Genomic DNA, 72,089 nt, shown 5'->3' on the forward strand with positions numbered 1-72,089 from the left:
CTAACACAACACCGTTCTATCCACGCAAAACAGTACCTGGTGTCTTAAGAACGCACTCCCTGAAATAGGTTCAAAGGTGCAAACGATTATCCGTTATCTTTGTGCAAACCTCAAAAACGCAAACCCGTGAAAACGCAGACGTTGCGCGCATGTGCATTATGTGTTCAGTCCAAAGGTATGTGCGTTTAAATATATATGTGCCCAGGCATGCAGTCCTTCCTTAATCAACCCTCAATAAAGTACTTGTCTGGCCTTAAAAATGTATAATACAGAAAAAAAAAATTGTCATGTCTGCGTAGCCACGCAAACTAGAATTATCCCGACAACATTTTATCTGTACTGAGGTAAAGGGAAGGGAAGGAGGCCTTCACAGGGGAGGGACTGGTTGACACTTCAGGACTGCGTTGTCATCGTGTCCAGGTGTAGATCTGGATACGGCCTGGATCCGGCGGACTGTGGCAAACCTCGGATAAACAGAGAGACTAAGGGTGTATTCACACCTGCCTTGTTTGGTTCGATTGAATCGAACTCAAGTTTGTTTCCCCCCTTGGTGCGGATCTTTTGACCAGATGTGAATACAGCAATCGCACTCGGGTGCGGACCAAACAACCGAACCTAGGCCCAGCTAAAGAGGTGGTCTCGGTACGGTTCCAAACGAACTCTGGTACGATTCGTTTATGGTGTGAACATGAACCGACCCAACTGCAGAAAACTGCGTCTTTTTATTTGACTGCTCTTATGAGGATACTTAACAAAACGGACATTTTTGCATAATGGTGTTATTGTTCGTTCAAGCGCGAAAGAGAATTCGATTCCGGCGCGAGGTCTGTGCACGCGATACTGTTGTGCGTCTTTCTGAGCGTTGTGTGTGCATCAGGACATTAACAGACAGAGCGTTCTCTTTTGTCTTACCGCGCTTAAATGGTTTAAAAGCATGTTCTCTCCGCCAGAACCGTCTTGCAGCACATCGTCGTCTTCTCAAAATCCTAATTACAACATCGTATAGATGACATTGTGTCATATGATGCTCATTAGTTTCTTCATATTGCGTTTGTAGAGAATAACACCAAATCAGTAAAAGAACAAATATTGCATTACGAAATATCTTCATGTTGAGCCTGTTTTTGCATTTCCTGCTTTTCCCTACTTGAGAATTCCTGTCCAATGAATGGATGACCTTAGCACACGTGTGGTTTTGTTTACAAATTTTGGTTCACTTGCAAAAAGAGCAGTGTGAAAGCGAACCGTACCAAAAAAAAAAAAACAACAACATTGTATTTGTCCCGGACCAAAGCAAGTGAACTATCGGACTTTCCTGGTATGAATACACCCTAATATTAGCGTAGACACCATCCTTCTTATGATGTAACAAGTACATCAGGATTTATGGGGAGTGTTCCCAGTTCCGGCTGACCTAATCTATGCAGCCTAACATTGAATTATAGAAGTCTATAATGTGTTATGTGTATGCTAGGCCAAAGAGATGTGTTTTTAGTCCAGATTTGAACTGACAGAGTGTGTCTGCTTCCCAGACAATGTTAGGAAGATTGTTCCAGAGTTTTGGTGCTAAATAGGAAAAGGATCTCCCGCCAGCAGTTGATTTTGATATTCTAGGTATTATCAACTGGCCGGAATTTTGAGATTACAATAGACGTGAAGGACTATAATGTGTTAAGAGCTCGCTCAAGTACTGGGGTGCTAAACCATTTAGTGATTTGATCAGCAATATTTAAAAATGTATACGATGTTTAATAGGGAGCCAATGCAGTGTTGACAGAACCAGGCTAATATGGTCATACTTCCTGGTTCTGGTAATTGACTAATACTGTAGGATTAAGTTGTGCTTTTTTAACAAGCGGTATGCATAGTTGCAGTATACACTATGTATATCATATAAAATATGTATCCAGAACACAGTACTGTGTCCCACAATGCAATGCACTCAACTTAACCTTTCATTTTCAGTGACAAATGACACAGGATTCAGTTCCTAAACAAAATTGCTACTATCACTATTGCCACTATTCGTACTTTTACTGGAGTTTCCCTGATTCACAGCCTTCATAACACCACTAATTATATAATTCTCCTGTGCACATGCCAGATACAAGTCACAACGGTGTCTACAAAATGTAAATTGACAACAGTTTGGACTTAAGCATGATAAATATGAGATATAGCATAGCTCTGTGTCCTGACAGTGTAGCTCAGCTGTTCTAAGTCAGCAGAAAAAGGGAACACCAGCTTAAGCAAGTCTAAATGTGTCTGTGTCAAGTTGTAGAAGGTGACTGTAAGGCAAGGAAAAGAGAACAAGACAAGATCATGGTGTCCTTACTCTATATTATGAATTAATTGAATTATGTACAAACCTGCCAAGAACATGTCCAGTTCATGATTCACCACCATATCAAACAAATAAGGTAAAAATCAAAGAGGAAATTATTTTTTTCTATGAATGAAGCCTATTTTTAGGACCCTTTTTGCATTGTGACATCTGATAAATGACAATGGGAGAAATGAGAAAGTAATAAAAATTATCACTGAGAATAATTAAAATTACACAGTTGGGGTGTAATGTTGTTTGTGTGTTCTATTTGAAAAAAAAAAAAAAAAAAAAAAAAAACCTTGACAAATTACTGTTTGTGAATAATCTCAGATACTCAAACCTAGAATGACAATGTTTGATATTTCTATAATATCATAACTCTGCTTTTTTGAACTAAGTAGATTGTATTTGCAAGTTAGCAAATGGTCAAGAGAAAAATACTGGAATACATCAAGAATAAGATGTACTCTGTTAATGAACTGTAAGTGTGAAAGAGTAAAGTAAGATTGATGGATTGGTTACAGCTAATCCCCAGTGCTGTAAATGCAGGGCGGGGAAGAGGATAGTCTGTCTTGAGAGATATTGAGTTAAATGTCATTGGGTTCTCGCAGGAAAACTACACACCCGCCCACTTTGCTATTATCATCGAGAGCGTGTTGCTTGGACAACATAGAAAGCAAAGACATATTAAAGATCCAAAGGGATTTTCACACTGCTCTTAACCCTTTTAAACTTTGTTTTAATTCTGGGTAATGCAATGTTTCACACTTAACATTTTTTAAATAAATTGAAAGGATTACAAGCCCAATGGCAGATTACAAGAGGACAATATGTCTGTTGTTAGCTATTACTTTGCTTAATTTTAAACAGCGCTCCATATTGATCACCTAAATGATTACTAATACGCGCCATACCTGAGCATGGCTTAACTGACTTAAGACAAGTATTTATAGGCACATAAATATACACATTTTAAACTTATTAATATTGTATGTATGTATAATATAATTATGCTGGGGCTATGCAAATTTATGACTGTGTGATAGCCCCTGCAAGCCCTTCCTAGCGGCACCACTGTTTTAAAGCCAATTCACGCTGCACCCACGCTGCACCGGCAGACCGTAACAGACACTTCTTTCGTATTTTGACGAATCAATGTGTTACCTGTTGCTGTTGGTCAGCTCTTGTTTTCGCCGACTGAACATGTTGAATCTGTATTTGTCGGGTTGTGGAATGTCTAAGAAGTGGCATACTGTTATCTTAATAGTCAGCTTTGGTTGGCATCTGTCAGTAGAGTGAATTGGCCTATAGAGGGAGCATTATTTTCTTGCTTTCTGTATATAAGCCATTCACAATTTAAATACAAGTTTTGTTTTTCATACTGCTAAAGGCCAGTTCACAGAAAGTGAACCAAGGGAAACAGACACTTTGTCAAGTTTTGTTGGGTCAGCCCTGTAAGTGTCTGTTTGCATTGATCAGCGGTTGTTTTCACTGGTTGAACATTTTCATTCGGTGTGTGCCGGATTGTGGAATGTCTGAGAAATCGTGTATTGTAATCTGGTGATTGTGCATGTTGGTCAACGTCGGCGCAGTGTTGATTTCCACTGTGAACCCGAACAAGTTGGCAAAACTCAAAAAAAATAGTTTTGAGTAGCTAAGTAGTTAAGTAGCTAATTCAAATTTAAAGCAAGCAGAACTCATACATTTTAATTGTTCCTAACTTGAAACATTTGTGTAAGCTAATTCATACCTTTAATTTCAAATTATCATGTAATCTCAACAAATATTTTAGTTGTGGAAAATTGGATAGCTTTGACCAGCTGATTCAATTAATGCTAACTTGCTAACTGGTTACACAATGCTTTGATTGCATTAGCATAGCATAGCAATTAATGAATGAGTACAATTTAAAATATTTAACAGACCTGTTCAAGCTCATGCTCCACTTATCACCATGATGGTACCCCCCCTGCCAAACTTGTGATGATTGACAGTCATAGTCATAGCAACATTTTGGCGTCTCATGGCTATGAAACATGAAACATGAAACATAGAGCCGGTTCCAGATGGCATCCTAAGACCTAGCGGTCCTCCTCCGTGTCCACACTTTAGTGACAAAATAGCACTTTGACTGTCAGGTAGAAGTCATGTAGCAGCTGTGGAGCTCGCCAAAATGTGGGCTTGGTACAAAAGTTTGATACAAGGGTATAGTCTTGATTTTTACATTGTTGGGGAAATTAAAAGCAGGAAAGCAAGAAAATGCATTGGGACCCTATGGTTACTATAATAAAGAAGGCAACGTTTGTATGGATCTGAATGATGGATAGACCACATGCTGTGATCTAGTGTGGTTATTAATTTTGTGGATATTTCAGCATATTTGTTATTGATTGAACAATCCTCTTGGATCATTCTTACTGTTAAAGTGAAAGTTCATAGCGTGAAAGTGAAAAGTGTTTAAGTTAAAGTGAAAGTCCAATCCTGCCCCTTGGAGGCCAATGTTCTGCAGAGTTTAGCTCTAACCTGCTCCAACACACTTGCCTGGAAGTTTCTAGTAATCCTGAAGATCTTGATTAGTTGGTTCAGGTGTGTATGAGGACTGGGACTAATCTGAAAACTAAGGCTGAAAAATGCTGCCTCAATTTGCAGGCAGTATACGGAGGTAGGAAGGCAACAAGGCACGTCTGAATCCAATGATCTTGTCACATCCTGTCTGCTGAGATACCATCATCTCATTGATGCATCCTTCCCTGCCTATGATCTCCCAATATACTGTTTGATTCCATGACAGTTGAACTAAAAAATAAGCATGGTAACTACCTGAATGTTGCGGTTGGTGGTCAGTTTGTGTGTAAATGTCTGTAACTTTTACCACTTTTGATGTTATATCTAGTGAAAAATTAATATTGCAGTAATTTAATAATTTTGCTTGGTTTGAGAAAAGCTCTCTCTATTTTGTTGAAGATCATTAAATTGTTATGCTGCCTCATGAGTCTGTCCAAAATCCAAAAAGTTTTGGAAGGTTCCTGCAAAATCACTACCTGATAGCAATGGCATGAATTCACTAAAAGTCAAGGTATGGCAAGTTCCGATGATGTCATTAAATCTAACAATACCACGTGTGACAATATCAGTTAAATTAAGTGTAAATTGACAAAACTGAAATTAAAATAATCACATAGCTCTGAAAATAACCTGGCAGCTGCTGATATATGAATGAATTAATAACAAAAAAAAAGTCAGTTCTTACCTTAGAGTCTACAAAAAAACCTCTTAATTTTTTATTTTAACTCTTTTTATTTTTTATTATTAAGGTGAAATGGATCTCATTTATTGGGTAATGCAAATAGATAAATGGCAGTAAATGTATATACATTGCAAGGACTGACTCAAGGATTCAGAGAAAAAGAGCCATGGGCAAAAACCTGGGTAAAGAGGTTGGACAGGACCAAGTATTATAATAGCACCACCTAGTGTAAGACACCTTATGTACTGCAGAGGTCGCAGTGATTTTGCCAAGACGACATCTTTTGTTCATCATGGAACAATATTCCTGTCTGAAAACATAGTCCTAACCTTATCCATATCCCTAAACGTAATCCTACCCATATCTTATCACTAAAATCAGAGGGAAATGATAGATGAATAAGACTGGTGTAGAAGCACCTAACTCTTGTTGTAAGCCTGACATTAAATATAAACCTATCCCTTAAATCTGATTGGTTGATTGGAATGTTGTACAAAGATGTTGATCTAGGAACATGTTGTACTTGGTGAAATTACATTCACCGTATGACTGAGTGGGGGTGGGGGGATGTGGGACCAATCTACAATGTTTAGGATCTTTGCAATATACATTCTATGATGCCCAAACAGTTTTAAGGCTTAATAATAATAAAGAATAGGTTTACAGCACCATGGACCTATGTAATGACCCACAAAATGTATGGGGGTAAATAAGGAAACATTACCCCGCAGAGTGTTATTTTATGTGTGTTGGACTGGCAATCCATTCATGGTGTTTCAGCTGCATTATGCCTGAGTTTCTGGGAGACAGCATCCCCATAGGGCAAGCAGTTTGGAAAATAGCTGGATTCCATTCATCTGTGCAATGTAATAGGCCATATAGTGTTTTTAGTGGTGACTGAAAGAGGGTTATTGTAAGTTGTTAAAGGTACCCTAAAAATAAAAGTACATTACATACCCGTCTATTGGGAATTTATTAGATCTTTGGGTCATTATTGTCATTTGCTGTGATCTCATGTGAGTGACAGGTTGTCCTGCCTTCATGCCAGTGAACGGCATCAGATGGCATTGCAAGAGGGAGGGGAAATTATTTTGATTACAAGAGCACTTTTTTTTTTTTAAATGATGTGCACTGCACAGATAAATCATTTATTACAAATACTAAATATTCCATAAAAAAATAAGTCAATTTTGATTTTTTATGGTGACAGAATGAAAACTATTTATTTAAATGTTAAAATGGCAACAACAAACATCTAATGTTACTGATTGTTCTGCTAAAAAAAATAATAAAAACAAAACTTCCAATCATGTTCTTTTCCTAACTGTAATATTCTATTGGTGCACAACTTTCATCAAGAATAAACTTGAGCTTTAATTCATCAAATGAATAGAGTGCTGCAGGGATGATGTATTTTTGTCAGCTAAACCCCACATTTTAGCACTTCCGTCACATGACCTCACTGGTTTGGTCTTGTGGTATTTTGCACTTTGTATTTTAGCTCACAGTTCAATACTGACACACTAAGTATAGATATATATTGCATATGCAATTAGTGCTAGTTTTCCATGCCATCATCTTGGTGTAGAAGATAGCACATTCCGATTAGCCATCCAAATCTCTGTAAATCCAGTGTTGCAACACATTAATGGAGACAAAATAAAAACTCAAAATATGCACCAGATTCTCACTTTATTGGCTAAATTCATGACTACTAAAAAAAAAAGAAAAGTCCTTTTAAGAAGAAAAAGTGAGATTTGCAGTTAAATTGGAACACAGCCACAATCACTCAGTGAACAGTGCATTTCTGCATTTTAAACTGAAACAGCGATGGCACCCACTTTGCAGACATTCACACATGGTATTATTTGCACATCGTGCATGATTTTAACCTAAAAAATAAAACAACAACCTACATCCCCTCCCACCCCAAAAAAAGCCAAACAGAGCATTTCCACAGGCCAGGCTAAATACTACCTGAGTGTGCAGTTTAAAGAAGCAAAGAATGCGCCAAAATAGGTATGTGTCAAAATGTGCAGGGTGCCGTCAATAACTCTACTGTAAACAGACACGCACTTGGACAAAGCTTCACATTAAAGAGACTGGCAGTGATTTGCACAATCACCTCCATTCAGATTGCTTTAGAGGGGAATGGAAAAGTCTGTCCCCAGCGGGGATCAAAAGCTGGACCCTGAGGCTTGGTCTGACGAGAATGGTGTTGTAGGTCCAATAAATGGCCTTAAAAGGATTATCACGTTATGGCTGAAGACGTGAAGATGTATTGGAAGGAAAAATCAACCAGAACAGCTAAAAACGCAGTAAAAGGTGCGCAGTTACTAGAGAAAGTGAAGAAAAACTCGCACAACAAAACCATTTTCCACAAATACACACTGTTGTTTCACATAGAAACCAACACGCTTCACAAGGGCATTTCAGTCAAGCACACATATATGACCGCTCAATTGCCAGCAGTCTCGTCTTGATGGAGACAGCTAAAAAAACCCTGCACTGATTTGGTGTTTGGAGTTGAAGAGGAGAAGGAAAAGGAGAGGTAGAATGATGGACAGGATGTATAGGCGTGTTGCAGTAGTTGATGTTATTTCTTGGCTTTGCCGCCCTTGGCTGCGTTTCGTGGCGGAGTTACAGGTCTACCAGATCCAAATCCTCCCGCACCACCATACGACAGCATCTTCTTCTCCGCTGGTTTCAGAATCTGACAGAGCAGAGAGAGAAAGCAGGTACAATGAGTAATGAGGCTCATGATATATAAAAGATTTTGTTGCCCATGTAAACAAAAAGACATTGCAAATCGCACTACAAACCCAGTCTCGTCATTTGGCGTGGCATGCAATAGTTACATTTCATCGATTTTCTGCAGGAAACTCCCCAAAACCGTGAATTTTGTCTAAAGGTGAGCAGTTTTATAAACTAAGAGCGCATACAAACCTGAAATGAGCACATCAGGGTCTCGTCGACACTCATCATAGCTCCTGCGTTGTCAAACTCTCCGCAGTAGTTAGGAGCGGAGAAAAGTGTGACTAACTGCCTCTTTGCAAAGAACTCATAGCCATCCTCTACCACCTGTTCAGAGAGCAGAAGATTTAAGCTTCACAAATGCTATTCAAAAGCTTGACATACAAGAATGCATCCTACTCAATCAACAAAGGACAACATTAAAACCATTTAAATAATTCTAGTTTGTGGAATCGATGCCAGTCTATGACAAAGATTCAACATTTTCCTCACCATTAAGCTGCGATCCGTATAGAATGAATATCAAACCTGCAGCAAATCCTTCCCAGCTAACACACGACTTACCAGTTACGTCATTTATTTGGTACTTTTTTTGTAATTTCATGATGACATGCTAACTGACAATGTAACTATGACACTGCATGAAAAAAACAAGAACAAAAAAACAACGTTTGAATAATGACACTGACAACATCAAATATGCCAGCAGATACTGAATCAGGACAATGCATTTTTCTCAGCCACTCTTTACTTAAACTGCGCCTGACCGAATTCAACAGCATTTATGTACAACTTTCAAAATAAGTTTCGCATCAGAAAAACATTTCGAATTAAGTTGTTGTTTGTGACTGCACAATCCGCAACCCACTCAAAACTGTCTTGAAACCCAATTATAGGATGCGACCCACCAGTTGAGAAACACTGGTCTAACAGCAAACCAATCAACTTGATCTGAACTTAAAATGTCTACTAACGAAGGGTCTGTAAATTATGATAAACCCTTGAAATATTGCTCTTCAACCAAGATCCAGTGTTTTTGGGTTCTAGGGATGTCATAATTGATCATTGCTTTAATTGATAACCTTAACCTCTTAAAATTAAAGCGGGGGCGCTAACAAGTTATCACATTACTTAACCACTTGCTTAACCAACACAAAATAGGTGTCATTTTAAACCTTAGAAGCTTGGCTTTACAGTTAATATAGGCATATGACCATCACTTTGCTTTTAAATTTGCTGAATGGCAGCAGAGACAGTGTCTACTAGACAATCCCCTATGAAGGCCTCGATAAATTTCTGATTTGTTTAGGTTTCTGTCAGATGCATGACGATACGGTTTTCTTTTCTCATGTCACTACCTTTAAATATGCAACTTCACTGCATAAAGACTGCATATAAGTGACCAGATGGGTATAAACCAATGCAAATAGATGGTAACAATCATGACATTAAACAATTGGTCTGGGCTTACGTGTTTTGTTACATTGTTTTAGCCACTTGGGGTACTAGTAATGCTCTCAGACTCGACGGCAAACATACTGCTGTTCTCCAATATTGCAGAATCTAGTCTGTATAACATACCATTTCATTGTCTGTTTTAAATCTGCATCTAAAGTGTCCTGCTCTGTGCAGCCTTGCGTGTCAAAAACACAACGAAGCGTCAGTGATTTAGGTGTCAGTTTTTATTTCACCTCTAGAGGCTGCTTTTGTACCGTGCAATGACAGTGCACTCTTCTCAGCCGCTCCAGCAACGGACGCAAACTATCGGCAAAAATCCATACCAATAGCTGATTAATCTGAAAAAAGTCGATGAATGAGTGAAAGATCGAGGGAAGCTTTAAGAGATCGGGAAATAGGGCCGATTGAGCTCTCATTTCGGGGTTTCAGAGGAGGTGGTTTTGGAATAATTGTGAATCTTGAAGTTCTTTTCAATTGTGCTTCAACTTTTCCCTGTGTAGAGAACATCCAAGGATAACAAACATGATCTCTCTAGTGAATATCCACAAGGTGTAAAGCTTAAAGTCACAATGGGTAAATTCCATAGAAATGCATTCTATTCCATAGAAACGCTCTTACTTCCGAGGCTAGCCTCCCTCATCTCTTCACTCTTATTTCTTTAGGAAAACCCCACTTTCTGGATAATTAATGAAGATCATTTTCATCATAAATTATTCTTTCTTTGAATGAGGTGTAGAATAAGAATTTAAATCTGCGTCACAGTATCCGTCACAATGATGACACAGCATTCAATTAACTAAATGACCAACCTGGTGGGCCCGGCAAATGAGGTCCATGTCATGTTTGTGGAGGAACTTGGCCACAACATCAGAACCAAAGGTGAAAGAGACTCCACGGTCATTCTCTCCCCAGCCCATGACATCTTTATCAGGGTCAGCCCAGAGCAGATCACACAACAAACCCTGATCAGGAACGTCTGTGGGCCTCATCACACGCCGAATCTGTTCCATAGATTGCAGGTCTGGAGAAAGACCTGGGTGAAGAACAGTTCAACTGCAGTTTAGAAGAAATATTTTGAATTTCACACAGATTAGTATAAAGAACCTAAAGTCCATTATTCCCTGACTATTTCACAAACCCGTCCATGTGATAAATACACATTTTACAGGAAAATAAGCTATTATGTGCTTTACAACACAGAGCTGTAAGATGAAGACCTTAACACATAACTAGGGTCAACCAGTGAGTCCAACAACCAACTAATCAATACTAACTACCAGCACTTACAGTCTTGAGTGTGGTTGACCAATCTTTTTTCTTTAGAAAATATTTAAGTTTTAACATTTATGTGTATTAAAGACAATGTAATAATTGTTGAAATTAAAGGACCATTCACACCGAACGCAACATGACTCTATGATAAAGGTCTATTCACAAGGTGACAACCTTTTTCTGTAACTTTTACCAACAGACACACCACTGCTTAATTACAGATCCCCGCAGTTAAGAATGGCTTTAGATAATTAAGATTAGGGGTGTCCAATCCTGCTTTTGGAGAGACACTTTCCTGCATAGTATAGCTCCTACAGACCTTCCTGAAAATGTCTAGTGAACCTCAAAATTCTCACTCACTTTTTAGCTTTACATTTACATTTAGTTCAAACTTCCGATAGGCAGGCAGAATCCAAACATTTAAACATCTAAAAATTTAAATAAATAAAAAGCTAAAAATGGCACAGAACTTTCTTTAAAGTTTCTTGAGTGGGTGGTTCCAGGGTTTTATCCCTAAAGTGGGTTGTAGTGGCCCTAAAGGAGAAAACTTTTCAGGTCAGAACAGAGAATCATTCCTCCTCTTGTGTACCAGTTACTTGTGGTGTTCCCCAAGAATCCATTTTAGGTTCTTTCTATAGATGCTCCCATTTTATTTGCAGAAATACAATATTTCATATGTTCTTTAAGCTGACGACTCTCAACTTTACCTTCTTGTCAGACCTACTCTCTAGGAAATCTGCAACATTTTAAATTCTAAGTATATACAAACATTGTTATACAAAAGCATTAAGAGAATGTGGTATTTCATCATTTTCAAAATGCCACAAATTAATTCTTCCAGACATGAAGTTGAAGGTAATCTTTGTCTGCAAAGATTCTCCAAACCTTGTGTAGACATTCCAGAAAAAAAAAATTACTATTAGATTAAATCAATTAGCTTCAATTATGGCAGTGCAGAGCTGATCTTAAAATAAGAGCAACACTAAAAATGTTCTTGAAATTACTCCCTGAAGACACAAAAAAGTTAATGAAGTGGAAAAATGCTTAAAAAAAAAAAGTGCTAAAAAAGTTTTAAAAATTGCATACCTCCATGACAACAAAAAATCTTTTCATCCACAATAGCAGCTACAGGTAAGCAGTTGAAACAGTCTGTGAATGTCTTCCAAAGCTTGATGTTATACCGCCTTTTACCTGCCAAAAAACATGTGCATGTACAGACATTTTAAAATTAAATGCATCAATCTTGTGTACTTTGAGAGCAAAATTAAGAGCTCCAACCCCTTTTCGGCAACCAAACTGAACATAGTAAAATAAAAAAATACAACAAAAAAGTACCTGAGCTTTAAAGTGGACTTAAACAGCTGTTTAACTGTTATTCCACAGTACATTCACATTGTTTTTTTAAAGAAGCCAGAAAGGTATAATACTAATTTATTATTATTCTAATATGAATTATTAATTCTATTAGTTAATATTATGATAATTCATATTTCTTTGACATCTGGTCTACAAACGCTTTTCCATTACAAATGTAGTGCAACGCTGTAATCATCTGTCCACATAAATATTATAGATTATGCACCACAGAAAATTAAGTGAACATAGCAGGGCATCTTGCTTTCCCAAATGCCCAAATTCCCAAAAGTTGCCAAATATTTTTTCTTGATTACACATCTTGATTTCTGGAGACGAAAAAATAAATAAAACTGCCGCCGATAAATTTGTATCAGGCAGTGATTTCTCCCATTTTAAAAATAATATCAAGTATTCTATTTTGTTTGGCACTCTAACAAAAGTTAAACTGGAAGAAATAAAATGGTAGCAGCCTATGTAACTGCACCCGTTTCTGAATATTTACTGATTTAAATAAAAAGTAAAACAAAGTTTTAACTTTTCATAAACCAGCTGAATTACAGTGTATATCGGCAGTGCCGTCTCAGACTAGGGGTGAGGCCTGGGTAGACAATATAATCGAATATTAAGAAAACATTTTTTTTTACATATTGCCCAGCCCTAGGTGCACTAGAATCCCCTCCTCCCACACATGTAAGCCATATAACATGCTGTATAGTGTAATTTATAAGATAAAAATGCTTATGCAATATTTATATTTTAAATCGTTTTATCAGGCTTTTAAAGCTATACTCTGTAACTCCATGTTTTACACATTGGGTTTCTTCCTTGGTGGAAAACACTACCTGGAGACAGTGGCCTGTGCCATTGTATCAGATGCACCTGACCCTACATATAATTGTGACCCATGCTGGCAGATTGAGTCAGAGTGAGCAAAGTTACTCATTCTCATTCAAAATGATGTACGATTTGTTGGAATCAGACAAAAAAAAAATGAATGAGCTACACCTGAGTCAGCAAAAATTAAGTTAAAGTTTTCTAAAGGCTCCAAAACAAAATCACCAAGCAACCATACCTTAAAATAACACCAAATGTGGCACACACCAAGTCAAAACCTAAATTTACAGGGAAAATATATGTTCAACTTTATTGAAAATATTTATATGAAGAATATTTAACATTGTTACCCAACTGATTCTTTCTGCTTAGCAGTCAGTATGAGAAATGTGTCACTGGTTAAATGTGTCACTGGTTAAGGGCAAGACATGTAGCAAAATTATGCAACAAAATATCAATAACATCAAATAACAAATTACCCATCTCATGTTAACAAGTTAACATATATATATATATATATATATATATATATATATATATATATATATATATATTTATATTTATATTTATATTTATATTTATATTTATATATATATATATATATATATATATATATATATATATATATATATATATATATATGAAGAGTTCAGATGCAAAAGCCTCTAAGTGCCATCTGAAATTTTCTTCTAGAATGATCATTTTTATCAAGCTCGTATATTTAAGTTCAGTTATTTCACTTAAATGGCAATTAAAATTACCTATTAATTGTCATTTAAGTGAATTTACTCAACTTAAATATACGAGCTTGATAAAAATGATCATTCTAGAAGAAAATTTCAGATGGCACTTAGAGGCTTTTGCATCTGAACTCTTCATATATATATATATATATATATATATATATATATATATATATATATATATATATATATAAAGACTAAATTCTGTGAAAGAATTTTCATGATTTTTCTTGCATGGATGTGTGGCCAGATTATTAGTGATCAATACAGCTACGGTAGCAAAGTTCATTTTAATATTCATGACAGTTTCATATTGTGCCCATGGCATGCCTAACCATTGTTTAAGATTTGCTACATTAATGTCCACAACCATCTTGTTTAGGCAGTGGCACATTATCACTGAAGTACGGTAGTCATTAATATGTTGAGCAAAATGTTCCATGTCAATTGCTTCGACAAGATTCACAGAGCATTTAATTTAAATGCTCTGTGAATCTTGTCGAAGCAATTGACATGGACCATTTTGCCATTTAAAGACAGAGAACTCTCGCAATCATCCATATCCATTACAAAGCTGGCATATATCGACAAAACACTTGATTACTTTTCATGTTTTCAGAGGATGGACGCTTCCATGATAGCACAGTGCGCCACCGCGCAGGGTATTTTGATTAATCATCAAAAGGCATTATTATGACTGGTTTTACAACAGGCTGGTTTTGTTTATCAGATCATCAAATCACATTTCATTGGTTCAGACTCATGCCAGTGAGAATTCGCTATGAATATTCACAAAGTTGGAATACTGCACTTTACAACGATACCAAACTTGTGCTGAGGGGAAGCACCAGTGGTTGAGAAGAGATTGTGGATTATTAAAACAAAGGAAAGATTTAGGAAGGTACACCTCTCAGAAAACGTACAAATAAAGATAATTTTAGACGTTTAATTGCTATTTGGAGCTTTAGACGAAGGCTTAATGAACTCATTTTTTGTGAAAACCTAAAATTCGACCAAAATGTACATATTTCACTTGTTTTGCCTGTAGCTCATAACTAGCCTGTGTGCATACCGACTCATTTTGCCAGCATGGTTCACCATTATTCCAACCGTGACATAAGCTTTTGGTCATAACATCCACCTATATAAAAAGCATACTCACATTCATCATAAAATCCATATATCCTGTTGATGGAGGCACATTCATGGTTTCCTCTGAGAAGAAAGAAGTTCTCTGGATATTTGACCTTGTAGGCAAGCAGCAGGCAGATGGTCTCCAAAGACTGCTTGCCTCTGTCTACATAGTCTCCCAGAAACAGGTAGTTGCTCTCTGGTGGATATCCTCCATACTCGAAAAGCCTGAGCAGGTCATAGTACTGACCATGAACATCACCTGCAGGAAGAGAAAGTGTTACATTTTGTTCTAAGTTGGCTTCATCTGAACAATATAAAATCAAAACAGAGGGTAAGGTTTAGCAGAAATTTACCACAAATCTTGAGTGGTGCCTCCAGCTCCAGCAGTATCGGCTGGCTAAGGAAGATTTCCCGAGATTTTAGACACAATCCACGAATCTCGTTCTCAGTTAGCTGAACATTTTTACCAGGTCTTGAGCCCTTCACTGAAAATTAATAAAACACAAAGGTTAATCTTACTATTGTAATTGCTAAAAAAATATGCATAAAAGCATTGTGAATACATATACATATTTGAGCGTGTAAAGAAAAAAAAAATTTAATTAAATATTTTTAAATAGACTGCAGCAATTAGCATTTTGCCAGAACCTCTAGTAAATTCCAGGTTGTTTTTTTTTTGTTTGTTTAGTTGTCTATTCAGAATAATGGGAGAATCGTGGTTCTCAAACCAAGAATTGTGCAGCTCTAGCCTGATATTTAGGTAGATACAGCTCTTTCCGTTTCCCAATTTCTGAATTCTTTAACCCATACAAGAAATATCTATTTAAATTTCTGTTTGATATAATGATTAACAGTTTACACACTTGAAAGATCTTTATTTCCCCCGATTTGAACTAATAAGCATGTGTGTGTCAGTGTTGGTCAGAAGAAAACACAATGGTGGAACAGCAGGCAATGGTACCGTACTATGACTATGCCCTCATCAAGACTGCTGTCTCACTGTCAAAGGCATTTCTTCCATCTCTAAGTTACTTGTTATTCAGGTAGCAGTCTTAATGAGGAGGATATTATTCTGACAGGAAGTCAAAATGTGGCACAACACTGCACTAGTGACGTCTTTGTGGCTTCCTCCGTTTCTGAACCTGAACGCGACGATTGACGCACTGCGCATGCGCTGAAGTTTTGTTCGGATTACATGTAATACACATGGAAATGATGCAAATAAATGTTTGAATTGGATTGATAGTGTTACGTATTTATACATAATAATACATAGTTACAACAAATATGTTCGATTGGAGATGATATTGAACAAATAAAATCATACACTTTCAGCCGCTTAACCGTTATTGAACATTATAAAACGATACAATTTGTAATAATAATAATAAAATAAAAACAACGTATTACCTTCCAAAAGGCGCTGGATGATCGAATCGATGTTTAATTTGTCCGATTCAGCCATTTTGTCGCTCGCTGGAGATTAGCCGGCTAACAGAGCCAGGAACAAGACGACCTCGGAATCCACCCGATGCAAATACACGGTAATAACTTATAAAAATGACTTTATAAAATATCCCACTACTGATAGTATTCCTGAGTTTTTGTTATTGCCGCGAATGGTACCTTCAGTAGTTCGTTGTATGAGGAAAACTAGCACCACGACCGCTGAGTAGGAAACACTGAATGGGGCGGGGTAAACACTAAGGCGGGTGTCTGATTGGTTATTCTCGGCTCATGACGAGCGCTTCAAATACCACATCCGAAGAGCCAATAGGATAGCCTGGTTGTCAATCTTTCCCTACATTTAATTGTTAATAATCAAACTGAAACCACAATGAATCACCAATGTATGAATCTCAGATTCACAACAATATAAACACAACGATATTAACCCTCGATGAGATAGCGATGTAAAAACTTGTCTCAGGTTGGACCTTTTTACAGTATGGTTTGGACAGTTTATTTAGTAACACCGATTGCTAATTATTCATAAAATATACTGTTAAATAAATTCAATATATAAAACAGCGTTCTTTCAACCTACGGAAGTATTTTTTTATTGCAAAAAAAATAATAAAATAATAATAATAATAATAATAATAATAATGACAATAGTGCATACAGCTACTTCAACCTACGGAAGTATTGAATCTACGGTATTAGCCACCCGACTCGGAAGGTGTTACAACCTTGTCAAGAAAATTAAAGACGACAGATTAAGAGCTTTGGTTGGATAATGATGCAGTCAATGAGATAGGCATTGGGAATATAACGTTAAGCCCCACTGTGCCATTATCTAGTGTCCCACCTTAGGGGTAGATATGCATCGTTTAGAGTGGAAAAAAGAGAGAATTATAGACAGGATTCAGGTTATTAGATATCTAGAGGAAAATTATATTATGTTTATTAAGATATACACTGATGCTTTAAAAACAGATAATAGGAGCTGCGTTCATTATACCAGAATTAAATGTTATGTTAAATAAAAGAGTTGATAATTTGTCCGTGTTTACAGGATAATTGTTGGCCATTCTTTTAGCCCTTCAGTGGGTAGAAAATAATAAGCCAAGCAAAGTGTTAATAGGGTCAGATTCAAGTAGTGCGCTAACCAGTTTCAAAAACATGCAGTCAGAAGCAAGACAGGACATTATGTTGGAAATAGCCCAAACTGTTTACAGAATCAAGTAGTAATAGTGAAATTTATCTGGATTCCAGCCAGATAAGGAGTGGTCGGAAATGAACTGGCAGACAAATATGCAAAAAGTGAAAAAAAGCAAAAAACAAAAAAAAACAAAACCAAACCAAAAAAAAAACAGGTAGGCCTAAATATGGCAGTAAATTATAGTAAGGCGGAAGTTAAAAGCATAATCAAAGCAGAAATGAAAAAGAAGTGGCAGGAGGAGTGGAATATGGGAACAAAAGCGAGAATGTTCTACAGTCTCCAGAAGAAGGTAGGAGGGAATGAGAGAATATAATAGAAATAAAAAAAGAAGAGGACATCATTTCGAGAAGGAGATTTGGGCATACTGGATTAAATAGTATGCTTAAAATAATAGGGAAACATGAAACTGGGTTGTGTGAGCAGTGTAATATTATAGAGTCAATAAACATGTAATTATTAATTGTCCTAGGTACAAGCAGGAAAAGATGATTCTGAAAGATAGGCTTAGTCAAGAAAAAATAGATTTGAAATTATATTACAACTGAATTCAGGGCATGTGGGGTATAGAGCAATATTTCGTTTTTTGGAGAAAAAAAACTGTTATTAAACAGTTATTAAAATTGTGTTTATAATGATGTGAATAATAATGTATTATTATTAATAGTTTTATTTAGTTATTTTATGTATTTATTTAGTTATTTTGAAGCGGGTAAAGTAGGCCATTTTGATCCACACTCTATTTCAGAAGGTGGCGGTAATGCACACTAAAAAGTTGTTTGTCAACCGCCATTAAAAATCAGAAGAAGAAGAATCTATTAGCCAATGATGACGCAAATCAGAAAGCGACAATTCGAATCGTCTGATTCATTCCAAAGTGGCAGAATGTGCCAATGCTGATGCGGAAACGTCGCCAAAATTGACGATTAAATGGATTAGGACACTCGCAATCAAATATGTATTTTGTTTTTGAATAGCTAACCTATTTGACCATGAAGTTGGTACATAAAGACATCGAGAAGGATAATGCCGGGTGAGTGTTAATCTCTACAGCACTTTTGGACATCATGTGGGCTTTCCGAGTTGAGTGCTATGGCAGTACCGTGATGCAGTGATGGTGTCATATGACAATACCTGGGTACTTGCTATTAAATAAAAAAACATGATAGTACAGTGGTGCTTTTTAAATGGTCGAACTGACTCGGAATGCGCAGTCTGTACAATATATACTCTAAATGCTGCCAATGCTCAACCCGGTGCTTTGTTGACAAACTTGGCATGTTTCACTTTCACACACAATATTGCCTTTGCTGTAGCGCCCAATTTTGACCGTATGGGGCGAGTCCTTTGCGGATGTATATAGAGAGTAATACGCCTCAGGTTTGAGCTGCAGTGTTGTGTTAGAGAATAATGATATTTAGACTCTACAAATAGGGGTTTCACTTTCTAGCACTTTCCGTTTGAACGTCAAATAATTGTGATAATGCAAGCAAACATAATGGTTTCACAGACCGGGCTTAGATTAAGCCAGTATTAGGCCTTAGTTCAATTAGGACATTTAGTGGCTTTTATAAACGTGCCTTAGAGAAAAAGACTGGTGTGCATCTTGAGACAAAACAATGGCACTGCCACTAACATATTTTATGACATTAAATTATGCCAGAGCGCACTGTCCGACCACCTCACTTAAGTATTTTATTGTATTTCTGATTCTGAGTGAATCAGAATATCGAATGCTAAAATTATTAAGCGGGCTGTGGTTTTTGGGTTGAATTTTTTTATTGAATTGTGGTCAGACTCATTATGAAATAGCCATAGAAGTTCTTATAATTGCATTCAATTTCAAACAAACAAACAAACAAACACATCAACCTGAAATATATTGTTACTTATCATCTTATCTATCATTAAGGGTAAGAAACCTATATATATATATATATATATATATATATATATATACATATACATATAATATTGTGACAACACAAACATGGAGATTTGTTACCAACAATTGATATTGAATTTCCTTCTTTTAGTCAGGTGACACTAATACCTGATGAGGCAGAGGATATGTGGCACACCTACAACCTGCTGCAGGTGGGCGACAGCCTCAGAGCCTCAACCATCAGGTCTGCCTCTTTTTTACAGTCTTGGTTTATTACACTTAATATTAGAGATTTTTTCCATAAGTTCAATGATGAAAACAATCTTATGTCACAAACAGGAAAGTGCAGACGGAGTCCTCCACGGGGAGTGTGGGAAGTTCACGTGTGCGTACCACCCTGACTTTATGTGTGGAGACGATAGACTTTGATTCCCAGGCCTGTCAGCTCAGAGTCAAAGGAACAAACATCCAGGAGAACCAGTATGTGAAGGTCAGTGTGCAGTAATAATGGTTTAGCCTAGTACTTTCTAAAATATTTAACTTCAACTTTTTATTTTTCATTTTTCAAAAGTTTGTTGCCTGATAGCAATTTATGATACAAATTGTATGCTTAAATTACATAACTATAGTGCTAACTTTGCACCTAAAATATAATTTATTCTTCATACATTTGAATAATAAGGGGAATACCATTTATAATTAGCATTGATCCTTGGGATAAATTCCATATATTATTTTAGTCTAAATGTGAAAGCTGGAATCAAAGTCATATTTCTTGTCTTGTGTCATTATATAGATGGGTGCCTATCATACCATTGAGCTGGAGCTCAACAGGAAGTTCACTCTCGCCAAAAAAGTCTGGGACACTGTGGTGCTGGACAGAATAGGTAGTGTGTTGGTATTTGTTTTTGTGTATTTTTTGGGGTAAAATTAGCTTTTCTAGCTAATAACAATTTTACATACTAGGTAATGTTTGAAATTTAGAAAAAAATGTAATGAAATTTTACAATATTTTAGCATCATGTAGACACCCAACTTTAGAAACAAAAGTTGTGAAGAAGAAAGTTTTACAGTGAAAATGGATGGTGATCATGTCTATCAAGCTGAAGAATTATTATTATTATTTTATTTGTCCTGCCTATTTGCATTTACTTAGGACATGCCTCTCATCCGTCTACCCTTGTAATGCAAAAAAGCGAGTCTACACTCACTCTTTACATTATTTCCCGCCCGAAATTAAATGATTCCATTGGTGATCACTTTTACTATTAGTGCCACGTTTGACCCTCAAGTTCTAAATTACCTTTTGCTAATATATCGTTTTAAAAGTCAGCAAAAGTACATCTGATTGCCATTATTTAGATATAAAAGCAGAAGAGACTTTTTACTGCTGTCATGGTAAATGAGGACTTTAAAGGGGTTGTGACATGGATTTTTAAAATTATTTTAATATGTTTCTTGAGGTTCACTGATAATGTCAAAATATATATGTGGCGAAACAATTATTTTCAACCTTCATTCTGGCCCTCTGTCTTAAATGATACATTTTTAAGCTGCAGCTTCTTTAAGCTTCTTTAAGCTTGAATAAATAAATGCTCTGCTTTCTAATGAGGAGGATGTTTTAATGGTACAAATACATTTTTTTATGTCAAAAGATCAATGGAAATTTGATTTCTCATGTCATGACACCTTTAATTCTTTCCACATCACTCCAAAGAGAAGTGCGGGTAAAGCCCGGAACACACCAAACCGACGCCAAAGAACTAGCGCTGATGAAAGCCAGCTGTGTTGTCGCCTGCGTCGGGGGAAAAAGCTGCATTGAACACACCAAGAGAACTACAGACAACTGTCAGCTAGAATGCGCATTCTGCGCCTGCCTGTAAATGAGACAACTGTCTATTTCTGAAGACATATTCATTTATATTCGTCACTCAAAAAGAGAAACCGACGCTGCAGATACACAAACCGTAAACAAAGCAGTGCATGCTTACCGTTTTGAATATCAATCCTGCTAAACACTTTCTTTATTCCACTCCGCTCATGTTAATATTGAAATATTCGCCAAGGAACACTCGGTAAGATGGCGTAACATTAGAACAGCCTTCTATCTGTACCGTTTTGACTTCTTTGCTTGCTGTTTTGCTATTATTCTCGTGCACTGACTCGTTCACTAAGCTGAACAGCCAACCAGAGTTCTCTCTCTCACTGACGGCCCGACGTCGATTCAACATGTCGAATTGGCCCAAAAAAAGCCGACGAGGACCAACTTCAGCCGACGGTGCGGAACACACTGAGAAAACTTAGTCGGCCGACCGTCGGCTTGGTGTGTCCCGGGCTTATGACCTAAAAGTGAAAATAATATTTTTATGCACGTTAGTATGTGAGCATTTACAGGCGTGTGTGCTTCATAAGGACACCACATTAAGAAACATGATCCCTGTTTAAACATGTTGTCTTTGCCTTATTATATGAGTAACAGTGCCACATTTTGTAGTTGTAATTCGACAAAGTATCTTGGCTTGACAACTGCAGTCACCGTTCATTTTCAATGCATGGCATAGGACAGCTATGAGTATGTTAAAAAGTTGATGAATCTGATCCAGCTCATCACCAGTTTGTTTGAATCCTGATCTATAGAGCAGGCATGTGATCCCGCTCAAAAAGCAGATGTGGCTGCTGTCGTGATGCAGGAAGGCCTGGCCAATCTGGTTCTCGTAACTCCAGCCATGACCTTACTCAGGGCAAAGGTTGAGGTCACCATTCCCCGCAAGAGGAAAGGCAGTTGTGCTCAACATGACAAGGTGAACCGATAAAACTTTGCAACAATAAATCTGACAGTGTTTATCATTATATTTAACAAATAAAAATGACTGTTTTTGTTTATGTTGGGTAGCTAGAAGCTGTTGGTCACCCAAATCCATATTTCCCTATATTTTATTGTAGATCAATGTAAATTATACTTCTTACTTTACCAAGGGATATCAGCTTGAATGTATAATAGCTTTGTGTGAAATTGAATGTTATCATACTGTATATATACATCCTACTGCCTACGGGTCTCTAAACAGTTTCAAGGAAGAAAAACGAAAAACAGAACCTAAGAAAATTTGAACTAGAACACAAAGGGAAACATCATGAACAACATGCTTATTTTGGTAAAAAAAAAAGTTTTTTTCTTTAAAAAGAAAGAAAGGAAAAAGCTAAGAGAGAAAATATGGCCCATTCTTTTTGGTTTGGGTTTAAGAACTGGAAATAATTCAGCTCGATATTTATGTGTATTGCTAAAAGAAACAGTGGGTTGTTGTTGTCAGGAGTGATGCTGATTGTGGAATAGACATCTCGCCACAGGCTTTATTATTTGATTCGCACGTCTTCAATTTATACTTTCTTTGTGATATATATCACAACTAGTTATATTAAACTAGTCTGCCATGAAAAACTAGTACATTTTTAGATTATTTTTTCAACCGGCTGCTGAGGGAGTGGTGAATTTGACATTCTCTCTTATGACTGCTGTAATCAATTTATCTCACTTTTTTTACTCTTTCGGAGAATTGTGGAAATGCAATCATGGATTTTTATTTATTTATTTTTTTACATTTGTAATTGGAGCAAATGGGAATGGAAAAATTGTATTTGCTATAGTTTTCCGTTCTCAAGTTTAACCAATTATGCGGCTTCCTCTTCTGAGAACCCAGAAATGTGATATTTATTTTTATCCATTGAATCCATACATTTTAAATTCAACGTTAAGAATCTAAGAATGAGAACGAGATGTTGTCACTGCTGGTATTAATTCTGGTTGCATTGTACTCTGTGTACTGCACATTTTGTACAAATGTAGTTGGTTCAATGTATATAGAAATTACTGCATATATATTTCAAAAATATGAGACCCATGTTATATACAGTGACACTGATGTGTTCTATTTCAGGCATTAGATCGATTTTATGAGGCTGTCATGCAGGGCATTCTGAGACACTTCAATTTTGATGGTAATTTATTTTATTTTTTTTATCAGATAAGAATATACATTAGATTAACAAATAAATAAATGTATGTGTTTCTCAGTGGTGAAGTGTATTCTGGTGGCCAGTCCAGGCTTTGTGAAAGATCAGTTCATCTCATACCTCTTTAAAGAGGCAGTAAGACAAGACTGCAAAATTCTTCTGGAGAACAGATCCAAATTCATGTTGGTGCACTCCTCATCCGGACACAAGTATTCTCTCAAAGGTCAGAGTCCCTCAATCCTCTGTTCACCTTTTAAAGTATGGATGTGCAAAACCTTAAATTTTCACAATTGCTTATCATGGGCTTGTCATGGTTTATAGCAGCAGTTATAAATGGTACAAGGGTAGAGGCCATGAAAAGACATTATGTTCTTAAATCAATATCTTAATGAATATAATAGCATTCAATAATGTGAAGTCACTTGCAGCGTAACTCTGCCGTGTATGGCTCACTCAGGGGAGGAGCTGAGCTATTAATACCGATTCAGTCGTGGGCAGAGCCTTTTACATTGTGATGTCACCATGCCATTGTGATGTGGCAAATGGAGTGGAAGGATTTTTACCATAATAGGGTGGTTGTGTACACACACTGAAGACACATATTTATGTTAAAAACAATGTAAAAGTGAATTTAAATGCATTTATTGGGAAAACCATTCAATATATGCAAAGAGTCAATATTTACAGTGTTGACCCATATTCTTTATAACCCCAGCAATTCAATCTGGCATGCTGGATATCAGCTTCCGGGCCAAATCCTGAATGATGGTGATCCATTCTTGCCTTATTAGTGCTTGGAGTTGATCACAATTTGTGAACTTTTGCTTGTCCACTTCCCTTTGGGATTAAAATCCGGGGAGTTGCTTGGCCACGGATCCAAAACTTCAATGTTATGATCTCTGAGCCACTTCATTTATTATTACTCTTGTCTTGTGGCATGGTGCTCCATCATGCTGGAAAATGTACAGATCATCACCAAATTGCTCCTGGATCATTAGAAGTTGCAAACGTTGCGAAACACACAATGTGTCACTGCTAATACTTTTGGCCACGATTGTACGTGATTTATACTGAGAAGGAGAATTTGTTTTTTATTACCTTTCATGTAGTGTAATATAGCAGTTGTTGAATGCAAAGGGTCTGCAAAGTTTCAAAGATCATATGCGTGATAAATGGAGTTATTGTCTGCCAAAAGAAAGAACAGATTATGAACTGCCTGAAACAAGTCATTAGTAACTCCAGTCTTGCTTACAAATTTGCATAATGCCAGCCTATGGTCCTCATTGGCTAAAGTAAACGGTGTCTACTTAAAGCATTGCCTTCAAGCACACTGTAGTTGTAGCTGCAGCCTGGCACAGTGACCTTTCGTTTCTGACACTCACTGCAAGCAGTAGACTGGACCATCTGACCAATCAGAGCAGAGTAAGCTCTCGGAAAGGAGGGGTTTAGAGTGACTGAATCCTTTATCAAACCGTTTCAGACACTCTGAGAAAAGAGGTGATGCTGCAATGTATATTGAGGATTTTATTTAATCAACTTTTAGAAATAAATGTCAGTTTTTAAAGTGACATTATAAATGTGAGATTTTACTTCTACAGAAGTGCTGTGTGATCCAGCAGTCACGGCTCGATTGTCTGACACCAAGGTGACTAAGTTTGGATTTGTACATCTACATATATAAAGCTTGTAGCATTCTGTAAGCACAGTGTAGTGTCTATTGCTATGAGAGGGTTTTTTTCTGTTTTAGGCTGCTGGAGAGGTAAAGGCTTTGGAAGACTTTTACAAGATGCTTCAACAGGAGCCTGATCGAGCTTTCTATGGGTGATCAAACTAATTACCATTTAAATGAGTCATTCCTGTTAATATTACACACAACCTGAATGAGAAAACACATTTGCGTTTCCGGTTAATCAATGACATTGATACATGATTATTTATAACAGTCTTTTCATCCATTAATAAAGCTTTTTTTCTGGACAGATTGGCTCATGTGGAAAGAGCGAGTGAAGCTTTAGCCATTGACATCCTATTGATCAGTGACAAACTATTCAGGTACTTTTGAAAGTAACAAATTCATTATTTACCTTTTATGACTTCATATATGAATATGTTTTTTTCTTTTTTTTTCTTCTTTTTTTTTCTTCTTCTTCTTCATGATAGACATCAAGACATAGCCACCCGCAGCCGGTATGTTCGACTTGTAGACGGTGTAAAGGAAAATGGAGGAACTGTCAGGTATTCATATGAATTTTCAATTCAATTTCAGTAATGTCATGCATTTATAGTTCTATATGCGTAATGGGAAAAACTTTGCTCTTTGCTCACCAATATTGTTGACTTTTTTTTTCCCTCCTGCTTTCCTTTAAGAATGTTCTCAAGCCTGCATGTATCTGGAGAACGTAAGCTACTTTTTCAAAGTCTTTGTTTCAGAGAGAGTTATTTTGGATCGTCAAAATGTGGGTCGTTTGGATTTGTCTGAAATGGTGCGATTTGTCTCTGTAGAGTTGAATCAGCTGAGTGGAGTGGCGGCCATCCTGAGGTTCCCCATCGCTGATGTGTCTGAAGCTGAGGACAGCAGCTCTGATGAAGACTAACATTATAGTCTTGTGCAAAAGGATTTAGTGTGAAAGGTTGGGAATGTTTCACATTAAGGACTAAATGGCCTTAATAAAGGATTTAAAAGCAATTGAAGTTTTACAAAAACCTTGATAATTTTGATTATTTGTGACTGATGCAATTACAAAATAATCTTACTGAATCCTAATTTTTCCTATGAATACTACTCCGAATAACACCATTTCTTGCCATTTTTTTTATTTCATTTTCAACAGTTTCAATAGACCAATTCTTTGTCAGCATCACAGTTTGTCACACTGAAGTAGTGGCAAATATACTCAAGTAGTCACACTAAGTAGAGCATAAACACAGTGTTTAATACATTTACAGTATTGCACACATTTTAGTCTCAATAGCAATGCAACTTACCTAACCATGCAGTGGCTGTTTCCAATTAATATGTAGCTTTGATTTATTGTAACTTCTTTCTTCGTTGACGATGACTCATGTCTTACACATCACTGTCTTTATACCTCTGTTCGCAATACACATCTCACACTAACAGCGATTGCTGTGTAACAGGCCAACAGCTCTGCTAGTAAAATCCAAAGAATACTTAGTTTTTTATGAATACATTAGGGTATGTTTCAGGGTCACCAATTCTGAATAACAACCCATCTAGCACGGTTAAATCATTGGTAGAATGGATAAAATATTTCAATACCGGCATTTCAATCAACAAATACAATTAGTCTAATATGTCAATGTCAAACCTTTAACCTGCAGGAAAAAATCAACCCATGTCAACAGTTTAAAAGCCTAATTTTGTGGGAAAACCGCAGACTTGGCAACCCTGGTATGCGTACACTGCGCGTGATGTAAATCTTTTATGATTAGCATTAGTAGTAAGATCTTACTGTATGCGAGCAGCAGCATGGTTTTCTAACTGTGCATATGCTCAACCTTCACATGTGATTTTTATTTCATTTTTGTTGCACAAAGTAGCCGGTCCTAGTGTTAATTTTGACATAAGCGTTAAAATACAACTTTTGTTTCCATGACAATTGTTGATGAATCAAGATGAGACTAAAATATAGTTTAAAATTTTTTTACTTTACCAAAACCTCTCCCTATATTCTTCACGGAAAATGAAAAGAAAAATGTTTTTATCAAGCCTCCACGAGCTTTCATGTTTGGGGTTGCCAGATGTCAAGTTTAATGCACACATGCTTTCTCTACACTGTGGAAAAAATGCAGATGATCTGAAAACACAGACATACGTAAGTTGGAGTTTAACGATCTCCATTGTGATATTCTGCTCAAATAAAAGAGTAATACAGCCAGTCTGTGTTCCTTCATGAGCAGTTGTGCTATTTGTTGTGGCCAAGTCTGTGATCAAACATTCTCAGTGATGAACTGTAATTAATCCAAATATGGATCACCACTGTGGTTGCAGAATAAATGCACTTATGCGTCCACTCTATGACAATACAAAGTCTGTTGTTTTAATAGAAAAACATAATTTTATTAACATAATTTGGAATTAATATTAAGAATTTCACTTTTAGCTTAACCATGACTAAAATATGACTAGTTTTCATTGACTATAAAACAAGAATAAAATTCCCAGACTTCAACTAAAACTTGACTAAAAAAAACAAACAAAAAACAGGACAGGACAGGACGACAAAAAATGAAAACTGAAAAGGACATTTGGCAGAAAACTAAATTTAAAAAATAGCTTACAAAATTACCACTAGATGGTTCACATGTAGGCAACACTGGCCTAGTAGGTTATTTTACAATCCAAAAAGAAACGGATGAGATTAAACAACAAACTTCTAGAGATCATAATAATAGATGCCCATGTTGATGAGTGCTAGCTTGTGTTAGTTTAAAAGAGTACAAAGATGAAATTAATGACATTTTGTAGCGTCCATGTGTCGACTTCCCACGTTTAATCAAATGGAAGACACTGTGAGTAGTTGTCTTTATTATTTTGTGATTCTTCATAAAGGACTACTGTATTTCAATTGTATGTGTTGATATAAGTTCATAACATATTTTGCATGTTTTCTGGTATGTTCAACACGTGCCACAAAGAAATTATGCTAAGGTATTGCTGGGTGGCTGAATGGGTAGAAGAGCACATCCACAGGTCTCCAAGACATTCTGTTCTCTAGATATAGCTAAGGACCCATGGTTTTATTTTTTTTGCCCTAGTCCTTATATTAACAAAGTAGTGATAGCACACCTTAACAAGCCTCACAATTTTAAGTTATTTGTGTCATCATCAATCGCTAAAATGTAAAATATTGCACTGTTGAAAATGTGTATGAAAATAATTGAGTCCATACTTTTCCTATATAAACTTTCCCCACACATGCCTAATTACATACTTCAGTGAGTTACAGAAAAAGACTTTCAAGTCCAGCTTGTTAAATTCAAGTAATTTTATATTGATATACATTTCATATTTCACATATGTAGCACCTTGTAAATAGAAATCATCAGGTTTGCCAACAGTAATGCCATAAAATTCAGGATACAATCATCTGGATTGAATTTCTGAACCTTAGGATAAAGTGCATTCAGAGATTATCATTGCACATTGTATTGGGGTTTTCCTTCACAACATATTTTTTTTTAACAATACATTTTTTACCATGGTATTCCTTGGTTCTCGACTCAAAAATAGGTCTTAGGTCTGTTCTGAAATGACTGCAGACAGTGGTGAAAAACAGTGCTAAATGCAAAAACTAACCATATAATTGTGCATGCATAATATACAGGCCTATCAACATTTAAAGGAAAAGGGACTCTTTTTATATATTATCGTTGACATCAAAATTTGTCAACGATAAGTCGACAAATTAAGTATGGGTCATTCCGTGTCAAATCAACCAAATTGCGGAAACTTCCCCGGCTCATATTTTTGATTTTGTCAATATTTTTTCTGCGGAAATACAAAATACAAAAAAAGATAAATAGTGATGAAAGCCAAAATATTAAAGGGATACTTCAGGATTTAGCATTAAGCTTTGTATTAGTAGAAAACCTGTAGTATTTTCGAATTACTGTGCTTTCCACCCTCATATCCCCCTGAGACGAGAGATTTATGTATTTTTTGTCTGGAAAAAATCCTCCGATGACGCAAAAATCGTCATTTTGCGTCATCGGAGGATTTTCTGGCCAGAGGCTAAAGACCACAGCCAGTAGTAGGGGCTGTTCCGCATGTGTTCAACCCACCCATAGAGGGTGGGATCTCACTCACAGAATGTACACACAGTGTCAGCCGTCTTTCTTTGGAAGCTAAACTAGCAGGCTCTTGTTCTGTGGAGAAAGCTGAGTAGTAGGGGTCACCATCCTCTTTTTCCCGGACATGTCCGGCCGTCGAGATCGTCCAAAATGTCCGGGATTCGGCTTTTGCTTTCTGCAGTCGCCATTCATTGTTTACATGCACACCTTTTGTTTCAGTCTAGCTGAATTCATTCCGATTGGTGAATCTGAATGTAGTGTTTACATGAACGCTAAACAAGTGATCGGTTGATGTGCGTTTTAACATTGCTAAGAAAATTCCCGCTCCTCCGTGAGAGATACGAGACCATTTTCAATGGTCAAAAACCAAATGTGGATCACTTTGCACACAGCTGGTATTTAAAGGGCAATGTCTGAAGAATAAATAATGTTGAAATTAGAAATGTATCTCGTTTCCCTCTAAAACAAATGCATACATCATCACACCTGCCTGGCCCCCGTAAGACAGGTTGGAGGTTAACCTAACTTTAAGTTATTTACTATGATTTTTAAGAACATTCTTTTCGGGAATATGAATACTACTTAACTTTTATCCTAAGAACGATCTCAAGAAAAAAAGATAAGAACATTTTTTAGAAATGTTTTTTAAGAATACAAAACATTCTTAGCTTTTTTCTTAAGTTATAAAATAAGAGGAAATTGGCAGTTTAGAAGAATTTTATTCTCAAAAATGTTTTATGAATCCAGCCTCAGAATCTAAAAAGGATATTAAGGTATCTTTAATAATTATTGAATAAGAGGCATGCAAACTTGGGGCAAAAAACACAAGAAGTGCTTTTCCCATTTTTGAACTTTCACTGTTGTCAACAGATTTAACTAATAGACCTACCAATCTCTGTGTAAAAATAAAATAATGATGCTGCCATCTTTCTAAAGTAATTTGTATCCTGCTGTAATTTGGCTCAAAATCTCAGGCAAAAATGGTCAATTTGACCCCACTCTACAAAAAAAGTGGCTTACCGAGTAAATATGCATCCAACACATTTAATATTTTGGCTTTCTTCTTCATTTATGTATTTCTTTCACCAGACAAAAAAAAGATCAAAATCAAACTGTTTAGCCGGGGACCTCTGGTTGAGTTGAACACGGAATGACCCATATATATCAAAGAAAGTAGCATTCGATTACCAATTGATATCACCACACCGAAAACTCTACAACAATTTCCCTGGATTTCTTTAAATATCATGATGACATATCAGTCTGCAAGTTTATTCATCAGGACAGTGATGCACCTTTAACCACGTTAAATCTTCCAGCGTGCCCCAGTGCAAGTACAGAATGGACAGAATGACCATGATGTGCATTATTTGGTGACTATTTAACCAGTAGTCAAACCGACCAGGACTGAAACGCTCAGGCAGGCGGGAAATATTGATGAGTCCCCCTAGTAATGCCAAAGCATCCATGGTGAGGTAGAGACGAAGGGATGCGGGGCTTCCTCTGCCTGCGCCAGTCAGACGCAACAGAAAGAGAACGAAGCGGAAGAAGGCCTGCCAGGCGAAAGATTGCAGTCGGTGCACATTATTCCGTGCAGTGACAGCGCAGTAAACACCATAGCCAGAGAGGAGGAGATATGCCAACATCGCCACACGACGGGAAGATGGGTAACACAACAAAGTTATGTAAATGATTGGCAGAGCACCTGCAAAAAGAACATACAATGAATGCATTGAACTTTGGCCCTTGAAAGCAGCAACGATTTGTACATGAATTGATCAATACATTCTAAAAAATAAAGGTTCTAAAAGTTTTTTTTTTGCAGTGAGTAATGCCATAGAAGAACCATTTTTGGTTCCCCAAATAACCTTTTAAGTGAACAGTTAAAATAACTTCTTAATGTAAAGAACATTTTAATCTAAATAACCTTTTTACACTATAGAATGGAAGGTTCCATGGATGCTAGAAACTTTAGATTTCATCAATTCGCTGTCTTAAAACTCATTCTTACCTCACTTTCTGTCTGTAATCTGTGTGTTTGTGTTAGATATTAGTTTTGTTTATTAGAATATTTCAATAAAGTTTTTATTTAAAGAAGTGTCTTGTGTTATGTGCTTACAAATTTAAACGGCTGATCTTGTTACCTTGCTAATAATAGTATTTTCACTATATTTCGGATAGTAATATCCGCTGCAGAGTTGATATTTACAGTCCCAATTGAGCGCGGGACGATTCATTTGTTAGGCCGTAAAATAAGTGACTCTTTCGAAATTCCCTATAAAATTAATAATGATTCCCTTTGAGCTGTTTACCTTACAATGCAGTGTATAACAAATTCATCTCTGTATAATCCCTTTTGCCAGCTGAGGTCACCGAATGAGAGATGCCTTGTTTAACAATGAGACAGTGTCACTCTCCAAAACTTTCACCCTTTCTGTTCCTCTCTGGTGGATTGAGCTGCCATCCTCCACCTGAACGGCTGTGACCATCACATCTTTTAAGAAGCAGCTGAGACACCTATTCCACAACCACCCCACACCCATGAACCAATCCAGTTTCACAGACACACAAATTCTCTGTATTTCTCATCTCTAGCTTGCTTCCTTACATATCGCTTTTGTTCTTCTCTTGTAAGTCGCTGACTTGCTAAATTCGTAAATTTAATTCTAAATTTGGTAGGCACTCACCGAGAGTGTTGACAAGACAGACGCCAACCATGTCGAAGCACAGCAGTATGTCATAAATATGTGCTCCACCCTCGTGGTTCATGAAGAGATGGTAGAAGACTGAACAAACAGTGGGAGACAGACAAGCCAGATAATGCACCACACCAATCCACCACTCATCCACTTCAGTCCATGGGATATTCACAGGTAAAAATAGCAAAAAACAGATGAAGGGGATACCTTATGGACAAAAAACAAACAAAAAAATAAAATAAAAAAACACGTTACCATATGGCAGAACCTGATTTCACCAAATCCATGTTCCTGGAACAACATTCCAATCAACCAGTTAGACTTGAGGGACAATTTTACAGTTTTGCTTTTTATGCTGTTTATGTTCATCTTGAAATATTACTATGATGTAAAAGTTATTTTAGATTTCACAGCAAAAGAAAATGCTTTTTTCTTCCTAAGAAAAAAAAAAAACATGAACTATCAGTCAGAGGACAGAAGGTATTTTAGAGGCCTTAGAAATTTGCATATGAAATATCATACAGTAGGGCAGGCTTTATAGGGCTAACATGTCTTTTTAACATGAAGACATACAATGCTTTAAATGCGTTACTACTTAATTCTATAAAGTCCAATACAATTCCAAAGAAAATCCATTAAATTCCAAAAACTGTTTTTAGTTCCTTCCAAAATATAGGCCCACAGAATTTTTACTGCACTTTTACTGCTCACAGCAATTATACATTATCACTTCCAATGCAGCAATTCTCTAACGCGGATTAGGTGTAATCCCACGTAATGCAATTTACGAGCCCTTCTGAAGAGTGTTACTGAGTGAACCGTAGAGAAAGTAGCCCTAAATTACACGTTCACAAGGTTTCCCTCCTCTCCCATCAGTGGAATAATGCAGGAATTATGAATTGAATTTAACATCCACAAAATTACTTTACAGCTCCCTAAGTTTACAGTTGATCATATGTTAAACAATTTCTAGACATTACAGTACAAACTATGCAAGGTTTTTTTTTTTTTTTTTTTTCATACCATGTGTATAGATGTTCCCAAGTTCATTATGCAGATAGAACAAACTTCGGAGACAGTCTCTGTAAGTGGATATAGGCCGGTATCCTTTCAGGACATATTTGTTGAACTGAAGATGTGGTGGTGAATTCTTAAAATCCAGAAGTTTTGGTCCAGTAAAAAAATCCATAGCAGAAAAAGTTAAATATGCTCGGATGTCCTTGACTACTTTCATCTTCCTTTGGGAGGAAAGCCTGTAATCTCTTTAAATTTCTTAAATCAAGCTATAAATGCATAGTCGGCTAGTTTTAGCTAACTAGCCAATTTTAGCTGACTAGTGATGGTAAAAGTTGCTTTCTGACACCAGATACGCATTGTCTTGGAAGTACTGCCAGGTAGAACTGCAGCAACTTGTTGCTTGCAGAGAAGCTGTGGGCCAATTTACTGCTACTTAGCGTCGTCGCCAATCAGCATGAAGCCGTCAGGCTCAGCAGAGGCGAGCTCATAGAAGATTACAGTTCCTTATAAGTACAAACACTAGTCTGCTGGTAGACTTCGACATTTGCTTTTTTTATCTCTTATTACTGACATTTATTTCAGAAAAAGCAAATATTTCTTTAAGCTACCCTATATAAAGTCCAGGTAAAACTGGATTTAAATGAAAGATTTAAATGAGGGTTAGATTTAGAGTTTGTATTTATTCAAAACCATGCATAGCCTTGCCACAGGAAATTAAACAGAAATAAATAACAGTGGCTTCTAGAAAAAAAAAAAAAAAAAAAAACACACTTCTACATAAAACGGAAATGCATAAAATACCAGAAACATTTTTGAGGAATTATGGAATTTAAAAAGAAAAAAGATGAATCAGATATAATTATATTTAATCTAAAATGTCTTTATTTGTACAAGCAGCTGCTTATTTTTATGGCAAGGTAACACATATTAACAATACATTTAAATACAAGGAGAACAAAATACTCAAATAAAATGACAAAAAATGTACAACATTCACAGAAACATTGTGTAAAAAAAAAAAAAAGAGCAATCAAGTGAAGATACACATTCTTGCAGCATGAACTTCAACTTCAAAATTATCCTAAGAAAAAAAGGGAGGTATGGGTTAGAAAAACAGCCACATTATTATTATTCATATATAAAATAATTATAATAATAATATATTATTATTTTAGGTTTTATTAATGTTAAATGTATACAACATTACCCTTACCTTGGTATTTATTTCCAAAGAATCCACTCAATTTGTATTTGCCTTCCTTTCCTGTTAAAAAGAAGCAACTTTTAAATGCACAAAGTTTAAAAATATGGCTAAATATAGCAGCAAGCGATTACTAAGAAACCTGTTGAAATTTGAAATCACCAAAACAAACATGCCCTTACTCAAAAGGATCACACCATTATCTTGATAGCTCACCCCCACTTATTAGCACCTTACCTGTCTGGGAGTCGCCATTGGGCTGGATGTGGAACTTGAGGTGCTGCTGGATGTGGATCTGTTGTGGTGGTGCGGGCTGCAGCATTAGAGTGGGCAGCTCAGGCTGAGGGATTATGGGTGAAACAGGAACAGCGTACACATCAGGCACAGAGACTGGGACCGTTGAGGAGCCGTCCAGTGAAAGGGTGGCGTCTAATGAGGTGACAGCAGGGATGTGAGGAGCGGGACCCACAGTGGGAACACCAGGGAATGAGACAACTGCAGGACAGTCAAGAAAGACACAATGGAAAGGTTGGATTTAAGTTCTCTCTCGATATATTTGAAATGGAAGAATATATGGGACGATAGTTCAACAGCAGCAGGGTCAGATATTTTGGGACAAAAATGCCACACAAATTCAAGATTAAGTGGCAAAAATGCCCCTCTACAATTCAAGTCAATCAATTACGACTGTTGCGATTCAAGTGAAATCATTTTGCAGCATTGTGCATTATAACCAATCACATTCTGTTGATTTTATAAATGCAATAGCCAAACAGAGGCGTTTAGATTATTCACAACATTCTTGTTCAGCGCGCGCTGAATTCTGCACGCTCACCAATTCTCTCATCATACACAACAAAGTGCAGATATGTAAGACATTCATTTAGCAGTGTAAACAGCTTAGTGATTATAATAGTTTTTATATAATAAAAGCAACTTAAAGTTTTTTTTTTCTGTAACTGGGAATAAACTTTTGTTCATGCTACTAAAATAACCAATGTGAAGTATTGATTTTCTAATGTGTAATAAGCAATAAACTAATTCACAACCACCAGCTGGAGTGCCCATGATCTTCACCTGAGGACACTCCTTCCATCTGCTTTCTCATCATGAACTACATTTCCCATAATCCATTGCCTGGACTCATTGTGGTTTAATTACTTCCACCTGTTTCATTATCTGGTCAGCTCTGTCTATTTGAGCCATGTGTATTCACTCTTACTTTGCAAAGTCTTGTATGTGTTACACCTAGGGTTGCAAAATTCTGGGAATTTTCAAAGGAGGAAACTTTCCATGGGAATTTAAGGGAATTAACAGGAATTTATGGGAATAAATGGGAATAAACTGGGAATTTTCAAAGTTGAAGGTTGGCTCTTCATAGGGAACTTAAATATAGTTGAGGAAAGTATATTTTAGCATAATCTTGACTAAAACAAACAGATGCCATTCAAATACACTTGAATATCCATGACATTCCTCAATCACACTGCTTACTGCATGGCTATTGAGACCACACCCCCTACTGGCACTGTGCATGCCTCCATCACATGCACAGAAGCCCAAAGCACAAGACTATTGAAGGCACACATTTGAGCCTGTGGACTAAACAAAGTGAAGTAAGTTTTGATGATATTATGGGGAAAAATATTTATTAAATGTTTAAATTGCAAATATCACAAATGTATTCATCTAGTAGATAGCAAGCTGATAAGTTAGATGCTAAATAAGCTAGCATAACTTTATTTACCACATAAGTAGGGCTTGACGGTATATATCGTTACCGCGGAAGAAAATGTCAACCGTAACAGATTTTTTTATTCTGTGTATACCGCAACATGTAAATAAGTAGGCGTGGTTAACTCACGTGCAGCGTGCGTGAGACTGAGACCCTCTTGGTCTTTCTTAATGTTTCTTTGACAAATATCAGGGGGGAAGGTGCAGAAGTCAACTAGAGCAGTGCAGCACACTGAAAGTTTAGAGAGACGCACATGCTAGCAACGGGGCTTACTTGACAACAAGTTCATATATCAATATTCTAACGAATAGAAATAACCTTAAATAATGTATCTATCCGTCTCTTATGTGTACAGTTACTTTCAGAGTGGAAGCGCAAGCGGTTGCCGTGGTAATGAATATTTCCAAAATTCCCCAGCTTAACTTCCCATGGAAATTTACCGGAAATTCTGCCCCTTTGCAACCCTAGTTACACCCGAGTATCAGAGCAGTTCGCAACACCAATTCATAAACGGTTCTTCGCTTGTTTCGTGTCTGTGTAGCCAAAGTATGATGTGCCATTTCCTCAAACACAAATTTGTATGTATTCGATCAATCAAAATTAATAGTTATTATTACAATCTCAAGAGCAATTCTCAACAATAATGATTTTTCATAATATTGCAGCCTTACCTAATGAGTTTTTATTTTATTTTATAATTTATGTAGGATTTTTATTTATGCAATTGTTGTGTAAATAAATGTATGCCACCTTTGAGCAGCATTAAACAGTGTACATAAAATAAATGCTGTCAGATGCAGCCTTAGTTCCACCTTTGCAGTGTAAAGATGGCTTTTGTTGATGCTAATAATAACAGTATTATGGTTGATTGAAGTAATTAGTTAAATTTTTGTATTTGAAAAAGACAACACAGATACATTTAATTAGGTAATTTTAAAAATTGGCTTAAAGGTAAAAAACGTCACTGGAAATCAATTCCGGGGGGGAAATATTGCCCTTAATGGAAAAGTTCATTTCTGACCCTGGTCGGCACCATTAATAAATTATAATAAATTATCCTGCAATTATATAGATATTTACTTACAGATATATAAAATGTATCTGTAAATACAGGATTTAAAACATTCAGAGAAGCAGAGTTTTGAACATTACTTTTACCTTCTGGTTGTACTCTTCCATTTGTATAATCCCCAGTTCCTTGAACAGAGGGTGAGAGATGTTTATATGCAGATTTACACACCTCAGTCTGGTAGATATACATAGTGTCAAAAAATGCTTGTACCATATTTCTCGATGGATTGTGCATTTGCATCTTCAGCTTCTGGAGCATCAGGATGGGGTGGAACCTCTCCATCTCCTGAATCAAGCACAAACACACAGAATTAATGTGTGAATATGGTAGACGGCAGCAAATTTAATCATTGGAGGCACAGTGAGCTGTTATACTCATAAATATGCTCGAAACATGAGGGAAAACTATACGAGAAAAACTTTGCTCTATTTCTCCTCATCCTTGTCTGTGTCCTTCAGTGGCCTCCATGTTTTCTTCCATATTTCTTCCAGCTTGTTGCGAGCTGTCTTTGTTAGTGTTCTTTTGTGCATGTGGTTCAGTTCAGTAACATGACCAGTTCCATTCCACTGCACCACTTTTCCATTATTTTTCTATGTAAACATGCGCTAGAAAGATGTGTTTGACTGTTGCGCTTTGCATCTCACGCATGACACAGTGTTCTAAAAACGCTGTGCTCAAGTTAAAATAAGTTCAAGTATTAAGACATCTCGTGACCTTGCGGTTTTTCCCCATACCACTGCTCACTTCTCTCATTTTTAACAGCAACATAATATTCTGTGTGAAATAGCCATAAGGCTTGCAGTGAGAAGTTTTTTTTTGCTCATATGTGACTTAGATCTGGTTTTGTCATGACAGTGTGAACAGCACAAACCACATGGAATCTGATCTTTTCGATTCTGATTTGGGCCACTTCCACGTGTGGTCCTAAGTCCGATACAGGTCTGATGTTTTGCAATGTGACCTCAGTCTGAATTAGATTTAGACATCAACATTCGTCACAATTCTGCACACATGGGAGTCACTTCAAAGATTTTACATAGCTACCCGAAGTTATCAAGACAGCTGCGAAAGTTAGTCAAGTGAAGGACAGTGAGGTGTCAGAGCTCACAAGTATTACATGACCGCTCTCCAAGCAAAAGTGCTGGGCAACGATTAATCACATCCAAAATTAAAGTTTGTGTTTACATAATATATGTGTGTGTACTGTGTATAATATTTTGTATACACACATATGCATGTATATATTTAAGAGATATTTGCATGCATATACTGTATATATACATTTATATTATATATAAATCTAAATATTTTATATATAAATAACACATTTTTCTTAAATATATACATGCATGTGTATTTATATATAAAAAATAATTATATACAGTACACACACATATATTATGTAAACAAACTTTTATTTTGGATGCGATTAATCGCAATTAATCGTTGCCCAGTACTAGTTTTTTTTTATATTGCCTGCGCATAAATTCGCTGGGTTCCGTGGCAAATCGCACAATAAATAAACGCGTAATCGCTTACTTTAATGTCCTCCATGTTCACTTCCTGCTGTGTGAAGTCTTTTTATCGTTCTTTTGCGCATACATGTCAGTTCAGGACCACAATCTCTTCACACTGGAATCTGATATTGGCCACATTTAAAACAACAGTATGAACAGCTATACCAAAAAACTGTGATTCCGCTTACCATGATCACTTGCATGGATAATTTAAAGCAGTTATTGGTGTTTACAGCTCAAAATTTGACTGAACAGATACGAATTACAGTAGTTATATTTAGTAAATAAAAGTAACAGTAATTCTATTTGTTATTTTATCTATGGGTTGGAATTCTAAAGTAAAATAAAGTGCAGGAAGATTACATTTATTTAAATTTGAGAAAGAGACTGTGTGGGAATTAGTGTGTTTGTGCAGCGTCTCTATAGTCAAGTTGAATTATTTCCAAAACAGCAAAGTTTTCACCTTGTTGCTAAAAAATGTAATGTAGCTTTCAGTAGCGAAACTATTTTATTTATAAAATTCACAGGGCTGCAGCTCAAAATAAGGTTCTGTGCCTCTGAATGTTTGTGTGTTTGCAATCTTACCTATATATAAAATTTTCACCTCAAAAGAAGCTGCGTTTTTGTGTGAGCACATCAGGCATGTCTACATCATAATATGAGAGTAAGAAAAGTTATCTTTGTGGGTAAATGTTTCCCTCGCCTTGCGGTGGCTTGGAATTCCAATGGGAATCGTAAATACGTGTTTAGCAGTAGGTCAGATGTCCAGATATCAGATATGTATTTGCATGTGGCTCAGAACAGATAAGAAAAAAAAAACAGAATTAAATGCAAATTTCTCTGTTTACACGTTAAACATTATCCTGAGTAAAAAAATACCTGTGTAAACACAGCCTAACTTAAATGAAGATAGATATCTTAATATCTCAAAATACAACTAACCATATTGGTCAATGGATTTCTGTCCGTCAATCTCAGGACCTTGATGCAAAGCCTCCAGGCTTCTGTTTTCTGGAAAAAAAAGAAAGAAAAAAAAAGAAAAAAAAAAGAGGATTAAACGATAGCATTAAAACTTTGAGTTTAAATTCAAATGATAATCTCTTCATTTAACATTTTCTTCATTTAACCTATGGAATTACAACAGAGTATTTCAATAGTTCTTGCTTGATTAATAAATAGTGTACTAAATAAATAGGAGATGAACGTACCATCAACAGACTGGCCATCAGTCACTGGGCCAAGGAGTTCATATGACACTGCTGGATTACCTGTAAGACATACAGCGATTTTACCAAGGGTAAGTACAAAACAATTATTACTTTCTCGTTAGCCTAACTGAATGCCGTTTGACAATTCACAATGATGAAGAGGATCTTTAAACTAGAGTATCAATAAGTAAGTTAAAAATCACACCATAGTTAGCATCGCCCCCAAAACTGAGTGTTTCTGGATTATACAGGGATTCTGGAGAACCTACAGAGAGTAGAGAGGATGGACATGCCTATCAGTACAGTAATATTATGACATTTGTCATTTCATTATCTATAAAAAAATAACTCACCTTCACCATATTTTCCAGACACAGCATCAGGCCTGAGATCGAGTGGCTGACCACCATATTGAAGACCCTTTTGTCCTGAGAGAGAATTACAGTAAAACATACTCACTATCATAATTTGTAGAAATAAGACAATATAAGTTGGAAAAAAAAATAAGAGTCACTAGATTTGCCAAAGTATTTTTCACTACCATATCCAAGTGGCTGGCCATTGTGGGGTAACCCTCCAAAATCTGAAAATACAGAAACTTATATTTCACAACATCTTCAAAAAAAGATGTACTGTATGATCAGACAAAATTCTTTATAAACTTACCATATTTACCAGGGGACTTGGCAACAGATTCAGGAAGTAAAGGTTGAGAGTTGTAAGGTAAACTACCATGTCCTATTTTGGGGTCAGAGAACAGAATTATATGTATTTAACAGCATTATATATGTTTTGAGATGCAAGGGTTCCCAGTTGTCATGTCAGCTGTTCTATCAAATATTGACTTGAAGTAGAGATCTTAAAGAATAACATTTTTAAACATACATTTTGAAAAATTTAAATATTTCACAACTAAATGTGTTTTATCACAAATCATTTTTTTTATTAAAGTAAATGTGAATTTCTACCACAATCTGTAGTGCAATGTTACAAATTACCTATCAACTGATAAATGCATACAAACAATTATGAAAAAGTGTAAAGGAATATCAAAGCATCTAATCTTCACCGTATTTTCCAAACGCTTTAGGATTGTAGGGTTTGGCTCCATAGCGCTGACCATCATTACCTATGAGAAAGATGCACATAAATCCATGTGTCCATTCAGGATTACAGTTAGGGTCAAAACTAACTCAAATATTATAAAGACAGCATACCATATTGTCCAGAGGGGTTTGTTTGATATCCATTGGGGAAACCACCAAATGGAAGTCCGCCAATTCCTGTAAAAAAAAACGACCTTGCTTATGAAAACTGAGTAAAAGTAAGTGTGCAGCATTTTTGACGAGTCGTTTAAATAAGAGCTGATAGGACTTTTCTCAAACTAACCATATTTCGCTTGAGATTTTCCCTTAAATCCTGTTGGTTGCTCACTTTGTGGTCCAGCTATCAGAGTAACAGAAAAGAGTAAATATTAATGAATATAGAATCAAACTGTTGCTTCTAAATATCTAGCACAGAAAACAAGAGGGCAAAAAACTATCACACACAAATTCAATTAAACAGGTCTTGTGAAATGTAGGATACTACTGTGTGAAACGTTTATCGTAGCATATGGCATACTGTTTCACTTAAAAAAAAAACAGTGTCTACTATATAAGTAAGCAGAACTACAATGAGTCACAAGGGTAAAGAAAGTACTGTAATTATTCACAGAGATACGGTTGTAATTTTACTTGGTGTGTACATAAAAATTCTCAAAGTTTTGAAACCGAGACCTATTTATTTATTTATTTAAGCAAAAATTAAAAGCATTAATATCTAAATTTATATTTATTGATATCTCTTCATTGTTTATTTCGTTGTAGGATAAGGTATTGCACTAAAAAGGCCCAGACTATTGACACCCAAGGACTAAAGCATATATTTAATTAATGAGTATGTGAATTCTGTCCATGTTAAATATATATTTGAAATATCCATAAAGTAGGAAATATTCCAACCTGGATTTTTCAATTTGTTTCCATAGCCTCCATAACCTGTAAAGACGGCAACATGAGGGCCAAATTTTTCATAATTTTAGACAAGCAAACAGCAAAGATGAAGCCAACTAATAAGTGATAATAATTACAATAAAATGTGTTTTGTAATGCTTTACCTGCTTTGTAGCCATTATTCATACCATGAGCTGGATAACCACCCATTCCTGCTCCAAAGCCTAGTAAAATATTTTTATCCAAAGTGGTTAAAAATGCTGTTATGGTTAGATGGATAATTAATGTTTATATGGAATTTAATGCACCTGGTTGTGATGCCACTTCTCCTTTTTCATTTGGATACCCTGAAAACCACATTTTAGTTTTAGATTGAATGCTTATTTTTTGCTTGGTCTTCACAACTGTTTAGAAGTCAAAGCAAACTGACATGGACTAAAATGGACAACAAAATCTCTTATTTTTATTGAATGGTGTCTTTAAAACATTAAGATTTTAATAATTTATATGACAATAAACAAGTGAGAGAAAAATGAGAGTTCACCAGTACTTGGAAGTTTGACCCATTGTCCATTAGGTTGTCCTCCAGGTCCACAATCTAAAACAAAATATATATATTTCAACAATTAAATAGTTTTTTATTGATCCAAATGTAGTTTGGGGTTATAAGAGCCCAGCTAATTTAATGTGATTTTATGTTATATCAATGGATTATTATTTAGGATTTACCAGGCTTTGAAGGTATAGCTCCCTGCACCTGTCCATTTGGTTGTCCTAGACCAGTGATTTCTGTAGAAAACAAACAAGTTATCAATAAACTAAATTTACTTATCCAGTTAAGATGCCCTGATATCACTATCAGAATTGTAATACATGCATAATGTATTACAAAGCAAATTGTTAGGAGAATGATTCCAAAAGAAATTCAAAACCCAATTTAAAAAATGTTACGGTTTGCCGAATGTGGCTAATTCGTATGAATTCATACAATCTCGTTCGTACATTTTCATACGATGCGCTACGCTAAAGTAATGCGTATTTTTAGGAGTTGGGGACGGACCTTCATGCTTACTTTTTTCTAATAACATTGTTTTTGTATGATTCACATTATACAAAATCACCACCTCGTAAAGTTTTCCCGTGAGATCAGGTTGAAAATTCAGGGTTTTATTAAATATGTCTAGTTAAGTTGTTAAAGATCTGTTAATACTTTTGGGTGGTGGAGGGTAAATATGTATGCCCTACATTTCTTATAAATGCATAAGAATGCATTTATGAACAATTTGTACAATAGATAGTTTGAATTTATGATAATCAATGACTGAACAATATTCTTTGCATCACAACCATCTTCAAGATATCTAGTAGGGATCAAAATGCCCAACTATTTTCTTGTTACCAAATGGACTGATTAAATCAGAACATAAAAATTCAGCCTACTTTTTTTTTTCATTGTGAAATTGACTTATTAAAAGTTTTTGAAGGCTATCAATCCAATGTAGAAACATTTAATGGTTCTAAAATCTATGTGTAGTGCCAAAGTAGAGTTTAGCACCAAAGTTTACAACAATATCCCACAAATATTAGTTGAAGTTGACGTTCAAGTTGACAGCAGAAGGTAAGTGCTGATAGTTATAGGACATCCATAAGCCATTTTGAGATAACATTTACATTAAATCACAATTTATCTGCAATAACACAAATAATTCATAAGTGAACAACATTTGCAGAACAAATTGTCAGGTGAACTGGATTAATGAATAAACAGGATTAGTACAAAAGCTAGAGCAGAAGTGAATTGATGCAGAAAAGTAGAGAAAGAGGGAATAAGGGAATTTTATACAGTTATAGGAAATATCTTTATGGTTGTGAATTAGTTAAATGTTGCAGAAGTGGTGTAGCTTCAAGCTGTTATGTGGTTTCAGGATATCATATAAGATTTTAATCAGAAACTTTAAAAGTTTACCAGGATTTGTCATTGGATTCTTCATTTGAGGCACAGGCTTGTTTGACTGAATCTTGGATTGTTGCATCTCTGGAGCTGATTCTGGCACTAGAGGCGCCTGTGAAGAAATACTGTCTTGTGGTAACACTGGACTTATGTTTTGTTCCTGTGAAAGGACTTGTTCCCCCTCTAGTGCAACTGTCTGTGATGTTTGAGGAATGGGAGCTGATTCTGCAGAAACTGATTGAGGGACTACTGTTGCAACTGGTTTTGGTTTATAAGCTTTACTAGGTTTATATGAACCGGGACCTTGCATAAATGGCTTTGGAGCAGGCCAAGGTGCCATAGAGCTGGGGGCTTTGCCCTGTGGATGAAGATTTTGTCCCTTTGTTTGTTGTAGAACTGGTGGAAGGTCTTTAGTTTGTTCTGGAAGTAATCCTGTATTTGGCTCACGTCCAGAAAGTGGTAAAAAGCCCTTGGTGTTAGATGTTACTGGGAGATGACTTTGTCCCTCAGGGCTTAAGATCTCCCCTTTAGGTCCTTGTTTTCCAGTTGTCACAGGCATATAACCTAGAAGCCAAAGCAATTTTACTACAAATTTACATTTACAATAACATACATAACATGCATTTCTAAATGACAGAACTTCTATTCATGTCATGTGGAGGAAGTAAATAAAATGTACTTCAAATAATCATGATTTTACCTGAATTAGCTGCTTTATAAGGTCCTTTTGACATATAGCCAGGAACACCATAACCTATAGATCACAAGATATGTATGTTATAACTGAAGGTTTTACATTTGACGATGTAGAGTGAGTTTGTTAAAAACTGGCCCTAATATTCAATACACTGAAATATGTTGAATATGGTTTTAAAAAGGTAGAATATAAAAAAAACATGTGTCTACATACCTATAGTGCATTACCCCTAATAAAAACTTAAATAATATAAATTATTAATCTAAATGGGACTACACTACAATTGGTTTATAAATAAAGAATTCACTTAATGCACGGATATCACATATTTTACAGTGGATCTGAACATGGCTTATCCAACCTGATTTTAGAGCCAACAAATATAATTTTATAATAGTAATGATGTCATGCTATTTACCATTAGGCTTGGCTCCTTGGAACCCATTTGAGGGTCCAGCTTTAGCTCCATATCCTTTGAAGCAGATTCAACAAACATAAGATTTCAAATAATACAGAAAAATCAGACAAAGGAAAAAGAAATACACGCATTACACAACCTTTTTTTATTATATTATTATTTTTTACCTTGTTTAGGTCCCTTGGTTCCACCATTGGGATACCCCATATTTTGAAGAGAAGAGCCTAATTAGAGAAAAATATTTTAAACAAGTGTAATATCCTCAGTTCTTTTCAGAAATCAGCATTATCCACACTGTAATAATTGCACAAGAGCTGGTGACATCCAGTGTATTACCTGTACCAACTCCCAGAAGAAGGCATGTAGCCGAAACGCGTTGGAGTTTTTTAGAAGGTTAATGTGACCAAGCCATAATAATAAAGGCTTTTTAACTTTTGCAATTGAGAGTGCCTTGGAGTTCCTTTTTCCTTTTTGATTTGTGGCATTTAGTTTCCCATCCAAAGAGCACCTTGATTTTAACCAAACTTTGGAGTCCAGGAAGCGCTCCTCTACCATACCTTTTTTATTACCTGTATTAGGTTGGTTAGCTGCACCTCCATTAAGATATCCTCCATTTCCTGAAGAATACCAATCCCAAATCAGTTTAGAGGTTGATTTCATATTTTACAGTGGATTCAAAAGCAGCCTATCCAACCAGATTTTAGAGCCAAAAACCATATAATAGTAATAATCACATGCTCTTTACCATTAGGCTTGGCTCCTTGTCCAGTTGAAGGTCCAGCTTTAGCACCATATCCTTTGAAGCAGACCATACACATAAGATTCAAATGAAATGGAAAAATCCGACCAAAAAAAAAAAAAGAAAGAAAGAAGAAAAAACAGCATGCACATTACACAGACACACAAATAGTTTACCTGGTTTAGGTCCCTTTGTCCCACCATTGGGATACCCTGTATTTTGAAGAGAAGAGCCTAATTAGAGAAAATAACTTTAAACCAGTGTAATATGCTCAGTTCCTTTCAGAATTAAGTATTTCCACACTGTAATAATTGCACTAGAGCTGGTGTCAGCCAGTGTATTACCTGTATTAGGTTGGTTAGCTGCACCTCCATTAGGATATCCTCCATTTCCTGAAGAAAACCAATCCCAAATCAGTTTAGAGGTTCTCCAGTTACCTCAGTTTACAATTTAGACCTTTAGTGCTTTATCCCCTAATAAGCAATTCCTCCACCAATAATATACATTATTAATTATAATTAATGGGGCTACACTACAGTTGGTTTATTAATAAATAATTCAATGTGCAATCAAAGGTGTGTCAATATCATATTTTACAGAGTCTTCTAAAACAGCTTATCCAACTAGATTTTAGAGCCAATCACACATAGCACACATAATCACATGGTATTTACCATTATGCTTGGCTCCTTGTCTATTTGAGAGTCCAGCTTTAGCACCATATCCTTTGAAGCAAACCACACACACAAACAATTTCAAATAATACTGAAAAATCATGCAAAGGAAAAAGAAATGCACACTATATGCATAACATACAATAAGTGGTTACCTGGTTTAGGTCCCTTGGTTCCACCATTGGGATACCCCATATTTTGAAGTGAAGAACCTAGATAGAGAAAAGTACTTTAAACCAGTGTAATATACTCATTATTTTCAGATTTCAGTATTTTCCACATCATAATAATTACACGGTAGAGCTGGTGACATCCAATGTATTACCTGTATTCGGTTGATAAGCTGCACCTCCATTAGGATATCCTCCATATCCTGAACAAAACCAAATCTCAAATCATTTTAGAGGTTCTCCAGTTACCTCAGTTTACAGTACAGACCTTTAATGCTTTACTCAAACTACACCAATAATAATATTGATTATTCATCTAAATTGGGCAACACTACAGTTGGTTCATTAAAGAATTCAATTAATATGCAATCAAACTAAAGGTGTGCAAATATATATTTTACAGTGTCTTTAAACATGGCTTATCCAACCTGATTTTAGAGCCAAAAAATGTGTGTTATAATAGTAATAATGTCATGCTACATACCATTAGGCTTGGCTCCTTGTACATTTGAGGGTCCAGCTTTAGCTCCATATCCTTTGAAGCAGACGTAACACGCATAAGATTAAAATGATACGGAAAAATCAGACAGAGGAAAAATAAATATATACTACATACATAACACATACAATACGCGTTTACCTGGTTTAGGTCCCTTGGTTCCACCATTGGGATACCCAGCATATTGAAGAGGTATTCCTAATTAGAAACAAATACTTTAAACCAGTGTAATATCCTCAGATCTTTTCAGAATTGAGTATTTTCCACACTGTAATAATTGCACAAGAGTTGGTGACATCCAGTGTATTACCTGTATTAGGTTGGTTAGCTGCACCTCCATTAGGATATCCTCCATTTCCTGAAGAAAACCAATCTCAAATCAGTTTAGAGTTTCGCAGTTACCTCAGTTTACAATACAGATTTAGTGCTTTACCTCTAATAAACAACTTCACCAATAAAACAGATTATTAATCTAAATGGGGCTAAACCACAGTTGGTGTATTATAAAGAAATTCTATTAATGTGTAGTCAAACTAAAGGTGTGCTGATATCATATATTTTACAGTGGCCTTGAACACGGCTTATCCAACTGGAACTTAGTCAAAAACGGTTTTATAATAGTAATATTTGTTCTGATTCACTAAGTGTGCGTACACACTAATTTGTGCGTGAAATGTGCGTACAAACAATTTTAAGAACAAATCACGATTCACCAAAAATTTCGTAATAAAATGTATTCTAAATTTATGAAAAAACATAGGAACTGAAACCACACATACACAAAAAATACTTTGTACGGCCTTATAATCGTGTTAAGTTATATATCATCCTAACATGACTATAATTATATTGAACTTGAAGTATGTTGCATTAATTGTATTATATAGTCCATTTATAAAATTATATAATAAAATTATTAAATCTGAATAACGCAGATATACGCATGTGTTAAAAGGTGTTTATTGTGAGAACTCATGAGAATGGCCCACTAGGCATTGCTCGAGATCGGGCGAGAGCTCGTCAGCAAACAGCGGCAAGTTTGACTAGAGCGACGAAAGGCTATTAGGAAAGCATGTGCAGAAATCCCTTATGGAGATGGTTTGGGCTTGTTTTATGCAAATGACTGACCTTGTAAACACAGCTGCTCATTTAGAGTAGCTACTCCAAATTTACTAACATCAGAACGATATTAAGAACAAATTCATGCTTGTATGAACGTGTTGTGAATTAGGCAAAGATTTTTCATGAGAAGTTCTCCTGTGTGTACTAATACGAAATAATCTACGCAGTTATTAGTGAATGAGACCCATTGTCATGCTATTTACCATTAGGCTTGGCTCCTTGTCCATTTGAGGGTCCAGTTTTAGCTCCATATCCTTTGAAGTAGACCCAAACACATACGATTCAAATGACATGTACAAATCAGACAGAGGGGAAAAAATACACAACATACGCATTACACACACAAAAATAGTTTACCTGGTTTAGGTCCCTTGGTTCCACCATTGGGATACCCTATATTTTGAAGAGAAGAGCCTAATTAGAGAAAAGTACTTTAAACCAGTGTAATGTCCTTAGTTCCTTTCAGAATTCAGCATTTTCCACTGTAATAATTGTACTAGAGCTGGTGTCATCTTCAATCTCCTTTGCTACCTCATCATGAACATTTCCCAGTACCCATTGCCTGGCTCATTATGCATGATTATGTTCAGCTGTGTGTGATAACCTTGTTTAACTCTGCCTTTATAAGCCCTGTGTTTCCACTCATTCACTGCAAGTCTTGCCTGTTCTTTGGATTACCTTGTTTGCCTGTGTTTCTTGGACCTTGTTTTATGTTTGGATTGTTTGCACGTTTTTGATCCTGTGCCTGTTTATGAATTATGACTATGGATTACCCTAAATAAAAGCTGTGTTCGAATCTTCAACCTGTGTGTGTCAGAGAATACTGTAACGGCTGGTGACATCCAGTGTATTACCTGTATTAGGTTGTTTAGCTGCACCTCCATTAGTATATTCTCCATTTCCTGAACAAAACCAATCCTAAATCAGTTTAGAGGTTCTCCAGTTACCTCAGTTTACAAAACGGACCTTTAGTGCTTTATCCCCTAATAAACAAATCCTCCATCAATAATATACATTATTAATCTAAATGGGGCTACACTACAGTTTGTTTATTAATAAAGAATTAAATTAATGTGCAATTAAATGTGTTTGAATATCATATTCTATAGTGGCTTTGAATGTGGCTTATCCAACTGGAATTTAGAGCCCAAAACGGTTTTATAATAGTAATAATCACATGCTATTTACCATTATGCTTGGCTCCTTGTCCAGTTGAAGGTCCAGCTTTAGCTCCATATCCTTTGAAGCAAACCACACACATAAGATTCAAATGATATGGAAAAAATCAGACAAAAAAATAAAATAAAAACAACAACATGCGCATTACACACACAAAAATAGTTTACCTGGTTTAGGTCCCTTGGTTCCACCATTGGTATATCCCATATTTTGAAGAGAAGAGCCTAATTAGAGAAAATAACTTTAAACCAGTGTAATATCCTCAGTTCTTTTCAGAATTCAGTATTTTCCACACTGTAATAATTGCACTAGAGCTGGTGACATCCAGTGTATTACCTGTATTAGGTTGATAAGCTGCACCTCCATTTGGATATCCTCCATATCCTGAAGAAAAACAAATCTCAGATTAGTTGAGGTTCTCCAGTTACCTCAGTTTACAATACAGACCTTTAGTGCTTTACCTCCTAATAAACAACTTCTTCACCAATAATACAGATTATTCATCTAAATGGGGCTAAACTAGAGTTGGTGTATTATAAAGACATTTAACTAATGTGCAATCATACTAAATGTGTGTGGATATCATATTTTACAGTGGCTTTGAATGCAGCTTATCCAACTGGAATTTAGAGCCAAAACTGTTTTGTAATAGTAATAATGTCATGCTATTTACCATTAGGCTTGGCTCCTTGTCCATTTGAGAGTCCAGCTTTAGCTCCGTATCCTTTGAAGCAGACCCAACACATATAAAATTCAAAATGATAAGTAAAAATCAGACAAAGGAAAACAAATAAAAAATACACAAAATACGGATTACACATACAGAAAAATAGTTTACCTGGTTTAGGTCCCTTGGTTCCACCATTGGGATACCCTATATTTTGAAGAGAAGAGCCTAATTAGAGAAAATAACTTTAAACAAGTGTAATTTCCTCAGTTCTTTTCAGAATTCAGTATTTTCCACACTGTAAAAATTGCACTTGAGTTGGTGACATCCAGTGTATTACCTGTATTAGGTTGGTTAGCTGCACCTCCATCAGGATATCCTCCATTTCCTGAAGAAAACCAATCCCAAATCAGTTTAGAGGTTCTCCAGTTACCGCAGTTTACAATACAGGCCTTTAGTGCTTTGTCCCCTAATAAACAATTCTTCCACCAAAAACATACATTATTAATGTAAATGGGGCTACACTACAGTTGGTTTATTGATAAACAATTCAATTACTGTGCAATCAAAAGTGTTTGTATATCATATTTTACATTGGCTTTGAATGTGGCTTGTCCAACTGGAATTTTAGAGCCAAAAACTTTTATAATAGTAAAAATCATATGCTATTTACCGTTAGGCTTGGCTCCTTGTCCATTTGAGGGTCCAGCTATAGCACCATATCCTTTGAAGCAGACCCAAAACACATAAGATACAAACGATACGGAAAAATCAGACAAAAAAATACGCATTAAAACACAAAAATAGTTTACCTGGTTTAGGTCCCTTGGTTCCACCAGTGGGATATCCCATATTTTGAAGAAAAGAGCCTAATTAGAGAAAAGTACTTTAAACCAGTGTAATGTCCTTAGTTCCTTTCAGAATTCAGCATTTTCCACTGTAATAACTGTACTAGAGCTGGTGTTCTCTTCTGTCTCCTTTGCTACCTCATCATGAACTCCATTTCCCAGTACCCATTGCCTGGCTCATTATGTGTGATTCTGTTCAGCTGTGTGTGATTACCTTGTTTAGCTCTGCCTTTATAAGCCCTGTGTTTCCACTCATTCGTTGCAAAGTTTTGTTTGGGTTTCAACTACAATTCGGAGCGTTCTTTCCTGGTTCTTGGTTTCATGGTGTTGATATTTTGCCTGTTATTTGGATTACCTTGTTTGTTCGTGTTTCTTGAACCTTGTTTTGCACCCTGTGCCTGTTTATGAATTATGACTGTGGATAACCCTAAATAAAGGCTGTGTTTGGATCTTCAACCTGTGTGTGTCAGAGAATACTGTAACGGCTGGTGACATCCAGTGTATTACCTGTATTAGGTTGGTTAGCTGCACCTCCATTAGGATATCCTCCATTTCCTGAACAAAACCAATCCTAAATCAGTTTAGAGGTTCTCCAGTTACCTCAAGTTTACAATACAGACATTTAGTGCTTTATCCCCTAATAAACAATTCCTCCACTAATAATATACATTATTAATCTAAATGGGGCTACACTACAGTTGGTTTATTGATAAAGAACTAAATGAATGTGCAATCAAAGGTGTTTGTATATCATATTTTACAGTGGCTTTGAATGTGACTTATCCAACTGAAATTTATAGCTAAAACCTATGTTTTATAATAGTAATAATAATCACACGTTATTTACCATTAGGCTTGGCTCCTTGTCCAGTTGAAGGTCCAGCTTTAGCAACATATCCTTTGAAGCAGACCACACACATAAGATTCAAATGTTATGGAAAAACCAGACAAAGGAAAAAAATGCACAATATAGGCACTGCACATAAACTTAGTTTACCTGGCTTAGGTCCCTTGGTTCCACCATTAGGATACCCCATATTTTGAAGAAAAGAGCCTAATTAGAATAATAATAAAAAAAAAAAAAACTTTAAACCAGTGTAAGATCTTCAGTTCTTTTCAGAATTCAGTGCTTTTCACACTGGATGTCACCAGCTCTCGTGCAATTATTACTGTGTATTACCTGTATTAGGTTGGTTAGCTGCACCTCCATTTGGATATCCTCCATATCCTGAAGAAAAACAATCTCAAATTAGTTTAGAGGTTCTCCAGTTACCTCAGTTTACAATACAGAACTTTAGTGCTTTGCCCATAATAAACAACTTCTTCACCACTAATACAGTTTATTAATCTAAATGTGGCAAAACTACAGTTGGTCTATTATAAAGAAATTAAACTAATGTGCAGTCAAACTAAATGTGTGCGGATATATATGACAGTGGCTTGGAATGCAGATCATCCAACTGGAATTTAGAGCCAAAAACTGTTTTGTAATAGTAATTAATGTCATGCTATTTACCATTAGGATTGGCTCCTTGTCCATTTGAGGGTCCAGCTTTAGCTCCGTATCCTTTGAAGCAGACCAGACATACATAAGATTCACATGATATGGAAAAATAATAATAGAAAAAAACAAAAAAAACAAACACAAAATACATATTACACATACACAAAAATAGTTTACCTGGTTTAGGTCCCTTGGTTCCACCATTAGGATACCCCATATTTTGAAGAGAAGAGCCTAATTAGAGAAAATAACTTTAAACCAGTGTAATATCCTCAGTTCTTTTCAGAATTCAGTATTTTCCACACTGTAACAATTGCACTAGAGCTGGTGACATCCAGTGTATTACCTGTATTAGGTTGGTTAGCTGCACCTCCATTAGGATATCCTCCATTTCCTGAAGAAAACCAATCCCAAATCAGTTTAGAGGTTCTCCAGTTACCCCAGTTTACAATACAGACCTTTAGTGCTTTATTCCCTAATAAACATCTTCTCTACCAATAATACAGAGTAGTAATCTAAATGGTTCTAAACTACAGTTAGTATATTATAAAGAAATAAAATTTATGTGCAGTCAAACTAATGGTGTGCAGATATAATATATTTTACACTGGCTTTGAACACGACTTATCCAACTTGAATTTAGAGACAAAAACTGTTTTATAGTAATAATCACATGCTATTTACCATTAGGCTTGGATCCTTGTCCATTTGAGGGTCCAGCTTTAGCTCCATATCCTTTGAAGCAGACCCAACACACATAAGATTCAAATGATATAGAAAAATCAGACAAAAAAAAAAAAAAACGCATTACACATACACAAAAATAGTTTATTAGAATACAAATAAAAATACTATAAACCAGAGTAATATCCTTAGTTCTTTTCAGAATTGAGTATTTTCCACACTGTAATAATTGCACTAGAGCTGGTGACATCCAGTGTATTACCTGTATTAGGTTGGTTAGCTGCACCTCCATTAGGATATCCTCCATTTCCTGAAGAAAACCAATCTCAAATCAGTTTAGAGGTTCTCCAGTTACCTCAGTTTACAAAACAGACCTTTAGTGCTTTATCCCCTAAAACTCCTCCACCGGTAATATAGATTATTAATCTAGGTAACAATTTACAATAGGTCTTGTTTGTTAACATTAGTAAATAAATTAACAAACATGAACTAAAATGGAGTAATAGATTTTTACAGCATTTATTAACCTTTGTTAAATTTTAGTTATTAAAAATGTTCATGTTGTTTCACAGTGCACTGACTTATGTTAACAGATTAAACTTTTGATTTTACAATTGTATTAGTGAATGCTGAAATTAACTAAGTATTTTTTATAGTTTGTTCATGTTAACTAATGTGAAACCTTACTGTAAAGTGTTACCTTAATCTAAATGTGCACAACGTTTACCTGGTTTAGGTCCCTTGGCTCCACCATTGGGATACCCTGTTCATTGAAGAGAAGAGCCTATTAGTGAAAAATACTTTTATACTTGTTTAATATTCTGAGTTCTTATCAGATTTTAGTACTCTCCACACTGTAATAATAACACTGTAGAATCAAATCTATTTAAACATCCAATATAATCACCTGTATTAGGTTGGTTAGCTGCACCTCCATTAGGATATCCTCCATGTCCTAAACAAAACCAATCCCAAATCAGTTTAGAGGTTCTACGGTTACCTCAGTTACAGACACATTATATAGTTGATTACAGAAAAGGAAGTTGACAAAATAAAATTTTACCTTGTTTGCTTTGTGTCTTGGTCGCCCCACCATTGGTGTATCCTGCAGAAAGTGAGGTGAAAAACAATTACACAATTAAACCTAGAAAACAGTTAACAAAACATTCATAATGCAAACAGTGTAAATACTAATGTGGTAAAAGGATTGTTGCTAAAGTGTTACCTGCCAAAGAGAAAAATGGTTCTTCTCATACTGCCTAATTAAGGTAATGTAAAAATAATATGCTATTCTCACACATGGACCCCAGCACTCCATACTCTCTTACAACCATCCCTGTGATCAATACATTTTACTTCCACTTATGAAAAAAACATTTTCACATATTAACATTGTAGAACTATTTGGTTGGTATGTACAAATGTACTTCATTTGACAAAATATTGGTGGTGTAGCTTATTTGGTTCTTGATATTAACCCCAAAACTGACCACAGTCTTCTAAATTACTCAGAAATATACCATGTGTTCCACAGAAGAAAGCAAGTAAAACATAAGACCTTGCAGGGTGACCTAATCTTTAAGAGAATATTAAGATAAGACTTACCTAGACCAGCTCCTTTTTGGGGATGAGTGCCCATTAAATTGCTGTAGCCTTCAGACAATATTAAACAGACTTTTTAATGAAAGTAAACACACAATGACAACAGTTGTATATGCTGAAACAAAACACAATGGTGTTTGTACACATTCTTAATGGGTACATTTGCACAATCTGTATGCACAAACCTAACGCATTGACTCTTGAGATTAAACTCACCCCCATAAGACGGTGCTCGGTAGCCGTTCCCATTCCCATTACCTGTAACAATAAATGACAGGAATGTAGTGCAATTAGAGTTTCTCTCACACACACACACACTCGTTGACACAATGCAATCTCTAGCTCCTAACCCTACAAAGTACAACAAAGCACCTAACATGAACCCTCACTCTAAATCTACCCTTAACATAAGTATAACCTTATCCCTAAAACCAAGTCTTGACCCTCAAACAGGCCTTTAAACAATGTTGGGGAAAGTTACTTTTAAAAGTAATGTGTTACAATATTGCATTACTCTGTTTTTTCACACACACGGTTTAAAACTCAAACTCACAAAATAGTTCCTCTGATTTTAAACAGGTCCTCACAAAAATATTTGTAAAAGTACACACACATACACACACACGCACGCACACACCATTCCCATGCCTGTTCCAACTTATAACAATTGAAAAATATATGTTAAAAAAGGAAAACCTGATTATGTTCTTATGCTACAGTACAAGCAAAAGAAAAAGCTACCATATGGGGGATGACCTCCATATCCAGGCTTATTTTGTGCACTTCCATAAGAACCTAAAAGACAACAGACAGATGTATGATGATTTATTCAAATTTCAGAACTGATTCACATTATATTGTACATTACATATCACATACTGCATTTCTTGGTTTGGGCTTACCTGTACCTTTGTTTACAGGATAACCTAATAATAAAAAGAAAACATTTAAATAAACATCCATCCATCCATCCATCCATCATCCATCCATCCATCCATCCATCCCAGAGAATCCAAAATAATCAACAAAATAAAATGTCCAAATGTACATAAGTATATCAAAACTGCTGTACATGCACACAAATAGATATGCTAAATATAAAATATTTCAGCAAACCAAGCTAAATAAAACAAAACTTGTGAATAAAACCTTAACTGATTCATCTCATCACATTTTATATGTTATGGTATATTTATTCACAAAAGATCAAAAACCAAGTATATTAGTATAAATTCTGTTCTTGCTTACCATTTCCTTTCATATTTGCAGAGTTGCTATTTGGACCCACACCATAACCTGAAAATACAGATTTAGTGGGTTATCACATTATAGTTGCAATACCAGAAAATCATGTTAAAAATTGCATGATAATTTCACAGACTTGGATTATTCAGAATGACTAACGGAAATGGCTATGCATTGAATCTGTGGTTTACTGTACATCAACATAGAAAGATTGATATTACCTCCTGGTGACATTTGTACTGCACCGCCATTTGGTTTTTGAGGTTGGTACCCTTAAATAAAAAAAATAAAAAAATAAAAAATGTACAGGAGGTTATCCTTTGACATGACAATGTACTGTACAATATTTAATTGAACTTAAAGAACCACAAAAAAAAAAAATACAAAAAATTAAATACAAAAATTAAATGTCAGCAAACAAATAGCGCTGACATTTATGGAAGCTCTATTGTTGGTTTAGAATGTATACAGACATGTCACATATTCTGTTGAATACAGTATCATTGCTATATAAAACCATAGTATATCGATAAATTGCTTTATACTATACTTTTGTCATTTGAAGTTAATAATGGATCTATTATGAAACTCTTTCCCTTAACTATTTTCACAGGTAACGTGAACTAATATAACTGCTGCATCTTACAGTATACTGTTGTCTAAATATCTTAGACACATGGGGGAACAGGCAGTTCCTGGAGACAGCAGGGGCAAGAGAATAAATTGAGCAATTTTGTGCAAGTAATACAATTATATTCTCACAGGGAGATGTTAGATTCAGGCATTGCAGGGGAAACTCATTCACTTTGCTTTGATGTTAAGAAAATAATGTTTCACAAAATATTAAGAAGTTTCAGGAATTGAAATGCAAAACAGATTTTGGATGTTTAATTCTGCGGGCAAATTCTGATTATAAAAAAAAAAATGTTTAATGAAAATAAAAAGTTTAATGAAAAATCTTGTATAAGTACATAAAATAAAAAAATAAAGTAAATGATTTGCTTTTTTTTTTAAATCATCAAAAGTCAATTAAAACCATGTGTTTAAATTTAAATTTAAAATTTAAACAGAGCTGAGAATCAAAAGTTATGTATGAATTTATAGGATTCTGTAAGTAATCTTCATATTATATATTGCCGACTGTACTAACAAGTTTTTTTTTTCTGAATAGACTTTATAAATAAAGGTAAAATCTTCACTCTAATTGATGTTTCCCCACCATTTGACATTTTCCCCCTCAATCACTTAAATGACTTTTTATACAACACACAGTGTTTCTGTTACTGTCCAAAGCACAGGAGTATGAGGCACATAATTGGGTGTTTGGTGCTATAGCCATAAGCCATAACATTCGGACACAGCATTGTTTCACGCTGTACAAGTTTGGCACCGCAATGTGGGATTAACACCTCAATAGCTGAGCAGGGTTTAAAGATAGTTTACCCAAAAATGGAAATTCTGTCATTTACTCACCCTCAAGTTGTTCCAAACCTGTACGAGTTTCTTTCTTCTGCTGAACACAAACAAAGATATTTTAAAGAATGCTGGTAATAAAAGTTGATGGACCCCATTGACTTCCTTATGGAAAAAAATAATAATACTATGGAAGTCAATGGGGCCCATCAACTGATGAGTTTACCCATATTCTTCAAAATATATATTTTTTCATTTAGCAGAAAAAAGAAATTCATACAGGTTTGGAACAACTTGATGGTGAGTAAATGACTTTAAAATGTAATTTTTGGGTAAATTATTCCTTTTATAACTCCTAAAATGCAGCGCTAAACCCGCATCAAAATTACAAGTTTATTTTACAGGTTATTTTACTGAATTATTAAATCTTATGAATTTCTTAACCAAATTCAAACAACATAAGGATTGTTTTTAATCAATCAAACCCTCGAGAGCAGTACAAATGTTTTCCAGGACCTGATATGGATCAAATCCTGTGATCAATTTTGTACTTTAAAAAAAATAAAATAATGATCATGTGACTGAAATCATGTAATTGAAATAACTGTTTCCTCTTATTTTTTTCTCTTATCAGTTATGCACATTAGGGTTTCATGTAACATCTTACACATCCTCTATATTTTAGTATTGACCTCAGCTTGTGGAAAGCTAGTTGTGATGAACTTTGATTCATCATGTGCCTTTTTTTCTCTACCCACTGTGTTTTTAAGGTGGTTGCCACTTGCCAGTATATTATGAAGGTTAAAATATATATATTTGATCAATTTAGTATATTAACATTATTTCAGTTAATCAAATATCAGTTTTTTTTTTAGTTAATTTAGGTTAATCTGAAAAACTTAAAACGTTGCAACCGTATTTTTTTTACAGTAAAGTTCTGGCAACCACAGCTGCTTTTTTGTCTCTTTTTTGTGGGTGTGACACGCTCGTAAAGACTTTTCACTTCTACAAACCTTTATGAAATGCTTGAGAAACACTGTAACCGTTTATGATGCTGGTTACCACCAGCACTTACAAAATGACAATCCAGAAAAAAAAAAAAAAAAACTACATTTTTTTTTTTTTTTTTTTTTTTTTTTTTTACTTACTGCTACTATCACAAATCATCCATAATGTGTCCATACATGCCTTAAGCTACAACATTCAATGTGAAATGCCTTTCTCTGGTCATTTCTGGATAAATTGGAAATATTTTTCTGGTAGCATCTCAGAAGTCTTTATACTAATTAGTTCTACACCAAGAACAGGCCATAAACCTAATTTGTTTCTCAATAACTTAAGGGAAAAACTCCTGTAATTCTGTAACAGACACTCAAAGCAAAACAACAATCAAATCCACACAGATTTTAAGTAATTATGAGCATTGTTTTCTCATCAAGCATCCTTACCTGTGCCACCCTGAAGTGTTACTTTGGTCATCCAGAGCAATAACATCATCCTTAGAAGTGTCCATTTCAACATTGTGGATAAATCTACAGGGAAAAAAAAAACAAGGAAAACAGAAAGAGACAGAAAACCTAACCCAAAGCATACAGGGAACAGCTCATAGACAGAAGACTCGTAAGTTCTCCAGTGAGCTTTTAAACAGTGGCACCTCCTCTATAGGGGTCATCCAAAAAAGAGACTTCTGGGGCCTCATAAAACTTTATGTTCCTCACCACATGTGCTAAATAACTACAGGGTTGATACTAAATGACACATGTGGCATTCTATTTCTTCTCGCATTATATACATCATTATCTACAAATAAATAAATTTATGTCCAATAAATTATCTTTTTTTTTATAAGTTAGTGTGTATTTAGTGGAATCATGCAAGTTCAGCAGTTCATTATTACGAAGTCGCACTTAACTTTCCTTATTTGACTTCTTATTTGATTTCTCTAACACATTGGTTTATTATTCTGATTTCAATTGTTAATTTTGATAACACTATTTTAGTGTCCTTTTATATTACATGTACTTACTGTAATAATAACAGTAAATTATGCATAATTACATTCAACTAACCCAAAACCGAATTATTAGTAAGTACACGTTGTTAATATTACTCAGTACTTATAGTTACACTGTAACAAGGGCAACTTAAAATAAAGAGTAACCTTAATTGTAAATTGAAATATGTTTTTATAAAACCAATGTGGTCACCAGATAATGTTTCTATGTGAATGTTCAACAGAGCAAAAATACATCCGTCCAAACAGCAGTTCACTGTATGCTCTTCAAATAAACCATTATATCTGCACTAGCTAGTGAAAAGGCTTATGTCTGGCACAGAGTTTGAAGAGACACCGTTTATAGGTTTGACTTGCAGACGTAGAATAAAACCAGCTGACAGTCAGACACTATGTAAACTATGAGTCTTGTCACTCAAACGCTAATACATTTGAAACACAATGAACAAATACACAGGGTTCCAAGTCAATAACATTACACAAAACCAGCAATAGTTGCTCTATTTCGATGCAGGTAAATTGAATGGCTATAGCCTTTACAACACTACATATAATAAAATAAAATAAAGACAATGCACAAGATAATGTGCATTTCGGTAACACTTTACAATGAGATCTCATTTGTTAATACATTAGCTCTAACATGAACTAACAACAAGCATATATATTTTATTTAAAGCATTTATTAATATTTGTAAAGGTGAGTAAAATATAATTGTTCATAGTTGGTTCAGTTTAGTTCACAGTCCATTAGCAAATTAAACTTTTGATTTTAATTATAGGATAGTAAGTTTAAATTAATATAAACTAAGATTAATAAATGCTGTAGAAGTATTCTTCAGTGTTAGTTCATGTTAACTGATTTAGTTAACTAGTATTAACAAATGAAACCTTATTGTAAAGTGTAATATGAACTGATTATATACAGTGGGGAGAACAAATATTTGATACACTGCCGATTTTGCAGGTTTTCCTACTTACAAAGCATGTAGAGGTCTGTAATTTTTATCATAGGTACTTTTCAACTGTGAGTGACGGAATCTAAAACAAAAGTCCAGGAAAATCACATTGTATGATTTTTAAATAATTAATTTGCATTTTATTGCATGACATAAGTATTTAATCACCTACCAACCAGTAAGAATTCCGGCTCTCACAGACCTGTTAGTTTTTCTTTAAGAAGCCAGGAGGTTCTCCACTCATTACCTGTATTAACTGCACCTGTTTGAACTCGTTACCTGTATAAAAGACACCCGTCCACACACTCAATCAAACAGACTCCAACCTCTCCACAATGGCCAAGACCAGAGAGCTGTGTAAGGACATCAGGGATACAATTATAGACCTGCACAAGGCTGGGATGGGCTACAGGACAATAGACAAGCAGCTTGGTGAGAAGGCAACAACTGTTGGTGCAATTATTAGAAAATGGAAGAAATTCAAGTTGACGGTCAGTCTCCCTCAGTCTGGGGCACCATGCAAGACCTCGTGGGGCATCAATGATCATGAGGAAGGTGAGGGATCAGCCCAGACCTGAAGAGAGCTGAGACCACAGTCTCAAAGAAAACCATTAGTAACACACTACGCCGTCATGGATTAAAATCCGGCAGCGCACGCAAGGTACCCCTGCTCAAGCCAGTGCATGTCCAGGCCCGTCTGAAGTTTGCCAATGACCATCTGGATGATCCAGAGGAGGAATGGGAGAAGGTCATGTGGTCTGATGAGACAAAAATAGAGCTTTTTGGTCTAAACTCCACTCGCCATGTTTGGAGGAAGAAGGATACAACCCCAAGAACACCATCCCAACCGTGAAGCATGGAGGTGGAAACATCATTCTCTGGGGATGCTTTTCTGCAAAGGGGACAGGACGACTGCACCCTATTGAGGGGAAGATGGATGGGGCCATGTATCGCGAGATCTTGGCCAACAACCTCCTTCCCTCAGTAAGAGCATTGAAGATGGGTCGTGGCTGGGTCTTCCAGCATGACAGCGACCTGAAACACACAGCCAGGACAACTAAGGAGTGGCTCCGTAAGAAGCATCTCAAGGTCCTGGAATGGCCTAGCCAGTCTCCAGACCTGAACCCAATAGAAAATCTTTGTAGGGAGCTGAAAGTCCGTATTGCCCAGCGACAGCCCCGAAACCTGAAGGATCTGGAGAAGGTCTGTATGGAGGAGTGGGCCAAAATCCCTGCTGCAGTGTGTGCAAACCTGGTCAAGAACTACAGGAAACATATGATCTCTGTAATTGCAAGCAAAGGTTTCTGTACCAAATATTAAGTTATGCTTTTCTGATGTATCAAATACTTATGTCATGCAATAAAATGCAAATTAATTACTTAAAAATCATACAATGTGATTTTATGGATTTTTGTTTTAGATTCTGTCACTCACAGTTGAAGAGTACCTATGATAAAAATGATACAGTGATATGATACAGTGTATCAAATACTGTATATATACATATACTTCACAAATGGTTCATACAGTTCATATCAAAATATATAAATAAATATATATATATATATTATTTTGATATGAACTGTATGAACCATTTGTGAAGCCAGAAGTGGGTGGTTCTTTGTGAAATAGGTTGGATCTCTATCCAATGATATTTATAATTATATCAGTTTTTGAATGAATTAAATCACAATTAGGGTGACAAAATCAAACTTGAAAAGACATACTATATATAAAAAACAAAACAGAACAATCTTTTTGGAATCTGTTCTTTTACAAGAGACATCTGAACAAACCAATTCACCAGAGCTATGGGGTGTTTAAGATGAACAAATTCACAAGAAAGAATTAGACTTCAGTTCACTATAATAAATCAGACCTTCCAACGCTGAGAGAGAGAGAGAGAGAGAGAGAGAGAGAGAGAGAGAGAGAGAGAGAGAGAGAGAGAGAGAGAGAGAGAGAGAGAGAGAGAGAGAGAGAGAGATTAAAGTTGAGGATGAAACCAATTACTACGATAATTCGAACTTTCCTAAGGTACATATGAGGAAAAAAAAGACTGTTTAAAACAAACTAATGAATCACACGTAACCTCACTCCTTATGAGAGAGTTGACAGTAAAGTAATATAATGACATTGTGCTAGGTCACTATATTGTTATTGGCAGCTTTGAATATAACCACTGCAAAACTAACATCCTAAAGATTTCCTAGTAATTACCCAGATTGTGTCATGTGGTTTCACTGAGATTACTCAAATGAGTTTATTTTCCACACTGCGTACACAGCACATTGCATGCTCCTTTTCTGAAAACAGCCTGAGATAACTCCCTTTCAATATGGAAAGACAGCTCATGAGAAAGTAAAACAATGTGGGTACACCAGAAGAAAAAAAAACTCAAGAGTATCTCACTTTAGGCTGACATTCCACACACAGGACCAAAATCCTCATATCAAGAGGTGAAGGAGAGTTGAAAGCTCGACCTTTAACCCCCAAACCTACTCTTTTCCGATACACTTTTACACGTACACTGATATGTCGAATTACATCACCCTGACTCACCCTAAAACACACAAAGGAGTTCTCTGTGTTATAGTTAGAATGAAGACGTGACTGATTTGAAAACTCAGTGCAGTAAAAACAAGCAAACACAGGCTGAAAGTAAAATACTTTTGTATGATTCACTTCTAAAATCGCTTTAATTAGCTGGACAAAGAGCTAAACCAGTATATAAAAATACAAATTAGGAAATGTATAATTCAAAAAAAAAAAAAAAAAAAAAAACTCAAAGAATTCTTGAGTGAAAATCATTGTCATTCAGTTAAAAATGCCTCCGCATGTACTCATATCTTCATCCTGACTTTTCCAAGCTACTTGGAATCTGAAACACTACTCTATAATTACCAAAGAAAATGCTACAAATACATAGACTATATCTTCGGAAACTATTCAAAGCCACTCAAAATAATTTAACAAAATTCTTGATCCTGAAGGTGCATTCAGTAATTTGGTGCAAATTGAAAGTTTTACATATTAAGAAATAAAGTGTGCTTTTGTGAAATGTGTGAATGATGTACACTCACATGAGATAAAGACTGTATTCAGGTTTATATTTAAAAATAAAAATAAAAAAAATAAATCATCATGTTCTTTGGCTCACATATCTGTAGATAAGCAATGCCATTTATGTAGAGTAGCACTGTTTGGTGATGCAAAGAGCGAACATTTATGGAACAAACGTTAATTTTGTGGTATCATCACTTGGGTTTATCCAAACCAATTTTTCACAGATTTGCCTAAAAGGGATAATTCACCCCCAAAAATGAAAATTCTGTCATAAAAATTACTCACCCTCATGTCATTCCAAAAACATAAGACTTTGGTTCATCAGAGACATGATTGCTTTATATATCATAAACTGATTGAATTTAGGCTTTTATTCACATATAAACATTTAACTCACACATCAGTTGTGATAAACAGAAGCTCAAGCATGTTCGCTTGGCGCGGAAGAACCAATGAGGTTCATTCTCGTGTTACTCGGTACGTTTGAGCTTTTGCAAGAACCAGTGAGGTTTGTTCTCACATGTCAAGCGGGTCCAGTTGAGCTTCTGTTCATGTTCGCTGGTCAATGTTTATCAGTGAATAAAAGTGTTAATTCAATCTATTCATCATATAAAGTGATTGCGTCTCTTCAGAAAATCTGGACTAAACCGCTCAATTTATATGGATTCGTTTTACAATCTTTTTATGAACTTTTTGAAACGTCTGTGTCAGTTGCGTAGCGGTCAATGGAGGGAAAGAAATCTCTCAGATTTCATCAAAAAGATCGTCATTTGTTTTCTGAAGGTTAATGAAAGTCTTACGGCTTTGGAACAACATGAAGGTGCATAATGACAGAATTATAAATTTTGGGTGAACTAACCCTTTAAATAAAGGGGCCTTTTATTAATTTTAAGCTACTATAAAATGCACTCAAGGCCATGTTATTGTGAAATGGCACAAATCAAAGGATACAGGCCAAAAAAATTAACATCTGTTAGTTGATTCAGTCACAAATCAAATAAACATCCGAGTCAATTACTTTTACAAATTTTTTATTTATTTATTTTTTTAATTTGCATGTGCTCTGCAACAGTGGAAAAAAATACATATGACATTAGGTCGAACAATTACAAAAATAAAAAAAACAAACCATACCGCAAACATTTTTTCACATAAGCGTACATAATTCTGAAATTAATATTAAGGCATCCAAATTAACACTCAAAACCTTTCTTTGAAAGACAAAGTTGGTTTCATAACAAAATATGTTTTTATAGTCACAAATTAAACCCAACACCTTTAGTGCAACTGTACAATCTCACGTCAACCCCAACAGCTTGCTCTGAAGACCACAAAGTTAACATGATCAGCTTTATCTGAGACACGACACGCTTCATGAGGCTTTATACGGTCATGATTTATGACTGAATATCAGCCACTTTTTCATAAATCATACTGATAAATCTTATAAAAAAAAAGAAAAGAAAAAAGTGCTAATTGCTAATCAGTGCAAAGCTGACCTTGATAGGACTAAAGGAATACGCTTAAGTAGACAGTTTAAGAAATAGGAGAAAAGGAATTGAGGTTGACAGGAATACAGATAAATCACTGATGAATGTGGTCAGTCACAAAATCCAGTTCAATTCATGTTTGGCGTCGTCCTAGGTTTCAGGCCATTGTAGAGGGAGGTCAAAGGGTCAATGCTCATTTATGATGCTACAGCCAGATATCCTGTAGCTGATCTGCAGTCAAAAAAAATAAAAAATAAATAAAAACTTAATCTTACAATAAAAAGCTCAAGGGCTGGGACAAATTAGCATTAGATCACAATCTCTTAAAAGCGCAGTTGGGAGTGAAAAATTTCTGCGAGTGATCGACACAAAGTGTAGGGTCGCAAACAAGCAAAGCCGATGATAATCAGGTCTGGGAAATCTAACACAGGCGCAACAAATTAAAAATTTAACGTGACTTGGCAAACAATGTTCAAATGTCTTCCTCTGGAATTTTACATAAATGAACACGAGTGGAGAAAATTATTTTCGTTCTATCACGCGCTCTCCGTTCTCTGCTGCGCCTCATAGCAGCAACTATCACAGCCTTGTCAAGTGCAAAATGGGTGCAAAAGTCAACCCTCCTGCCTGTTCCAACCCTGCTGCAACACACACCTGTAGTTTTCAAATGAGCCTGAAGGACTGACTCGATTAGCAGGATCAGATGTGTTTAATTAGTATTGAGGCAGGGCTGCAGTTTTGTACACCTAGGTTACGACATGCTTTTTGGGCATTAAATAATGGCGCAAGTACAGTAAGTTGAGTACCACAAACCTTAGTAGATCAGGATTAATTTAACCCTTGTAATGCATAAAAAAAAAAAAAAACATTTTATATATGACATCGGCTATTTGCACCAAGTACAATTAACGATACATGCTACATTATGTAAAAATAGCAGTATTTTTGGTAACACTATTGTACAGTGTCCTTGTTGCATGTTCTTACCATAGTAATAACAGTAAATGATGCATAATTACATGCAACTAACACTCAAATAAATCCTAATCCTACCCTAACCCTATAGCAAGTACATGTACAGTAGTTGCTTAATATTACTCATATTACTTCAACATAATTACACTGTAACAATGACACCTTAAAACAAAGGTGTAACCGTATTTTCTTTGCAACAAGTGTAAATAGTTAGATTTGCACCTCAGTATTTTAGAACATTTTAAAACAGCAAGCAATAATAACATACAGTATTGAGTATAAATGATTATATTTATTAAATAAATTCCACCTTATTAGGACAATAAAGCCCTCCCTACACCTACCCGATAAACACTATTATTAAATAACCGGTAGGCATTAAATTCCACTTTTATTCATATTTAACTGATATGCGATAGGAAAAGGGAGCGGAACAAGTTTGGCAAAAGGCGGATTCGAACTCTGGTGTCAAAAGTATCTGCTACACGCCTTACTCCCCTACGCCACTGCGGCTGATAAATTATAGGAGTTTTTATTTATTTATTTTTTTGTCTAGCCCAACCAGACATTGGTGGGCAGTTAGCGTAAATAGTTTCTACCAACAGGGTGGGTTATTTGCACTTGGTGTAAATAGACACTCCATTAGTGTACAACGCAAGCCTATAACAGTCATAACTTAAAATTTGCACATAAGTTATTAATCAGATACAATATGGTTTTAGTTGAAAAAAAATAAGTTCTGAATGTTGCACGGTTCAACCATACTATTCCTAAATTTCAAATCTTACAAGAACTACATGGCAGTGTGATGCAAGAAAGATATTTATTAACACTTGAGAAATTTTATTTGAATATCATAATGAAACTTATAAGAACACATGGAAATTACCAGTATGAACTCCAATGGATTTAATTAAAACTTATGAAATCAGCATAATTTCATGTGTAAAGCCACAGAGCACTTCAGGGGCAAAAAGGACCCAAAAGGTGCAACGGACCCTTATGTAATAGGAGGGTTAATAGCCAACTCTCCTCCCATAAATCTGAAAGGGAAGCTCCTACAAATGCATAATGCAATATGATCAGCCGCAAAATAACAGTCCATGCCTTTTCATTGCTAATTTTTCACAGCATGCCTTAAAAAAAAACTGTTAGGAATTACGAATGCCAAAAGTGGGCTTGCGCTGTCACAAGCTATAAATCTAGCCCTAAGTGTAACTCATGTGCAGATAAAACTATAAGCAAGCTATGGGTAGGGTAAGGGTTGACATACTGGAAATGTCTAAACATTGTGACGGTGAAGATCTCAGTTCATCCAGAGCATAAAAGTGCATATGAAAAGGATTCAAATAGTCTCATCCTTCTCATTAGGAGAAACTCTAAAATGCAGGTACGCCAATCTAATGACTGTGCAATTTAATTTTTAAAGGAATCGTTCACCCAGTAATCATATACGCACCCTCATGTCACTGCAAACCTGCATACATTTTTTTCAGTGAAACACAAAAGATGTTTTTTTTTGTTTGTTTTGTCAATGTTGTTCGTTTTGGAACCTGGTGCATTTTGCTCCCATAGTTCAGTTTGTTTAGGCACATGCTCGGATGTGCACCAAAATTAATGATCCGATTTGATTCTAAACGCTCAAATCATGATAGAAAATGTAATTTTTCATGCTGGATCAAGCTAATGCGCAGTGGAAGGGCGCATCTGACTGTTTCTATAGGAACCGGAGCTTCTAACGGCAGCTGCAGTGACGCGATGATGCATCTTGTGTTATTCTAATCTATAGTCTTTGACATTATCACAGTGGAAAACTAAAGAGCACAATCTTAAATGTCATTGCACATTTCCTAAACAGGAGGCATTGCAAGAATGTGGTCCCGACAAGGCCTTGATTCCTGCTTTAAAGGATATCAGTTACAGAATCTAGGCTTATATACACATTAATATATTTGTGTTGGCAATGACAGCTAGTCCACAGAGCCAACAGTCCTTTACGTACGACTGCTACGAACGGAATCACGAAATAAACCGGTGAACCAATGAGAGGATAGTTTAACTCGCATGTGACTAGCATAAATTGCGGTATGCGTTTGTTACAAAGTAGAATTTTCTCTTAGTTCAGTTTGCTTTTACAAGGCTACATTTCAATTTATGTCCCCGTTTCACAACAAAGCAAATTATCTACAGGTCTGAAATGCTCTAAGAGATATGCAAAGTGTGAAGTATTGAGTGCGGTATTTAGACTCACTCCATGTTATTCTTCAGTTGGTGTATGGTCCGCTTGTCCAGATATCGACAGAAAAGTGTTAGCAGGTTGGAGGGCAGAAGTAATGGCTCAACAAGTGTTGTCTGGGATAGCTGCCGGGCCACATGGAATACGGTATCCGTCCTTGATGGTTGTTAGAAAAATTGAGTTTCAATTTTAAAAATCATTTACAACTGAATAATAAAAACAACTGAACAACAACAACAACAGCATCTTACACCATTTTCCAGAGGAACAGAACAAATTTGTTGACATTCACTGAAAACCATACTAGTTTCAACCCATATATTAGAAAATTTGTTTGCATACAACTGAAAGTGTAGCATAAGAATAATAAGACCCAATAAGATGAAATCTGAACAAAACATACACAAAATCATGAACATTATTCAATATCTACGGTAAATGTATAGATTTCCAGTGACTTGTGTCTTTAATTTTGCGTGAGGAACAGATCCAAATTTCTGTATGATTTCTATATATGATATTTGACAGCCTCTCATTAGTCCACTTTTCATTGTATGGAAAAACAACAGTGTGAACATCTTCCACAGAGAGAGATAGAGATAAATGCAAGTAAAGTAATTTAAGGGCAAGCACAAATGGTACCAGGTCTCAAAGTCTCCGATGCTGGGCTCCATGGGAAGGTCAGAAGATAAAAGCCTTTCTCCCTGCGAGAGCAGAGCATACAGCAGCGACAGACCAAACTGCAAAGCAACATTTAAGTGAATTTAAAATGGGTTTTGTTTTTCTCAATACAGATACTACGTTTTTAACCTGCATTCATTAAACCTGAAAATATTACAATACAGCAATACCACTAAGAAGCCCTGAGAAAATGTAAAGCTTTTACACATGTTTTACCATAACCATATTTAGCAAATATAACTACACTGAAAAGGACAAAAAAAAAAAAACACTACAAAATGATATAACTGCCTAAAAGCTGACCTTGTTTTGGCAGGCCAGTGTTAACCGTGTGTCTTTTGAGTCGGGCAGTGATGTGGTGAACTCTTTGAGAATTCGGATTAGCTGACTGAACGCAAGTCCATCGACCACAGCACGGAGCGATGGATACAAAACAGGCAGGGCCTGTGAAGAGGTTAGAGCTTGAATAAGTGATCAACATTAAGAGCTATACAGAAAAGACAAATGAATACACATGTTCCAGACCTCATCTGGATCTCTGCTCATCAATACTGGGAGGTGTTTGGTCACCACGCTCAAGATATGTTGGGATGCATCATGTGACAGGAATGGGAGGAGTCTGGCCAACATCCTCTTTCCTTTTGATACAAGTAGACACGAAAGAAATTCCTCTCCCGAGTCCCTGTAGGGAGGGCAAAAATTGATATAAAAAAATGATAGACAATCGAAGTATGAGATCAGAAACCTGTACATTCACAAAAGAAAATTAAAGGAGTTTCTTACAGTAGATTAGTGACCCGCAGCTCAGTGTAAAGCTGCTCCACCTTCCTCTTAATGTTCTGCATCAACCGCCTCTCCTCATCTTTGTCGGACACTGTTGCCTTCATTTTCTCTGCCTCTTCCACTTCTAACAAAACTATGTACAACTGTGAGAAAGCAAAGGGTTTAAACAGTCAAGTAAATGGGTGACTTTAGTTGGATTCTGAATTGAGCCCCGACTGAGTACTTAGTCGCAATGAAACCAAAGTAGCAACAGATTGTCTTCCGAATTGTGAATAACATCTGAGATTAATGGATTAATAAAAAATAAAAAAAAGGTTAGGAAGTTGTTTCAATGCAGTTGTTGACAATATTGAGATGTGGTCGTTCCACTCAAGAGTAAATGCAGAGGAATGCGTCAAAAGAGTGTCATTTTTCATTAGTTTTCACCTGAAGGACCAGTTATAACAATGATTATACATTAAGGTAAAAAAAAAAATATATATATTCCAAGAATGGGCAGCCCTTCAGGAGCACAAACAGATATGGTAAACAACAAAAAGACTAAACCAATGATTCTTGCAAATTCTTAATTCTGATTGGTCAAATCATACCATTTGGTGGTAAAATATTTGTCCATGGCAACATACCAGTGGACACGCTTGAAAAATAGGATCCAGAATTTTACCAATTGTAAGGGTTATACACAGTTCAATCTATACTTTGAGTTAGGAATTAATCTTGGGTAATCAGGCATGTCTGTCAATAAGGGGGAACAACTTAACCTTTGGTCCAAGGCCAGACTCAAGGGGGACCCGGACTAGAGATAACGGGCTGTTTAACTAGTATAGATACAGTGCATCATTGCAGCCCTAGTGCTACAGTCATAGAGGCTTTTCTTGTTGGTTGCAGGCAGGCAGAAAGGCCTTATAGGTTACAGTAATGAAAGAACAGAGTGTGAATGGCAGAGATAGATTGTGACTGACAGGTGGTTGGTGTGACAGACAGACACTGTAACAATATGGAGAACATGTGAGGGACGGCGAGTCACTGTACTAACCAGAGATGTTGCATCACCAACCAGCCTAGTGTAAGAATGCAAAAACGTCCCAATCCAAAATGAAAACTTCAGAACTGGATTCAGATATAAAGTGGTTACCTTCTCAATGGTGCTCAACACATCCAACCTTTGCTGTCTAGTGTCTTTGTGCTCCTGCTCAAATAAGGTGGTACAGGTTGTTTTTTTTGCTTTTTTTTTTTAAGTAGCCCCTCTTCCCCTCACCAAATTACAACAAATTAGGTTTGCATCTTCAGTTAAAGACAGCAAATCTCACCTCATCATGTGTGTGCGCATGAACGGCATCAATTGCTCTTCTTGGAGAGAAACAGGTGGACACTGCAACCTGCCCGAGCGAACCTTCAAAGTGGACCACTGTAGTAATGCAATAATAACTGCAAATCATTTATACTGTAAAATTATAAAATAGGCATTACACAGTTTATTGTGCCAGACCTGGGATGTACGAGAGAGTTTTGGTAACATAAGGGGTTGTGAGTTTAGGTGGTTCCTTCTTTAAACGGTCACCCAGGATCTCCTCTTCGGTAAGTTTGGCTTCCATCCTCTGATAGTACTCCTGCAGAGATTAAAAATAACTAGACTTGACACCCGAACTCATTCATTAAGTAACTAACTTTGAGGGGATTCTACCTTCTAATTATTCAAATCAATTCACAAACATAAAATAAAGAAATAATAAAATAATCGATATTCTAAACGTGTTAACATGTTGATGGAACAAACAGTGCAGCGCAGTTCCATTTCAATATGTTAATGAAAAAAAAAAAAGCCTTAAATTCCCCAACGTTCTCCATTCTCTGAAATCACGTTCTCCATCATTAAAGCTCCGGTGAAGGTTTTCCAGATATAAAAAAAACAAACAAAAAAAGCCTCTTATACGCAATTTAATAAAGACACGGCAAAAATGGTATTAGGAAAAATTATATAAACAATATAACTAGTATTACCAATATCCTACAAAATTAAAAAGGCAGGAAATGTAATTTATGAATAAAATAGTTCAATAAAATGTTTAAATTAAGTAAAACAAAGATTGACATACAGTGCTATGCATAAGTTTAGACACCCATACTAAAGTTGACTAAAAAGAGGAATAAAAAAAATCATCTTTTGGAAACTGAACTTAATGCCTTAATTTAAAAAATTAGGAAAAAATCCAACCTTTAAGGACACCAATTTTCTTTGTGAATGAATAATGTATCGTAAATAAATATTCTTCCTTAAAATACAGGGTGCATAAGTTTGGACACCCCTATGTTAAATTCCCATAGAGGCAGGCAGATTTTTATTTTTAAAGGCCAGTTACTTCATGGATCCAGCATACTATGCATCCTGATAAAGTTCCCTTGGCCTCTGGAGAGATTGGCATGGTTTTATTTCAGTTAGCCTAATAGCTAGTTTGATTTGCATTGAGAGATGATCTTATGGAAAGTACTCCATGCCAATCTCTAGGTATGGTGAAGGCTATGTGATGATGTGGGGC

The 72,089-nt window shown here is 35.8% G+C and overlaps 5 protein-coding genes across 6 annotated transcripts in view; 1 reads left to right on the forward strand and 4 right to left on the reverse strand.

The window, feature by feature from the left end:
• Positions 1-7,248: 7,248 nt before the first annotated feature.
• On the reverse strand, positions 7,249-16,850 carry ppp1cab (protein phosphatase 1, catalytic subunit, alpha isozyme b). Its single transcript, XM_081392445.1, has 7 exons — positions 16,535-16,850; positions 15,478-15,609; positions 15,153-15,383; positions 12,144-12,248; positions 10,595-10,818; positions 8,520-8,654; positions 7,249-8,286 (listed from the first exon to the last, which is right to left on the reverse strand). The coding sequence occupies exons 1-7, from the start codon at positions 16,587-16,589 to the stop codon at positions 8,170-8,172; spliced, it is 999 nt and encodes a 332-aa protein (XP_081248571.1). The 5' UTR covers positions 16,590-16,850; the 3' UTR covers positions 7,249-8,169.
• Positions 16,851-18,505: 1,655 nt separating this feature from the next.
• pelo (pelota mRNA surveillance and ribosome rescue factor) lies at positions 18,506-28,626 on the forward strand. The gene is made up of 13 exons (XM_081392448.1): positions 18,506-18,819; positions 19,823-19,915; positions 20,011-20,161; positions 20,468-20,558; positions 22,309-22,472; positions 23,607-23,667; positions 23,744-23,905; positions 25,281-25,327; positions 25,430-25,503; positions 25,663-25,734; positions 25,843-25,917; positions 26,050-26,081; positions 26,185-28,626. Exons 1-13 carry the CDS (start codon positions 18,779-18,781, stop codon positions 26,274-26,276), a joined length of 1,155 nt encoding a protein of 384 aa, XP_081248574.1. The 5' UTR covers positions 18,506-18,778; the 3' UTR covers positions 26,277-28,626.
• Positions 28,627-30,767: 2,141 nt separating this feature from the next.
• paqr4b (progestin and adipoQ receptor family member IVb) lies at positions 30,768-33,384 on the reverse strand (the record flags this gene model as incomplete). The annotated part of the gene is made up of 3 exons (XM_081392569.1): positions 30,768-31,201; positions 32,184-32,402; positions 33,219-33,384. 3 exons carry the CDS (start codon positions 33,382-33,384, stop codon positions 30,768-30,770), a joined length of 819 nt encoding a protein of 272 aa, XP_081248695.1.
• Positions 33,385-34,288: 904 nt separating this feature from the next.
• Positions 34,289-58,872, reverse strand: cmn (calymmin; the record flags this gene model as incomplete). The annotated part of the gene is made up of 47 exons (XM_081391954.1): positions 34,289-34,293; positions 34,426-34,476; positions 34,651-34,908; positions 36,278-36,361; positions 37,307-37,345; positions 37,431-37,505; positions 39,680-39,748; positions 39,946-40,005; positions 40,151-40,210; positions 40,299-40,373; positions 40,612-40,683; positions 41,015-41,074; positions 41,163-41,228; positions 41,335-41,391; positions 41,949-41,984; positions 42,104-42,163; positions 42,484-42,537; positions 42,669-42,728; positions 43,906-44,454; positions 44,591-44,644; positions 45,006-45,059; positions 45,173-45,229; positions 45,751-45,801; positions 45,921-45,977; positions 46,089-46,136; positions 46,419-46,469; positions 46,574-46,630; positions 46,744-46,791; positions 48,567-48,623; positions 49,398-49,448; positions 49,556-49,612; positions 49,725-49,772; positions 50,062-50,112; positions 50,227-50,283; positions 50,396-50,443; positions 50,729-50,779; positions 50,868-50,924; positions 51,411-51,458; positions 51,751-51,801; positions 51,901-51,957; positions 53,999-54,046; positions 54,155-54,196; positions 54,697-54,744; positions 54,910-54,951; positions 55,942-55,989; positions 56,160-56,210; positions 58,800-58,872. The coding sequence occupies 47 exons, from the start codon at positions 58,870-58,872 to the stop codon at positions 34,289-34,291; spliced, it is 3,252 nt and encodes a 1,083-aa protein (XP_081248080.1).
• A 5,564-nt stretch (positions 58,873-64,436) lies between these two features.
• Positions 64,437-72,089, reverse strand: part of patl2 (PAT1 homolog 2) — a 15,205-nt gene continuing 7,552 nt past the window's right edge. Inside the window, exons 11-19 of one of the 2 annotated variants that reach the window (XM_081392264.1) lie at positions 71,042-71,162; positions 70,863-70,960; positions 70,688-70,741; positions 69,553-69,695; positions 69,295-69,451; positions 69,073-69,213; positions 68,731-68,828; positions 68,104-68,244; positions 64,437-65,108 (exon numbers count right to left, since the gene is read on the reverse strand). In XM_081392264.1, the coding sequence (XP_081248390.1) occupies positions 65,075-65,108; positions 68,104-68,244; positions 68,731-68,828; positions 69,073-69,213; positions 69,295-69,451; positions 69,553-69,695; positions 70,688-70,741; positions 70,863-70,960; positions 71,042-71,162 (987 nt within the window). In that variant the 3' untranslated portion in view covers positions 64,437-65,074. The remainder of the gene's footprint in view (positions 65,109-68,103; positions 68,245-68,730; positions 68,829-69,072; positions 69,214-69,294; positions 69,452-69,552; positions 69,696-70,687; positions 70,742-70,862; positions 70,961-71,041; positions 71,163-72,089) is intronic. The other variant, XM_081392265.1, reaches the window with a different exon arrangement.

This window comes from Scardinius erythrophthalmus (genome assembly GCF_964197995.2).
Source record: "Scardinius erythrophthalmus genome assembly, chromosome: 18".
NCBI lineage: Eukaryota > Metazoa > Chordata > Actinopteri > Cypriniformes > Leuciscidae > Scardinius > Scardinius erythrophthalmus.

Bases quoted from the DNA above. Each gene is read 5' to 3' on its own strand.
- pelo (XM_081392448.1), top strand. From the start codon at position 18,779: ATGAAGTTGGTACATAAAGACATCGAGAAGGATAATGCCGG. The intron at 22,473-23,606 runs GTGAACCGATAA...GTTCTATTTCAG, and splicing joins GTTGTGCTCAACATGACAAG to GCATTAGATCGATTTTATGA. The intron at 25,504-25,662 runs GTGATCAAACTA...TTTTCTGGACAG, and splicing joins CCTGATCGAGCTTTCTATGG to ATTGGCTCATGTGGAAAGAG.
- ppp1cab (XM_081392445.1), bottom strand. From the start codon at position 16,589: ATGGCTGAATCGGACAAATTAAACATCGATTCGATCATCCAGCGCCTT. The intron at 15,610-16,534 runs GTAATACGTTGT...ATTAATTTTCAG, and splicing joins CATCCAGCGCCTTTTGGAAG to TGAAGGGCTCAAGACCTGGT. The intron at 8,655-10,594 runs GTTGGTCATTTA...CTCTCTGAACAG, and splicing joins TCATTTGCCGGGCCCACCAG to GTGGTAGAGGATGGCTATGA.